The sequence below is a fragment of the Sturnira hondurensis genome, unplaced genomic scaffold, assembly GCF_014824575.4.
Source record: "Sturnira hondurensis isolate 20B ecotype Veracruz unplaced genomic scaffold, ASM1482457v3 Scaffold0008897, whole genome shotgun sequence".
In the NCBI taxonomy this organism is placed as follows: Eukaryota; Metazoa; Chordata; class Mammalia; order Chiroptera; family Phyllostomidae; genus Sturnira; species Sturnira hondurensis.
The window spans coordinates 2,427,785-2,499,873 of NW_028081528.1; the positions used below are offsets into that span (position 1 = coordinate 2,427,785).

A 72,089-nucleotide genomic window follows, 5' to 3' on the forward strand; every position below is an offset into this window, starting at 1 on the left:
TAAGGTTCTATGACAGAAGTCAGACAGTCAGGGCCCAGCTGAGGTCAGAGAGTATGACTTTGAAGGGTCCTCAGGCAGCTGGGGTTTTTGATATTTTTTTTTCAGAAAAACAAATCGCTTTTGAATGAGGCAAGTTATAACAGTAGAGTCTGTGGAGTTGCAACTCACTCTTAGTGACTATTTCCTTTTATTTTAATTTAAATTATTTTACTGTTGTTTAATTACAGTTGTCCATATTCTCTCTCCCCTACTCACTCCACCCCCTCCAAACACACTTCTCTCCCTTGCTTCCACCCTTCCCCCTGGTTTTGTCCATGTGTCCTTTACAGTAGTTCCTGAAAACCCTCCCATTTGTATTTAACCTAAGGATTTTAGTAGACTGGATCTTTTCCTTTCTTTTCTTTTTTGCAATTTCATATTCATATGAGATAAGTTGATAGAATATTTTATAGGTAATTTAGCAGATAATTGGAATCAAGGAAAAGGATATTAAAGAGAGGGAAAGAAAACTTCCTTTCATCTTAAACAACAGTGGTATTTTTTATTGTCAGTCACTGGATTCATATTCTACCTGAGCTTTTTTTGTGTTTCCTTGCTAGGATTAAATCTTCTTTGCATGAAGAAGGTATACTTAGGGACAAAAATATAAAATAAACTAAAACGCTTCTCATCTTGGCTTCACACTTGACTAACAGAGTAAGGATAATGTGGGTGATCGCACCTGATGGATGGTGAGTGCACCGGGTCCTCAGCTCCTTTGTCTCTAAAAAGAGTATGGTAGTAAGGAATTGCATTGAGTTGGTAGGAGGAAAATAAACAGTGAGATGGTAAAGGGCTGGCTAAACATTAAATGCTATACAAATACCTTTGGTACTGCTATTCAGGAAGGACTTGTGACCTTTTAGATAAGTTTTATAAGAGTCCTAAGAGAAGAAAATAAGTGAACAACAAAGCAAGCATTGCATTTGGAAATCAGTCCGCTACTACTTTACTGATAAGTAGACTGGTTTTTGGTTATGCTTTCCTTTTGAGGAAATGCAAACAGGTTAGGAACAGGTCTTATGCATAGTTCTAATCTCTTGAAGCAGAAGGCCATTTTTACAAAGAAGGAAGCTTCAGCAAAGACTGAAGTGACTTGACAAGGCTCAGCAATATGGCAGGTGCAAAGAAAAATTCACATTAACATCTGCTTGTGTAGGTAATAGGTCAGCTGCTCCATAATTCAACCAGGGTTGCACCAAGCCCGGCCACTGGTACTTAGTAGGTGCTCAATCAATAAATGTTTGGTGCTTGAGTGAATATTGTTTGAAAAGGTCCTTATCATATAACAACCAGTCTGCTAATTAGTGTAAAATATGTTCTATTTTCATTTGCAGCAAAATATTTGTTTGTGACTCTGGGTTTCCTATGTGTTTTAGGGTTAAGACTGTAATCCTGAGGTTATGTCCCACAAATAACATAAGCAGAGGTCTGAGTGGAATGACAAGCAATTTCTTTCCTGAGTGTTACTTTTTTACCATTTGCAGAACAGTTTTGTATTTGTTTTCTCTGTTGACCCTATCAGGTAAAAAGGGTCATATTTGTTCTACTTTTCCAAAGAAGAAGGTGAAACTTCAGAGGTTATGTCCCTGCCTAACGTGTTATGATTAGTACTTTGCAGAGACAGGACAAGAAATGAGGTGCATATCCCTGTATTCTGGAAAGATCCTTTGGTAAAAACAAATAATGAATACATAAATAGCATGTGAGGGTCAGGCCTTTAATAAAACTTCAGGTTAAAGTACTTACTGAGACCCTCTGTAAAATAAAAATAAACTGCCTAGAAAAGTTCTATCACTAATACTCCTTACAGAATATCATGTCATAATTAGTTGGAACAATAACAATAGCTTTCCAGACAGTCTCATAAGCACTTAAAAGATATTAAAAAATTCACTCCTCACAGCAATTCTGTGCTATAGACACCACAAATATTCTTTACTATCATTTCTTCTGAGTTATTAAGTTTGGGTTTCAAAGTTCAATAACAAAGGCTACCATACTATCCAAATCAATTTGGTTCCTGACTTCCAGGCAGCAAGTAGTGAACGTTTGGATAAAAGGTGATTTATTCCAATTTATTCAATTTAAATAGTAAGGATATCTATGTTGTTATATTTACTCAAAACTGGGAGAAAGTGAAGTTGCTTGCCCATGGCCACCCTGCTGGTGGTAAATCATGGATGCTGTGCCTAGAACTTGAATTGAGGCTGTTGGGTTGTCAGGTAAATTCTTATTTATTATGGACCCTCTATTACATACCAGAGAGTTCAGAGCCTTAAGTTTTGAATAGAGGAGAGAAGGGCATAGAACACGGGCTCTTACAATGTGGGTGAGGAGGGCTAAGGATAGAAAAACATTGCTGGTGACGCGGACGGATGAATTTGGCCCTAATGACACCTGCTTACCTGTGGTTTTACTTTAAAGCTTGGGAAGTAAAAGGTGTTGTTTCCCAAATACCTGCTGCCCAGAAGCCCCATTTACTTTCATGCTGTGGGAGCAGGGATAGCCCAGCTGCAGTCAGCACTCGCTCCTGAGCCATCTTTCTATGGGTTGTGGGTCGGTCTGGGATCCCGGCTCTGAGGCATGTGCTGAAGAGGTTCTGCTTCGTTCAGCAAGTTGTGCAAGAAAAAGTGTTTTATTAGTGCTGCTTCCTAATGATACTCACTAGGCATCAGTACTGAGAGATGTTCCCTAGGAAAACAGCTCCTTAGTCAAACGAGCCCAGAACTCACTGTGTTGTGCACTGCCCATGGAGTATTGCACATTAGCTTATTGAAAGATTTATTGAGTTCTGCAGGAGAGAATTCTGTTTCACTTTGCTTAACCAGGCATTTTTTTCAGACTATTTGATCAAAATAAATCTGAAAGAGGTTTTATTTGCATAATATCTGTGAACAGCCCATGGGATACACTTCAGGACATCTTGAATTAATGTAAAAAAAAGGTTTCATCAAGATAGATGTTTTATAGAATGAGATCACTGCTTAGTTGATATGATAATGTGCAACCTATTCCTAGAAAGATAAAGCTACTTATACTTTCCATATAAATTCTTATATATACATGACATCACCTGACTTTTAAAACTATTGATTGCGCAAGTGGAGAAGCTTTCCTGATCTCACTTGACACTGGGAAAATGTGGCTCAAGAGGGTAGTGCCACACTCCCAGACATCCAGAGCTGCCCTCCCTGGTGGGGTCACCATGTGCACAAATGCATTGAGTCACTGTTGGGGGTCGTTGGGCTTTAAGTTCTGCTTTTCATTGTGGTGACTGGTTTGTGTTGATTGATCATCTTTTGTAGTGGTCCTATTGTAAGGTATCTCATATAACATCTGTGTGCCGTGGAGAGGCAAGTTTATGACCTTGGAACCAAAAAATAGAAAAATAAATGTTCTATGAGAAAACAGTGGCATTAATGTGTGTTCTAGACAGTTAAAATAACTAACCAATGTTAAAACACGTAAGAAAATTCCAGAGGTTGGACACTGTGAAGTTGTGTAAACTTTCACAAAATTACTGCACGTAATCACCCAGAAGCCAACAGGGATTACAAATACCATGTTCTTCAAACAATCAGGACTAGAAGTTTGTCTCTAAAATACTTTGAAGAGGGTCATGGGATTTTCCATTTGAGAATGATTTTAGAGATACATTACTCCAGATCCCTTATTTTACAAATGGGGAAGGAGGCTCAGAGCAGTTAAGGGGCCCACCGAACTCTCATTGCTTTAGTGCAAGAGTGGACTAAATCCCAGATAGTCTCGCTTTTCAAGAAAGTGCTGCCCATTGCAGTGAGACAGCATGGAGGAATTTCCAGGGCCAGAGCTGGATTGCTTTTGACACGCAGCTGTGTGAAGAACCCTTGAGAAAGTGAATAGCAAGCCAGCCACTGTAAAAGAATCTATTCAGAAATGCCCCTTCACTTGTCTCCGTACATCCAGTAGCATTTACATGCCTGCTGTCCTACAATTTCTGGAATTCCCATACATTTTTGGTTTCTGCCTAACAGCGCTTGGGAAGCTCCTCCGGTGTGAGAACCTATCCAGGTGGTTTGGTGCCTCCTGTCTTCCTTCCTGGTGGCTGGAAGGATTTCCCTCATTTCTCTTCACTGGGTATCATAGATTCAGTCCCCTCTCCTGGCTACTCATCCTAACTCCTTTAGGTTGTCTTTTTGGCCTTTTGATTTTAATTTGTGTTAGTAATTATACTCTCACCCAAACTCAGAATTTTTCCCTAGTATCCTCCTAATGAGAATAATGTGAGGTCATAAAGAAAAGTTTTGTAATAAAATCATATAGTCACAGTCTGAGTGGGTTGTTGTAAGGATTAATGATAATTTGTATAAGATGTCTGGTATGTAAGAGGGGCCCAATCAGTGGAACATACCAGTATTTTTATTAATATTAGATGTAGAGCTATTTCTTTGAAAACCTTCATATACATGTAGCTGATAGCTTTATACCAAGATGTAATATAGTAAAAGCTATTCTGCATGTGTATGGGGGAGAAGAGGCAGGGCTTTAACCAAATATAGTCCAAGAGAACCTGATTCTAACAATCTTGCTTGACTCTCTGGGAGAACAGGCCTTTTGTTTTTCAATCAACTCTGAGTATTATTTTTCTCCACACTTTTTGATTAATATTGAGTCCAAGACTGTAGTGGCTAGTGACGGGACCCACTGAGCGTATAGACCCATCAATCGTCGGAGTAGAGGGAGGTTGAAGCTGGATTACAGCTTGTATTGGTAAAGGACATAACTATGCCAACAACTATTTCTACTCAAATCTCCACAGAATAAGATCTTTTTCTTCTGTTTCATTATAGTTTACTTGAATAATTTTATAGAATTTTATTTTGAGTTATGTTTAGTATTTCTGAGTGTATTTCTTTGCATATATTTTCTAATTGTTGCTCTACTATTATGATGCATATACGCACTGTAGTTTGCTGGCATTGACTTTACCAATTGAGTGAATGGTAGAAACTTTACCTTCCTTCAAGTCCCTTTATGTTTGTGCTCTTATAATAGTCTTAAATATTTTCTCTATGCATCTTGAGTACCACATGACAGAAATTTTGCCTCAGGCATCAAGTATAATTTGGAAACCTCAAAAGAGAAGGCAGATATATATATATTTATCTGTATTTTTATTCATTAGGTTTTTCTTTCTTTCTTAAAGTTTCGAGATTCCTTCTTTTAACATTTGCATTCCATTTCAAAATTTTTTTTTCCAGCCATTCATTTAGAGGAGGTGCTGGCAACAAATTCTCTGTTTCTTTTACTGAAGAATGAATGCCTTGATTTCCATTTAATTCTTGAAGAATATTTCACTGGATAAGGGATTCTGGGTTCATACATTTTTTTCATTAACACTTGAAAAATGTCTCCTTTCTCAGGCCTCCAGGGCTTCTTACAAAAACCTGCCATTTTGATTGTTTTCTCCTATAAATAGGTATTGTGTTGTTTCTCACTCTGCTTTCAAGTCTTTGTCTTTTATTTTCAGAACTTCAGTTCCCTTATGTTTTGGTGTGGATATCTATAAGTTTATCCTGTTTGGGTTCTGTAGGTTTAGATCTATTGGAAAACTTGCAAATCGTCAGCCACTATTTTTTCAGACTTTCAGTCCCAACATTTTTCTTCTTTTCTTCTAAGACGCCAATGACTTGGATGTTAAATATTGTGATGTCTTATAGGTCCTCGATTCTTTCTTTTTTCCCCAGTATATTTATTCTCTGTTGTTCAGATTGAGTGATTTTTTTCCTCTGTCTTCAAGTGGTGGTTTGTCTTGATGCTAAGACCCAAAGACACTTGCTCCAAGTTTTCCTTGCTCTGTTAGCTTTCTCTGGAAAACCCTAGGGTAGCCTCATGACTCATAAGGAGAAGACATCATTATTATATATTATTATCGTACCTTCTTTCTGGCCCCTTTTTGTTCCTTTATCCCAAATCTTAGCCATGGATGGGTCTGAATTTCTAGGTCCAACAGAGGGAAGAGAAACTCTGGGTAGGATACTCTTCATAGTGCAACTGTATAAATGGCAAGTACCACTTTTGAACAGCACCTTCCTGTTACCGTGAAGTCAGATGTCAATTATCATTAATTTGGGCTTCATGATAATGTATATCGAGCTAGTTTGACCTTAATCTTTGACATGCCTTTGCAAAAGCAAGTCTCTGCCAAAACATTGGTGTAAGTAGGATTTCAAGTGGGAACATTTACTTATTTAAGACAACAAACTAATTAAAAATGTGAGCAGTTTAACAGAAAACCTAACATCAGTAAGTAGCTTGAGATAAATGCTTTGTATGCCATTCAGGTTCTATTCAAAGCATACCGATTTATCCATTCCCTGGGGGAACATCTAATAGTAGTTGGATAAGCTAGATCCAATTGCTATCTAAATTTGAAAACAAACAATGTTTCTTTATAACCAGTCCATTTTATGTTGTTTCCTGCAGTGTGAGTGAAGCATTTATTGGGTATTTTGAGGGAGTTCCAGAACTGTTCACCAATTTTACCATTTGCATCAGCTTGTTGACTGGCAGTGTTGATGGGTGTCTGTGATACCCTCTGGGGGCTCTGAAGGTAGAAAACAAAACAACACAAAAAACTGTTTTTAGGAAAATGGATAGGAAGACTTTGGAGTATTCCTAACCCAAGGGGACTCTCCATCTTCTTTTAGAGTTTATTGTTCCTTCTAAAGCATTCTTCTAAAATTTCTTAGTCTCCTATAAAGCTGTGTACAGCAGATGAGGGTGATGTTTTGCTAAATAACTAGTTACTTTCCCCTTGGGTTCCACTTATACTTCCACATCCAAGCTTGAAAAATTTGTTCAAATTATATCCTACTCAATAATGGGTTGAGTTTAGATCCTTAGGTACAAATGGATAATGATGTTTATTTTTTAAAAAGGTGTTTTCCCCATTTTTGAGGAAAAGTTGAAGATGATGAAGTGTGGCCCTTTGAGCCATCATCATTTACAGGAGCATAAACATTTGTCAAGTATCAGAGTGTGAAATTGTTATTTCTTTTTTTAGGGAGTAAGTTGCAGCAGCCAGAGCATTCACATAAGACAGAAAGGGCTGGATGGGTCTCTGGTGACTTTGTTCAAGTCCATCCATCCTGGGTCAGGTAACAAGGGGCACAGGCAGATCTTCCAGTAATCCCCTGAGATTGATAAACATATTTTAATTGCCTTTTCCCTCATAAATGATAATTCTCACTCTATGATAAATGACAAAGAAAAAACCCCACTCTCCATGGTTACTGTAGATTTTATATGTAAAGCTTAAAAAATCAGGTCTCAGATAGAGAAGCTTTTGAATAGGAAACATTTAAAACCCTCAGTAACTCACTTTAATAATATTGAATCTGCATAAAAAACAAGAGAGACACTACTTCTGTTTCCTGGCTCAGTCCACTGTGTGTGTGTGTGTGTGTGTGTGTGTGTGTGTGTGTTGTGAGCACGGGTGCATTGAAAAATACTTTTGTGTGAAGCCTTTCAAATCTGTGCAATGAATAGCTTGGGCAAATTTAGCATTTTATTATAAAACAGTATGCATGAACTGTTACTGGGAAGGGCTACGACAAAGAGCTCCCCACTTCCCCCCTCCAAATAGTCAGAACTAGCTCATTTGTGGAGAGAATGTGATTTAATATTCTTAATTTGCTATTGCATTTCTTCCTATGGACCTGAACATAGGAAGTTGTTTTCACTTCTTAATATAAGAAGGAAAATATTTCCCTATCTTCTTCAGGAACATGTTAGGTAATAGCCAACTTTATAAGAGAGCTCTATGCACTACTTAGGTGAAGGGGTATCTGTATTAGATTATTTTTTATAAAGTTTAGTTCTGTAATTTGTTTTGCGCTATGACGCATATTTACAAAAAGTATTCACAGTTGCTTTTGGCTGAAGTAGCTAGCCAACCATAATAAAATTTCCTATTGCACTATCTTGACAGGAATATTTCTAAGTTAAAAAAATTTCACTAGCTCCATACAACACTTTATCATGTGGAAGAAATCTGGAAGGGCATGTTAATAGAGGCAGGGAGAAAAATGCAAGACCAGCAATGGCCCTAAGGAAAGTTCAGGTTACAGCCTGAGACATTAAAGAAGGATAAGAAAAGAAGTGGGCCGTGGGGAAGAGTTTGCTGTGTTAAAGCTTCTGAAACATTTGCTGTCACTGTCTCTTTCTTATTGGCGATAGTGAGCTCCAGAACCATTAGTTAAACATCTGTATTTATTTTTCCAGCTAATTAACCCAGTCAACTTCAGATTTGTATGTATATTACTCGTCTGCCCCTGGTGAGTTTTGGAACTACCTCTGAATATTTACACATTTTTGTTAAAAAAAATTGTGTGTTTTGTTTCATTAAGACATCTCCCCAAGGAAGCCTGCTTTCTCCCTGCTTGAAGTTAATTACATTTTCCTCTTGGTTTATGCTCTTTACGGAAATACTGAGAGTCAAGTTAGACCCTGTGTAACTTGCCCCTTTTGGAGCATGTGACGTCCAAGACCCGTGGGGCCTGCTGTTGACTGGGGACATTGAATGCCCTCTTCTTTAGAGGTTTTTTAGTATATTACAAATAAAAGGCTTTCTATAGTACTCGAGTTCTGTTTCCCTGCTCTAAACTCTGGCCAGAACTGTCTGTTTGGTACTTTTAACTTAAATTTCACCCTAGAAGATAATTTTATAAACAAATCAAAAGCATTGCGTGGTCATGGAAAGTGTGTAGAATATGGACCAAATTATTTAGTCTCTCTGAACCTCAGCTTTCTTTTCTGTAAAATGGGAATAATTGTACTAATCTTAAATGTCTGCAAAGATCAGATGTCAAAAAGTAAACATTCTAATAGAACATTGTTCACATAAGTGCACAATATAAGCTCACTAGTTTTTTTAAAAAGATTTTATTTACTTATTTTTAGAGAGGGGGGAGGAAGGGAGAAAGAGAGGAAGAGAAACCTCAGTGTGTGGTTGCCTCTCATGTACCCCCACCTGGAGACCTGTCCTGAAACCCAGGCATGTGTCCTGACTGGGAGTTGAACTGGCAACCCTTTGGGTCACAGCCAGTGCTCAATTCACTGAGCAATACCAGCCAGGGCTTGAAACGATGATGATTTTTTTTACAAATGATCTGATGCCATATTGAGCTGGCAACATTTTAAATTGTTTTGGGTTGTTTTTCATGCTAGATATAAAATGATCTTTTTTACAGTGGCTTGTGTGCTTTTTTCATAAAACGCACGTGTTTTACATTTTCATCCTGGCAGATGCTGGCACCTGCCGTGTTGTTGCAACAATCCATATACATAAAAGGAAACAAATGACTCCAGAGTCCATCTAAACCAGCGACTTTCACCATTTTCACTTCGTGGCACATGTAAACTAATTAATAAAATTCGGCGGCACACCAAAAATATGTTATATTTTTGCCAGTGTAATAGGAAATAGGTATAATTTGGATCCATCCACACTGCACACTATTGTTGCGTTGGCTGTTGTCATTTTTAACACTTGACGGGAAAAGATGGCAGTGCCCCTGACATGTTTTAAAACTTCTTGCGGCGGCGCCAGCAGCACACCAGTTGGGGATCGCGGTTCTCAATGACTAGTGCAATGCTAAACTCGTCAAATATTGTCAAAGGCTGGGAGGCTTTCGAATGAGGCCAGTGTTAGTATTCCATCACTGGCTTGCACATACGTGTATTTTTACTACGAGAACTGTCATCACCTATGGACACTTGGTGGTGAGTTTGCCTGGGCTTCTGCTGGAGTGAGGTGTCACTGCGACACAGCTAGGACGCAGCGGAATTTTCAGGGGCAACTGCCCGTGTTGCAGATCACTGCCCCGTTCTGCAGATAAAGGTGTCCTCTGTGTCAGGGGGTTCTGGTACCTCATTTTAGCCTCACATTTTTCTTGTAACATTTATTTCTTTCTAAATTATTATTACTATTTCCCCCCAATACTACAGCACATGTACAAGCTTTTTAAAAAAACAATGGATAGTTTCTAAATCAGGGCAGTGCCAAATATGCTGAACGTCGCTGAGTCTTTCATCCACAGTATCTAACTTTCAAAGGTTAGTCATGTTCAGAAGGTTCACTTCGATATCTTATTGAACACAACGGACCAGTCTGAGTTCTTGATATGCATGGAAAGAGTGATCGCAGAATAGTTAAGACTTGGGACTCCTTCGGACAGCGCTTCTGAAAGGAAGACATTGCCCTGACCAGCTGGTGAAGCGGCTGTTTGTCATCAGGGCTGTTCCCTCTGTGGCCATCGCAGGTACGTCCTTGACAATCTGACACACTGGCTCCAGATTCGTCAATGCACCTTCTTTCTGTGGGGTTGTCGCTGGGACCGTGGAATTTCTTGTTTGCTGAAGGAACGGGATTTCCAGATTGGTTCCTTTTATGCTCCTCTGAGAGTTTCCTTTTGTTTCAAAGGGGAAGATAGCCGAGATCTAATGGTTTTTAAATTAAATGAAACCTCTGTTTCAATCAGGGCCGAACAGAAAATTTGTGAGTCATCGGCTCATCAGATGTGAAAGAAATGGAATGAGAGGAGGTAACTTATGGGAACAGTGTAGGTTAAAAAAAAAAGGAGTGCCTAGCAAGGAGCCTTAGTGCTTTTGAGGTTTGAGGTTTGGTTAGGCAGCTCTGGAGGATGGAAGGAAAGACTGGTCAGAACAGCAGGTGGAAAGTCGGCAGTGTGGAGAGTTATTGAACCAAGGGGGGAACTACGTCTAGAGAAGCGTTGACTCTGGAGCTTTCCTCAGAGTCCGAGTAGGCAGGGAGAGATGGCTGTGCCTTTGTTTGGGCATGATGACATCTGAGCTACTAGAAGGTTCTCAATCATCAAAGAGTAATTTTTTTTCTTAAGGCAGGTATGTTCTAATATCCGTGCTTTGAACATGATATTTCATGGATTATGAATCACAATTAAGCAGAATGTTTGATCCAAGTAAGAATTCGAATTTAGATAACTCCCAGGCACTGTAAGGCTCCATCCAACAAAATAATTAAACATGATTTCAGTTTTACATGAACTTCTCAACATTAACAAAGATCTACATTATGAATCATAGCCTTGCTTTTAAAAAAAATATGTTACTGATTATGCCATTACAGTTGTCCCATATCCCCCTTCATTCCCCTCCACCCTGCACACCCCCTCCCCCAAACCCCCCTTTTAGTTCATTTCCATGTGTCACAAGTTGTCTAGATTCTGTATTTCCCATACTATTCCTGCCCTCCCCCTGTCTATTTTCTACCTACCATCTATCTATGCTACTTATTCTCTGTACCTTCTCCCCCCTTCTCCTCCTCCCACTCCCCTGTTGCTAACCCTCCATGTGTTCTTCATTTCTATGGTTCCACTCCTGATCTAGCTGTCCTCTTAGTTTGTTTTTGTTTTAGGTGTGGTTGTTAATAACTGTGAGTTTGCTGTCCTTTCACTGTTCATATTTTTAACTCCCTTTTCTTAGATAAGTCCCTTTAACACTTCATATAATAAGAACTTGGTGATGATGAACTCCTTGAATTTGATCTTATCTGAGAAGCACTTTATCTGCCCTTCCATTCTAAATGAAAGCTTTGCTGGATAGAGCAATCTTGGTTGTAGGTCTTTGGATTTCATGACTTGGAATACTTCTTTCCAGCTCCTCCTTGCCTGTAAGATAGATCTCTTTTGAGAAGTCAGCTGACAGTCTGATGGGAACTCCTTTGTAGGTGACTGTCATAGCCTTGCTTTTAAGTCTCTTTTCTATTCTTTTCTAATTGTCGCAAACTCATAGCTGGGCCAGTGGGGGTGAGGGGGGGGGGAGAGAGAGAGAGAGAGAGAGAGAGAACACTTGTGTGTTACTGTCTCTCCCCTAATATTTCAACTGAATCTTTCCCAGTTACCCATCCTTGACTTTCTCTTTTATTCCAACTTCCTGTGTGCTCACTACACAGCCTTGTCCCAGGGGTTGCTGAGATTTTTGACCCTAGTACTAGCCATCATTGTCCATTCCTGAATGACTGGAAGGCCACATTACTGCGTTTTTCCAGACTTTCTTTCTGGAGAGAAATGCAAGAAGCCTCGTGGAAATCATTTCTTGCTCTGATTGTTTTTTCCTTGTGGAGAAATTCAAATAAATCAAATCATCTTCCTTCTTAAATTTAATTTTCCAGTCACAGTGGATGAAGTTTATGGGTCAAACTCTTTGGCTTTTTGCACAAATATTCCTTTAAATAAGTTTCCCCACTATTAATTTTTGAACATCAAAATACCACACCTTAGAGGATTTAAAACATTTATTGCATTTGTGAAATTGAAAATCATCCCAAGGGTCGACTCTTGCTTTTTTAAAAAAATATGTTTTATTGATTCTGCCATTACAGTTGTCCCATTCCCCCCTTCATTCCCCTCCACCCTGCACACACCCTTCCCCCAATTCCCCCTTATATTTCATTTCCATGTGTCACAAGTTCTTTAGCTTCTACATTCCCATACTATTCTTGCCCTCCCCCTGTCTATTTTCTACCTACCGTCTATGCTACTTATTCTCTGTACCTTCTCTCCCCTTCTCCTCCTCCCACCCCCCTGTTGCTAACCCTCATGTGATCTCCATTTCTATGGTTCTGCTCCTGATCTAGCTGTCTGCTTAGTTTGCTTTTGTTTTAGGTGTGGTTGTTAATAACTGTGAGTTTGCTGTCTTTTTATTGTTCATGTTTTTTAACTCCTTTTTCTTAGATAAGTCCCTTTAACATTTCATATAATAAGGGCTTGGTGATGATGAACTCCTTGAACTTGACTTTATCTGAGAAGCACTTTATCTGCCCTTCCATTCTAAATGAAAGCTTTGCTGGATAGAGCAATCTTGGATGTAGGTCCTTGTCTTTTATGACTTGGAATACTTCCTTGCAGCCCCTTCTTGCCTGGAAGGTCTTTTTTTAGAAATCAGCTAACTCTTGCTTTTTTATTGTTGCTGTTGCTGCAATGGACAAGGTTGTGTGTTTATCCACAATACCCTTGAGCTGAATCTGTCTCATCCCCCCCGCAGTGGGGCAGCTCTTTCAAGTTCAGCAAGGAAGCCAAATCAAGTACTAACCCCTACCATTTCAATCAGCATCTGAAAAACAACAGCAAAAACCAGCCCCACGTGGAAGAGATGACTATGCATACTTGTGCTGTAAAGATATGAGACACTAATATTCTGTTCAACCCATTGAACACTTCTTCAAATTACTTCATCAGCATCTTCACATGTAGGATGAAACATGAGCAAATCCTACTGTGGAAAGAAACTATATATTACTATAGAAAGAAAATGCGATAGGCTACAGTTTCTGGCTCAACTCGAGAATTAGATGATCATCCTTTCATGAGAGCTAAAGGACGCTTATACTGCACACTTCAAAGAGCTCTCCGAGGGAGAAAAATCCAGTAACTTCCAAGTACACTTTGCCTTCCAGCCTTTTCCGTTTATTGGTCAGGCAGGTTTTAAGCAGAAGAAAATGAAAGATAGGACTCATGCTTCATTCACTCACTTCCTACAATAATTTAAATGCTGAGGTGTCCTAAAACTGGGGATAGTCTTTGGAAACGAAGGCAAGGATTTTTTTTCTTGTTTACTCTGGTCCAGTGCAAATATTTGTCTATTGAGAAATATGTAATACTTTAGAATCATAGACTCACCATCTGCTTAAAGTGATCCAACACCCACCCACAAGGAGACGGATACAGGCTGGCATCCTGTTCCTGACGCCTTGCAGCCCTGGTTTGTTTGAACTGCCCCACACTGATTTCCTGATAAACTAACAAAAGGGCATGCACACTTTTGCAGCCTGAGATTACTTTCAGGTTCTCTTCTGTAATCTTGTCACAGTATTGGGGTCAAAAGGAGGCTAAAAAATACCATCAGCTTGGGGTACGTGGGTACATCTGTGAATTCTTCATGCTAATGATCTAGCTCAAGGAATGACAAATTAATTAAGTCACTCCTGTTTTGCAGTTATGACAGCAGGTCTGAGTGTCCACATTAGCAGAGAGAAAGAGATCTTTATTGGTGAAGGGGGTGATGGCAAAACGGGCACTCAGCTCTCAGGGGCCTGTCTTTTTAAATGACTAGACATCCTCATTTAACTCACAAAAACATTTGGCTGACACTTGACCTTAGAGTTCTGCCTGAAATACCTGATCCCTACTTAACAATAAGCTTATAAAACCTGGGAAATGAATCTGTAGTGGAGTGTTGTTCCTTGAAGCAGCTGCCGTTTCTTTTTTCTTTCCCTTTCTTTTCTTTCTTTTTCTTTTGTCCATTTCTTTTTAAAGAAGCCCTCCAGAGGACAAAAATTTCAGGATGAACATCATGACACCTGAATTGTGCCCCTGCAGTGCGCACCTATGTGATTGTCCTTTGCGGAGACTAGAATACAAAATGAAGACAGAAAGATGACTGGCTATTATATTTCAGAGTCTCAAAGTTTTGAAACCAATTACCAAGAAACTTTTAAAAAATATATATTTTATTGATTATACCATTACAGTTGTTCTATTCCCCCCTACATTCCCCTCCACCCTGCACACTCCCTCCCCTACTATTCCCCCTCCCCCTTTAGTTTACGTCCATGTATCTCAAGTTCTTTAGATTCTATATTTCCCATACTATTCTTGCCCTCCCCCTGTCTATTTTCTACCTACTGTCTATGCTATTTTCTGTACCTTCTCCTCCCTTCTCCTCCTCCCACTCCTCTGTTGCTAACCCTCCATGTGTTCTTCATTTCTGTGGTTCCACTCCTGATCTAGCTGTCCTCTTAGTTTGCTTTTGTTTTTGGTGTGGTTGTTAATAACTGTGAGTTTGCTGTCCTTTCACTGTTCATAATTTTCATCTTCTTTTTTTTATATAAGTCCCTTTAGCATTTCATATAATAAGGGCTTGGTGATGATGAACTCCTTGAATTTGATCCTATCTGAGAAGCACTTTATCTGTCCTTCCATTCTAAGTGAAAGTTTTGCTGGAGAAAGCAATCTTGGCTGTAGGTCTTTGGATTTCATGACTTGGAATACTTCTTTCCAGCCCCATCTTGCCTGTAAGGTCTCTTTTGAGAAATCAGCTGACAGTCTGATGGGAACTCCTTTGTAGGTGACTGTCCCCTTAATCTCTTGCTGCTTCTAGGATTCTCTCCTTCATTTTAATCTTGGCTAGTGTAATTATGATGTGCCTTGGTGTCTTCCTTCTTGGGTCCACCTTCTTGGGAACTCTCTGAGCTTCCTGGATTTCCTGGAAGTCTATTTCCTTTGCCAGTTTGGTGAAGTTCTCCTTCATTATTTGTTCAAATAAGTTTTCCACTTGTGGCTGTTCCTCTTCCCCTTCTGATACCCCTATAATTTGAATGTTGGAACATTTAAAGATGTCCTGGAGGTTCCTAAGCCTCTCCTCATTTTTCTGAATTCTTGTTTCTTCCTTCTTTTCTGTTTGGTCATTTTTTTTCTTCCTTCTGGTCCACTCCTTGGTTTGAGTCCCAGTTTCCTTTCCATCACTATTGGTTTCCTGTGCATTTCCCTTCATTTCAACTAGTTTAGCTTTCATTTTTTTCCTCTAATTTGTGACTAAAATCAACCAGTTCTGTGAGCATCCTGATCACCAGTGTTTTGAACTGTGCATCTGAGAGGTTGGCTATTTCTTGGTCGCTTAGAGTTATTGGCTCTGGGTCTTTGAGTTCTTCTTGAGCCATAATGTTTTGGTCTGTTCGCGCCTGTTACGTATGAGGGGCAGAGCCCTAGGTATTCACCAGTGCGGGACAACTCAGTCGCTGGGTTGCAACACTGTGTGTGGGGGCAGGGTCAGAGAGGGGCAATGGTGGTCCCCTCTGCTGCTTCGCACCTCTGGGCCTGTTTGGTCTGTCTCACTGCTCACTCCTTCACCTGGTTTATCTGCGTGCGAATGTGTGACCGCGGTCAGCCTGCCACCCTGGACCCTCACTGGGTCCACCCATCGCAACCCCATGCCTGGGATCTGCCAACCGCTGCCTGCGTGCCTGGATCCCTGGGTCCGTCTGGCCAAGTTTTCCTGTGCAACTCCGCTCCACCAGCCACTGGCTCTGCCCCTCTTACTGGTCTGGCTGAATGGTTCATTCTTGTTGGACTTCTGTATAGTTCTATTTTCTGTGTTTTGGTTGCATTTTTTGTTACTGAAACTTTGTTGTCTTTAAACTTGGTTGTGTGAGGAGGCACAGTGTTTCCACCGACACCTCCATCTTGGCTGGAAGATCAAGGAACTTTTATGAAGCTTTTAAAGTGGTATTAACATGCTAGAACCAAGAAACCTGTTTGTCTAAGACCCCTGGGGGGATTTATACAGGTTATTTGTCAAATCTCGTCATGAAAGCAGTTACGCTATACCTGCTCTTTTGGGGCACATTGCTTCTGTCTGCATTTTTTGCTGGCATACCAAAGAGTTATTTATATGTTTAGTGTAAATAAAATTCTTAAGTGTACCTTAAGATCAATCCAGTGAGAAGAGAGTGACTTCAATGTGGTACCAGATGCAGGTTTTTTTTGTAAACAGGTGGTTTTAAGGGGTTGTTGAAGGACCCCTTACTGTTATACCTGGAACCTTTGAAACTTTAATCTTTCAAGCTTCCAGTCATTAAACGTGGAAATGCAGGTGAAGGTGTTAATCATGACTATCTTACGGAGGACAGTGAAAGTTGCTGAAGTAAGGGTGTACCTAGAGGCAGTCCAGCTGAGAGAGGCTTTGGTTGTGGGTAATGTCACAGTGACAATGTATATCTCAGGAAGAGATTTAAAGGAAGTGCAGACTTCTACAAAAGGTAGCGTCATCTCTAACATTTTTCTCTGGGTACTGTGCATAGCAAGGCAGTGTAAGAAACATAGGTCATTTTGATCAGAGGTTGTAAGTGAGGGGGGTGTGAGGACATGCCTTCTCTTGTGGCCCCCAAGATTCTCAGGTTGAGCATCAGAGTCATGCTGAGTCACCAGAAGCTGATGGAAGCGTGTTCTTTGGCTCGTTAGGGGTAGAGGCTCAAAGCTGGTCATGGCAACAGCGCCTACAGTTCTTTTATAAAACATTATTTGGAATCAATGTGAACTGTCCTTCTTCTATGAAGGGCATACTCTGAATATTTTCAGTTGCTGCACAATGTGAGTTTTGGCTAAATCTTGTGGCTTGACAACATAAAACTCTAAAGCAGAATAGGATGGTGGTGAAGTGTGCTGACCCCAGGGCCAGACTTGCTGGGTTTGAGCACTGGCACTGCAAATTAGAGGTGACCTTTTTAAAAAACAAACAAACATGTTATTGGACATCTTCAGGCCCCAGCTAATGGAGCGGTGAAATGAAGGTAATAGTATTTCACATTCATGGTGGGATATTCATGAGACAATTCATGCAAAAACCTCAGCACAGGGACTGGAACATAGGGACATTCGTCATATACTTGCTTTAATAATGACTAAAAGCACCACGTACTATAGTTAGCTCTTTCTCTGGGAATGGCTCTTGGTTTTGGACTGTTACCACAGCATTAACTTTAGGTAGTTCCTAAACCTGCCTAAATGAATTCATTTTATAAAATTCGTCGGGTCTTGAATTAATATTTATTTGGGCAGAAGTTTATTTGGAGGGTGAAACGAGAGCCAGACAAACTTACTGTGAGACTGATTCATCGGTTCCAGCCGGGCCTCTTTGAGAGTGTGTGATGGGAAGTCCTGGCATTTCCTTACCAGTGGAAATCCTACGAATCGGGGAAGGGAGGGAAAGGCATCTGCATTGCTTTGCTAGAGCTGCCGTAATGATATCGCACACACGGGGTGAAGTAACAAGAGAAGTGTACTGCCTCAGAGTTCCGGAGGCTAGATCTGAGGTCAGGGTGTCGCCAAGACTGGTTCCTTCTTGGGGGCTGTGAGGGAGAATCTGCCCATTACCTGTCCCCTCACTTCTGGTGGTTTGGTGGCAACCTTGGGCGTCATTCCTTGGCTTCTGCTATCAGGCCCAGATCTGGGCCTTCATCTTCTCATGATGTTCTCTCTGTGTGTGTCTTATGTCAGATTAGATCAGGAGCTCACTCTGTTCTAATAGGACCTTATCTTAACTTAATGAATTATATATTCATTGACTCTTTCCAAAGAAGCTCTTATTCTGTGGTACTGAAGGTTTAGGACTTCAGCCTATGAATTGGGGGTGAGGTGGATACAATTTAAATTGTAACAGCATCCTTCCTCTTATGAAAGTAACTCTAAAATAATTCCAGAATTTGCAGTAATCAATACTCAACAAAAATCCAATTGCATGATTATAAAGTTGTGGACAATGGGTTTGTTTCATGTCTTATGAGATTATGTTTATAAACTGGTATTTGTAAAGTTAATCACTAAAAGCACCAGGGGGCTTATGAAAGGAAAGGCATCCTGCCGTTGCTGCTGGCCCAACACTCACGATTTGCTTTGTGAGTGTGTGTGTGTGTGTGTGTGTGTGTATGTAGAGGAAGAGAGCTCTTGCTTTCAAGGGTTTTCCATTTAGCAAAAAAAGATAGACATTGTATATAAAATGATTTTTAAAAAACAAAATAAAGCTTATCTTTCTTTACTTAGTAAGGGTGTTTATGAATATACATATTGTGTGTTATGCCTCATATTTAGTGTTATGTGCTTTAAAGAGTTCTACTCTAAACTCTGAAGCAAATCTCTGTAAATCTTCATAGGATGTAAATCCGTATGTTGAAGATGGTCAGTTTGTCTGAGCTTAGCACAGTATCTTTAAACCTGATCTAAAATTTCAAAAGTTTCTTCCAAGAAAACCCTGCATACCCTTATATGTTAGAGTTAACCCAATGAATGAGTTTCTTTAGCCTCAGTGCTATGCTTTTTCTCTATTTTGTTATATCGATTTCTCTGTGGTGGAATACATTCTTCCATCACTCAAGATTCACAGGTACCATATCTATGTGAAGCCTGGCAGCCGGACTACAAGGCTGGGCAGGGTCTCCACTGCTCCCTCATCAGCCCGTTACATTACTTAAAAAGGAGTTACTTTCATCACCTGTAGATCTTACCACCGGGCTCTGAAGGTTGAGGGGGAACAATATTGCCTTATTTTTATCTAGTTCATCTTTCAGGCCACGATACCAACACAATGTCCAGTGAAGAGTATAAACAAAATGAGTAATTGGCAACTGATCAAATCTGAACCACTAATTTCATACAGTGAAGAAATTAGATAGAAATTCAACTACCTTATAGAGTTTCATTGTTAAAGTAGGGTAGCAAAGAAACTAAATTGATTACAACATTACACCGGCTAATAGAACTTACCAAATAATTGTATACACTACATATGTATATTAAGTATTAGCAAATATAGAATTATACCCATAATTAAACTATATAATAAAATATAATCATATGCATATGAAAATACAAAGGCACATACATTTTTTATGTTAAAGAAGAATCAATTTATTATTTAGTGACACTTTTACACTAACTGCAGAAAAAGTGAACATTTTATTTTACTTATTAGTTCTTAAAACAGCACCAAGTTGTCAACGGACCTTTTCTGCACACGAGCGCTGGCATTTGCTGCCTCTGCACTGTCGATGGCACAGCAGAGTCACTATTACTATTACCATAGTAATAGTCAGAGTCAACTATTACTATAGTTTTGACACTTAGAGTTTGCACATCAGAGCATGCCAGTCCACTTTGATGTCCTTGCATTCATCAAAAAATCAACTCACAGACTTTGATCTAAAATGAAATATAAGATCTTTAATATTTTTTTGCACATAGATATCTAGCATTGATATCTAGTTACTGGTCAAGCAACCTACTTACATCCAAATAGGTTAGTTATTAAATCTGCTTAAAATGAATGGAATACCGATCAGATAAAACCTGGAAAATACTTTTATTTCTCTGACTCATGAAACAGTGGAATTAATCAAAAATCTATATCATAGACATTGCATGTCTATCTCATATTAAAGTGTACTTTTATATCTCAAAATAATTCAAAATGCAATCAAATCCTAGGGGGAGGAAAATTTCTGTCTATCTGAAATGTTCTCTTGCTTCTGAAAATTAGTCCCAGCTGATCATAAGAATTTTTGTTGCATTAAAAAATTAGGAGTTTTTAATGGGAATGGAAAACTGTACTTGAACAATAATTAAATTTAAAAAATTAGGAGTTTTTGTGGTATGTAAAGGATCAAAGAAGACACGGTACTGATCCTCCAGAGCTTCCTGTGAGGAACTGAATTGGTGGTTAGATGTTTGGTAATTTCAGATGGCATGCAATCCTCTCCTGCCAGTTAACTGGAGAAAATTTCTGGTCTTCCAGAGGCAGTTACACTTTTCTTAAAATTACTAAAAGTATTAAATACCTACCCACTAATTATATGAAGAAAAATACTTAGTTAAAATGTTGAAAGATATATTTGATTTATTGTCATTGGTTTTTAAATGTCTACTTTAATTTAAGGTAAAAAAGAAGTACATGGTTAACTCTGAAATACGCTCTCGAAAGTTCAAGTAATAAGTGCGCAGAGCTGCATCCATTTGCTCCGGCAACGTGTGCGTTATTTATGACCTGCTCTAGCAGGCTCCAGACAGTGGAGAAGCAGATACAGCAGGTTACCTGGTGGAGTGCATGAGCGGTGAAAAGAATAAAGGCAGCCAGTGCAGGCCCCTCATATTCAGGTCCTCTTGTCTCTCCCCTGACTCAGCTCTTGGCTTGTGACAAGCTTTCTTTGCTACTCTTGCAGCCAGCAGGCTGACTATTACAGTGTCATGCTCTGGTTTTGACATTTATTAAACTATAATTCTGTCTGTATAAGAATATTGCAGACAAATATAGGAGGAATAAATGGTATTGGGAAAATTACAATAAACAAAGTAGTCAAAAAATTCTAACTTGTAATGTTACAGAATCTGTATACTTGCACATTTAGTATTAGTCCATTAACCAAAAGGTGGTCTTCATGATATTTCACCACTTTAAGGTAATTCCTTATAATTCTGATTGAATAAGTTTTAGTGCTTTCTTCATGTTTTCTATCACTGAAATAAAAATTCATATATATTATTCTGTTAGTAAATGAAAGTGCCAAATACTATAATCTTTTAACCACTGAATCTAAAATTGGCCCATTTAAATTAACAGCTATGAAAATATGGGGATTTATCTACAACATTAAAGAATATTGCTTCCATGGACCTCATCTGAACCCCCAATACCCAGTAAAGTTTCTTTTCCCACACACACATGCATACACACACACAAGAATATTATACTAAAGGTATACATGTAAATACGTATATTTAGAGATTAGACCATTGAAATCTGGTTAATGAACTTTCTATATGGTAAAACAAATAATTTTATAGGAGGGTTTTTAGGGAGCATATATTTTATAACTGATCATTTTGTATCTTTATCAGTGGGTCTTATTAAATACAATTGCCCGTGAATGTTGTAAACATTAGATGAAGCCCTGGCCAGGTGGCTCAGTTGGTTGGAGCATCACACCGTGCATCAAATGGCAGCAGGTCTGATTCTTGGGCAGGGCACAGACCCACGTTGTGGGTGCTATTGACAGTCAAGGCAGGTATGGTAGGTAACTAATCAATGTTTCTTTCTCACATCGATGTTTCTCTCTTTCTCTCTCTCAAAATCAATAAACACATCCTTGAGTGAGAATTTAAAACTAAAGATTTCAAAGTACCCTAGAAATTCTGATTTCGATGGGAGCTAAGAGTTTGCATTTTAAACCCTGATATCCCTCCTACCCCAGTGATTCTGATTTGCTGATGGCCCTGTTTGTGGGGAGGCGCCAATGTAGGGCATCATGGACTGTCCTAACAGTCAAGCGTCCCCTAGTACCACTGCTCAACATCATTTGGGAGTGCTTACGTATTGGTAAATCCTGAGGCTCATATGTATACAGCCTATTAGAGTATCTTCCAGTTATATCAGCTCTGACTGTCAAAGAAGGATCTGCAAAGAAAACAGAATTCAGTCATGCATTATCTAAAATGTTCTTAAAATCATTCTTGTTTCTTAAACTAAAACAAATCAGTGTTAGACAAATTTATACTGAGTTAACCTGATTTTTTTTTTTAATTTTTGTGTGTCACAGCTTTCTGTCAATATAGTTTGAGGAACTTTACTGAAGAAAGTACAGTATGATGTTGACTCAATGGCATCAGTTAGTTAAAAAAATATTTATATTTATATATTATAAATACAGTGCATTTCAATTGTAGAACTAAAAAGAGTTGTTACTGAGTTAGAAATGGCTTCCCCTGAACTAGCATTTGAAACTAAAGAAAAGCAAGAATGCTGTCTGTTTTATGAACCAAGTGAAATGAGATCACACACATACCCACAAACATGATTCTAGGCACATATTGTCCGTCTGGTGATAAATTTTTATCTGTAGTCTCGTGCTAGTAAGAGAAGAAAAAATATTATTGGATTGGATTGTGTTTGATAATCAATTTTGGAAATATTTTAGGTGAACAAGGTTTTCATAAATTGTATGTTTTGCTGGCTTTTCACAATTTCATGTAGCATTTTATATCCATCAATACTTCATAGCTCTTTTTATCTTAAAAGTAGGAAAAAAGGGATTCAAATTTTCCAATGAATCATGATATTAAGAAAATATTGTAGACGTCACGTACCATGAGATTCAGCATGATGAAGTTATTCTGAGCCATTTCTTGTATTTCTTCATTTTGAGCAAACACTTTTTTGAGAGCTGTGGGGGAAAACGTAATGAACATCAGTCAGTTTTAAGGATAAAGATACCTTCAATATAAATAACATAACAGTAAAACTACCATTTCCATTTGCATCTGTATCTGAGATATAAACAGCTCACTGGCCTATTGGCCACTTTGTGTCTCATTGGGAGGCAATGATGGACAGAGTCTGCCCATGAAGACGTCAGAGGATAATCCCATTAATGAAGCTAAAATTTTATTGCACTTAACTCACCGGTTAAAACAGCATGTTCAGCAAGTTTTCCCACCTCCCTCTGATGTTTTGGGGGGAAGGTGGGAAGAAGAAAGAAATAAAATTCTAAAGAACATATAATATAAATATATTTGATGGATTGCTAACAATAATTGTAGTTTTTAAGCACTTAAATAAAATGACTGCTTAAAAATGGTATGGCAGTTGTCTTTTTATTTTTTAAAAAGATTTTATTTATTTTTAGAGAGGGGGGAGGGAAAGTGAGAGAAGGAGAGGGAGAGAAGCAGCAATGTGTGGTTGCCTCTCATGCGCCCCCTACTGGGGACCTGGCCTGCAACCCAGGCATGTGCCCTGACTGAGTAATGAACGGGCAACACTTTGGTTCACAGGCCTGCGCTCTATCCGCTGAAGTCCATCAGCCAGGACTCTTTTTATTTTTTAATGGGACTTGCTGAGTGCTGACTTAACAATGTTCACCAGGTCAGTTTTTCTAGTACTTTTGGGAATACAGTAAGAGCTCAGGAGCTGAAGTTACCTTGGCAGTACTGGCATTCCTCCAAGTGATGAATGACCATCAGAGGCTTGTTACTAAGCAGAGAGACGGTACAGGCAAGTGATTAACTCTAAGTCAAACGCACAGTGACATTAGATTGAAAGTCTGCACACTTTCAAGAAGACTTAAACATACTGATATTATTCACAAATCATAGCACTGTAGACTGGAGTAGCCTCACCCAAAACATGGCTCCAGGATTTTGAGCATCTCCTGGTAGCTCAAGAAAAATGGAAATGTTCAGGCCCCTCCCCAGACCTACTCAGAACCCCCAGGGTGAGGGCCAGGAATCTGGAGCTTAACCAGCTCGCCAGGTCATTCCTACGTACACGGTAGTACAGTTATAAAAATCAAAATCAACTCTGTCTTGAGAGTTGAAAGGATATTATAAATAAGATATTAATTTCCAATGAACACTGGATATAAGGATTTAGGAGAGTCAAATTTTTAATTTAGGAGTTTTTTTAGTTTTCACAAAAATTCTATTAAAATTTGCCTATTTTCACATCCTTTCATTCTTGTAACAACTCACAAAATACAAATAATCTCAGTGAGAGTTCCCTCTGTCCACATTTTTCAGTTTTATTTTTATTTTAACTTTCTGAAAAAAGTTTTTGTGGTAGCTAATTGATTTTCCTGCTTGTTAGATTAAGAAAACCATTATGATATTAACTACAACGAAGGAAAAAGGAATTATGATTTGTATATATAGGATATTTTTTAAATGTTTTTTTAATTTTGAGAGGATGCTGGGTACAAAAAGAGACAGAGTCTTATGTATGAGTATTAAGCATAAATCTTTTAAAAACAACAGGTAATTATGTGAAATACTTGTCATTAAATAAACTTATTTTTAAAATTTATTCTCAAACATGTTAAATAGCAAACTTCAAATTGTTATTAATTTTATTTAATCCTCAAACTTGAAATATAAGTAAATTTTAGGTAATAATAAATCCTAAAACTTGCCTTTAAGCTTTATGGCAGATATAAAGCTAGCCATTTGCCAACAACTTCAGACTTATTGATGAAAAGACAAGAAATCTGATGAGTGAAATATTAGTCCTGCTTTTTAAGAAAAATAACCCTAGGAATATTTATTGCATTTTTTTAGAGCCAAGTATAGAACCGATCCTCCTCAGCATCAAGTGGCAACCTTTCTACTACATAAGTCTTCCTCTGGGTGAGCTTAGGCAGGCAAAGGAGTCCTGAGATGGAACAGTTTAGCGCCATGGGTCATTCTAATTTCTTCCTGGCACCTGCCCAACAGCTGGAAATGAGGCCAGGCAGGTGTAGGGAAAGACATCAATATCACTCTTGCAAAACTAATTTCTGCATCAGATTTCTGGGCAATATGAGTTCAAGGAAAAATTTATCAAGACCACAGAAATCTCAGTCTTAACAGTTTAGATATGAACAGGTTGTTCAGGTATTCAAACCAAGAGACCATTTCGTTTCAGGAAAAGCAGAGAAGTGTTTTGGGCAGACACTGAAGTGGGAACAGTCTTTTTAAAAAAATGGCTCTTTGCAGCAAAGAGGTGAGTTGTGAACATTTGAGGTTTTGCAGGCCATGGGGTCTTATTTGCAACTATTCAATTCTACCATCATTGCACAAGACAGCCAGAGATAATATGTAACAAATGAGTGTTGCCATATTACAGTGAATCTAAATTTATGAATCCTGCAAATTGAATATCATGTAACTTTCAAATGCTCATTTTCTTTTGATTAAAATTTATTAAAAGTAAAAGTCATTGTTAGTTTACAGATCAGACAAAACCAGGTGGTTCCTGTTCTAAAATCTCGTGAATGGGCCCACCAGATTGTGATAAACTCAAGTTGAAAGAAAGAAAAAAATTTTTATAGCTGTACTTCTGAGACTCTCTAAAGCCAGAGCTGACCAAGCCCTGTTTATCAGCATCATTTGGTGAATAATCTTTTAAAATTCTACTGTTTTTTTTTTTCCTTTTAAAATGGATCACAAATACAAGTGGTTTAAAACCCAAAAGGTAAAAGGTAAAAATCCCCTGCCCTCGCTCCTGCCTTCCAGAAGTAAACAGTGTTACCATTTCCTGCGTGTCCTTCCGGAGGTGTTCGGGTCCTGTGCCTGAGTATGTGTGTGTACATGGATACACACATACATGCTCATGTATATAGTTAGCATATGTATGCGTTTATGTGTGCATAGACTTCTGCAAATGTATGAGATTATGTTTATACACACAAATATGTCGATGTATATGTCCATATGCATGCCCCTGTGTATGTGTATGTATATTCCTTTCTTTTTAAAAATAAATACAAGCACGCTATACACATGTATTTGCATTTTGCCTTTTTAAAACAAGTTTTTCAGCTTCATCCACAAAGATTTGTTAAGTCAGTAAGGATAAAAATTGGGTCACTCTTGGTCACTGAGCATGGAACAGAGCCTGGCACATAGCAGTGGCCACTCAGTAAGTACTTGACTGATTGGTCATGAATATGGATTTTAAAGAAAATTCTCTGAATTGTTCTGATCAGACAGGCATGGGAACTGCTGTTCTAAGCCAGTTTCCTGTGTAAGCTTATATAATGAGGGCCAATATTGTTCTTTCATATGACTTATGTTCAAGAACTTGCTTGGCTAATTAAGAACTTAATATAAAGGTATTTAGAGCTCTTGGTTACTAAAAAACATGCTAATGGCAACTCTGAGTTGAAAGAGCGTACAATAGCAGAGCAGATACTTGCGGTATCCTTTCAAAAAGCTGACTTGCTGGTAGATTTTGTCTCTCCTGTGAGGAGGTATCTGTATGATCTGTCAAAATGGACTGAGAGCTATGTTACCTTTTTTGAATGTGGAAGAGACCTTCTTCGTAAGTCTGCACCCAGGTGATGTCATCGCCCCATCCTGAAACGGAAGAGAAGTCAGTGTGCATTAACTCGGTACCATGGAAGACCTCTGAATGAGGCTCGTGACAAGCGGACACCTATTTACACACACTTAAGCTGCCAAGCGCTCATTTGACAGGTGGTAGAGAGGATAATTAGGTATCCTCTACTGACGTGGTGTCCTTGCAGATGAGAGTGCTGAGGTTTTGTGACTGTGTTTCAGCCCTCCGAATGGCCTTAAACCCAGTAAGTGCTCAATAAATGCTGTTACTAGTGATGATTGAAAGGATATTTCTGGACCATGCAAAACCTCTGGTTTCAGAATGAACAGCAGTACATGACAGTTACTCTTTGCATACTTTGTAAGTCTATTGGGAATATTTTGGATCATACCATACAATGCTCTTCTGTCTTGGGTGCCAAGAAATGCTGACTTCTTCTAAGCCATGTATGTCGTGACCAAAAGAATTCCAAATTTTGCTTTGAATTTTGCTTTGGAAAAAAATCCTGGTGTTTCATAGTTGAGAAACACAATAAAATACAGGTGTTCCAGAAGCACCCAGGAGAGGGAAGGACAGAAAAACATAAAGCAATGAGTAGAGAGAGACCTACTATCTTTTAAAAAAATGATATGGGTAGTTGGGAAAGTAGATTAGAGATTAAAGAATAAGATTGTTGAGAAGAATGCCCCCAAACATTCAGAAATACTGCAGAGTATTTTCAGGAAATATCTTGGTTTATAGGTGAGAAAGATTAACTTAATTTGAATATAGAAATGTTCATAAGCTAGTTTGGTCCCAGGCTTTCTTGTATGTTTCACATGTTGTTAAACTGCAGTTTCTGGTTTTGATACCATGGCTGACAGATGGCCAGAAATGATAATGCCAAATTGTAAAGTAAGATAAAACACATTTCCCTGGCTTTTGCTTGTTGGTTTGTTTTTGATTTGTTCACTTTTTGGTAATAACTGTATTGAAATATAATTTACATACAAATACAGTTCATCCATTGAAAGTGTACACCTTTTCTTATATACACGGTTGTGCAACCATCACCATAATGATCAATCCTAGAACATTTTTATCACTTCAAAAAGAAACCCTGTGCCCTTTAGCTATCACCCCCAGTTCCTTCTTCTCCCTCAGGGCTGAGAAATACCTAATCTACTTTCTGTCTCTATAAGTTTCTTATTCAGGAGATTTCAAATAAATGGAATCATACAACATATGGTCTTTTGTGACTATATGCTTTTACTTAATATGATGTTTTCACAGTTCATCTGTGTTGTGGCATGTGTCAGCACTTCATTCCTTTATATGGCCACATATTATTTTGGTGTATGGCTAGACTACATTTTATTCACCCATTCATCCATTGATGGGTATTGGGGTTGTTTCTACTTTTGGGGTTTTTGCTTTTTTTAAATTAAATTAAAATTTTAAAAATTTCCTTCTGCCCCCACATTCCCCCCACTGTGCTTTCGCATCAATATTCTGCACTCGTCTCTATTTTTTGGCTTTTATGAATAATGCTGCTATGCACGTTAGAACACAACATTTCATGTGGATGTATTTTTAATTTCTCTTGTGTTACGTACTTCAGCACAGAATTCCTGGGTCACATGTATCTACATTTAGTCATTTGAGGAACTGCCAGACTCTTACCCACGGAGTTGCACTGTTTGGCACTCTTACCAGTGGTGGTGGTTTGTTTTAGTCCAATTTAAGGATCTTAACAATGGAAGACCTGTTATGCTCGTTTTCTAATCTATCTGTAATAACTCTGAAAGATTTTCTGTACAACTTTTCTGGAACATATGTAGGAACTTCACACTGTATTCTGCATTAAATAAGAGTAGTTCTAGTGAAACAACCAGTGAGACCGGGCTCCTACTTAATTTTTCTGTTTTGTTGTAAACACCATTCAATGCCAGAATTTTAGCAATGGGAGGAGTTACTCTTCTCCTGCTCATCTTAGTCCCATCAACATTAGAGGGGTGTCTGCCTCAACCCTCTAGCACTGGGAATGTAAAGGTGAGAGAACATGGTCCCTGCTCTCAGGGGAGCCATATTGTATTATAATTATTTGTTATATACTTTATCTCATAATCACAGTAGGCCAAAGGGGATACAAGAGTCTGAACTTTCTCCAGGGTCTTTGTTCATTACCACAATTCTATTCCCAGCTATGCCTGCTTATCCTAAGAGACTGTATTTATTCATACAATATATACGTACTGGGTACCTACTAGTAATATATACCAGACACTGGGCTGGGTGTAGGGTGCTGGGCAGTTCTTTTGGCTTAAAAAACAGTTAGGATTTGGGGGGTCACTATTTTATTTTTCTCTTTGGAAACTGATTACCTTTTCCCAATAATCTTTTCTCTTCTTTCCAACATACTCTCTACTGAATGGTTTGGTGTTGCCCCCTCTTCTTAGGGGCTCTGTATATGACTGTGTATACTGTACCCAAACTCTTCCCTCTTAGCTCTGCCAATAACCCTCATTCATTGTGAGCCCCATGTTCTCTTGTTTCATACATGATAATAGGTGGTAAAAGGCTTCACCAAATGTAAACCAGTTCCTAGTGGTGGAGTTCCCCGCTGATGTCAGTCATCTTCCCTATTAAAATAGTTTTTAAATAACTGAAATAGCACACTCAACAAGTTGTTTAAAGTTTACCATGTATGTTGAGTATATTTCTCATGAAATTCACCAAACATTTTAAAACAGATGTTTGAAAATGAATACACAGAATGAAGGTGACTTACGGTACAGTTGTAGCGTTCTGTTTAACTCAGTCCTGGCGGGTCTTACCGGGCAAGGGTACATTTAGTATTCCACACTTCAACACTATGGAGCTAATTGTTTTATAAACATTGTGATTATATAGAGATATACATAATAAATTATACTTAGGAAAATAAGTATAATTTCTCCCTTTAATTTCTTTCTTTCTAAAAACTTACTGGTCATTTTGTTTTTCCGTTTCTGTGGTTTTAAACTGAAGTAGAATGAATTAACTCAGCTATGCTTTGATGGGCAATTGGCTGGTACTCAATACATCTGTTAAGAAATGAATGAACTTGGAAAGTCAATATTTTAAAATTTGAAATGATGCTATAATTGGTCTCCATTTGTTTGCTCCATTTATACACTCTTCCAAGGAGTGGTCAAGTGTGTTGTGGTTTGTACTACCAATTTTAAATTAGTTGTGTGGAGGTAAATGATTTTGTTCCCATGCCTGTTACCTGGAGATGTAGGAACTGATATGCAGAATTTTTGATATAAATTGTTTCTTTAAAGATGAAGATAAATTTGTTTCTTAGGCCAAAGGAAAGCAGTAGTACAAAATAGAAATGTTTTCTAAACATGTAGCCAATAATAGATCCAGATTATAATGTCAAAATCTCTGCAGCTGTTTTCTGGAGTCAATATAGCAAACGCTTGGTTAACCGAAATTCTCAGAGGGCAGGATAAAAAATAATTTTCTGGGGATTTTTGTATAAAATAATTCTGATTTTTTTTTTGCCTGATAGAGGACAGGGAATTGGAGCAGGTTTTGAAGGATCTTAATTGCTTTTGGGACATCATTCTGACATATCAATTAATATTTTTACCAGGAGTGTGGTTACCAAAGTTACAGGCAACCAAACCAATTCTCCACTATTTCTATAAAAGCTATAGCAAATTTTAGTGTTTTTCAGATGGTTTGGCTCACTCTTGAAAGTCAACAGATCCTTCCTGGGTTTTGTTTTTGCCTACTTTAAAGTGGTAAGCAACAAAATGTTCCGGTTGACTTTGCTTTCTAAGTAGTGTTTGGCTAAGAGACTAGGAATTTTAAAACAATCCAAATGGCTGAGTGTAGAAGCTGAAAGGAGATCCTAGTACCTCGTGAGAGTGTCTGAGGAGGCCTCTTGTCCTTTCTGATGGCTACGGCGAGGTTGGAAGAAACGGCGAAGAGTAAGAGGCAGAGGGCTGAGGCTGAATGCAGCATCACGTGTTCTCGAGGAGCCCTCAGAAGCTATGCAACAGAAAATAGCTGTTAAAATCCAGTAGATTATTTCAAGCTGTTATTTAAGATTCAGACAACACCTATGCGGACAGTATGCTCTGCTTGTGTGAGCTGATGTGGTATAACTTCCTGGAACTTTCATTCACATGTTAAAAAATATTTTAAAAATGCAATCAACTCGATAAATGTCCACTTGGTGAGAAGTCACATTCTGGGCATCCTAGGAACCATGGAATGGAGTTGAAAGAAACCTGGACCTGGGCACTTGCAGCTCACTTCTGACTGCACTTCAGTGCTCACAGCACGGGAGTGAAACTCACATAAGATCGGGTTTATTGAAGGTCTTTCAACCAGAAAGCACAAAGCAAAGGTGACTTTTGGCATGTATAAGTATTCTTTTGATTCTTTTTGGTCTGATGGATTAAACCAACATGTTAATTCTGTGCCAAGATAAAAAGATTAGGCGTGAACAAATACTGCTTACAATGGAATTCAGAGAAAGAAAATAGAATATGGAGGATTCTTGTTTTTCAAGTCCTGTCATTCATCATTTTCATTCTTCCACCAGTTACTCTATATTTTGCCCTTTAGTTTACAACCCAGCTCTCTAAAAACTCAAGTTTATTGTCACATTGCTATAAATTAAACATATGTGTAAAGAAGAAGAGACTTGTTGCATCCGTGGTTCTCTCTTGGCTTGCTAGAGTTCAAGTAGATTTTAAAGTCAATGTGCTGTCCCTTGTACTCTGCATATAAGATATAATCAAAAGGCTAAAGCTGGATCTGAGCTGCACTTAAACTATTCAATAAATATCTTGTATGGAGTGTTTAATGCTTGTGAGATGTTCAGTGACAGCATTTGTAACATATAAAACTCTTGTGAGCTCTGGTTGATGTGGCTCAGTGAATTGAGTGCTGGCCTTTGAACCTAAGGGTCGCTGGTTCGATTCCCAGTCACGGCACATGCCTGGGTTGCAGACCAGGTCCCCAGTAGGGGGTGTGCAAGAGACAACCACACATTGATGTTTCTCTCCTTCCCTCCCTTCCCCTAAAATAAAATAAATATAAATAAAGTGAAAATAAATATCGAGATATCTATTTATTTTATCTAAAAATAAATAAATAAAATCTTTAAAAAATAAAACCTTTTTGAAAAATAGATAACATATGCAATTTTGAAATCACCACAAAGTATGAAGTAAATGAACAAATCTTTTGTTTTTATTTAAAATTCCTTCAAAGCAGTTTTCCTTTTGACTTACATTATTCAGTAGTGAATTCCCACCTGTAAAATAGTGAATGACTGTTTTGTGATTCTGTTCAAACATTAATACTGCTATATGTAACTGTACTAGACATTGTGGAAAATTGAAATATTAATAAGACAAATACACCTTAAAATAATTTAGTCTTTGACAGTGGAAGTAGGCTCACCATGTATGATAGCAACCTTGGTCATGGAGAGAACAACCTGGTGGTGGGGAAGTGTATAGATCCTAGTTTTCTCCAGATGCTTCCCCATTCTTCCCAGTCGAGTGTCCGTTCCTCGCCAGCAGTGCACTCCTTCAGTCCTCCCCTGGAGGACTGCACTCCCCTGGAGGACTGCACCAGCAGTGCACTCCTTAGTCCCCTGGACTAAGAAGAATTGCCACTCCAGGTCAGCCCCATTTAAAATATTTCCCTTCCTAATCTGCAATGAACCCACTTTTGAATCTCTGTGTGTCTCATCATTGAAAAGCCCCGTAAACAATAACCATGGTGACTGATAAGAATGTCAAGTCAAATGCCTGTGGTTATTAATACCATAAAACATTCAGATTGCCGTATTTTACCTGAAGGACTGGCTATCTTGTACTTTAAAAACTGAAATAGAGGCCAGGTAGGTTTTAGTAGGGGATAGAGAGCACTGAATCTGGAACACAGAGTCCCGTGTGGGGAGGGCATTCTCTGCCGGGTTGAAAACGGCAGCAGAGAAATCGAAGCAACCATCTAAGGCTGGGCCTTAACCTGGAACCAGTGACTTCCGCAGAGTCAGTGACTGAGTCACAGGAGGATCGAAAAACCCTGAAATTAATGTAGACTTTTGTGTGCTTCAGTTCATTTTCCTGGCGAAGATGCCTTAAGACTCTTCCAGGGGTCTTGGTTAGGAAGCAGAGTTAGGAGAAGCTAATCTGAAGAGGGCCTCAGAAAAGGTTCTCTATGGTAGAGACAGATAAGTAGGTGAAATCTGGACCGAAGGAGAGGAAGTATAACTTCACCATTCTCTTGATTTGAAGCTGCCAAGTTTAAAGTTGAGTGGGAACCAAACTTTTAAAAAAATGTCAAGTTATTGTATATTATTGCCAAAGACTACTCTAAAAAAATCAAAACATTGAATTTCCGTTTTACATTATTTGATTGGTTGTAAAATAGATATTGAATATATTCTGTGATAAAGCTGATGAATTGATGTATTTTTATTTTGGGACGAACATGTTTTCCTTGGTAAAATAGAATGCATAGGCTGTTCTTTGACCCCAGATGCACGGTTAAGCTGCTTTGGGGACACAGATGGAAATGGTGGGGTGACAGCCCCAGAGAAGCCTGCAGTGCATTCAGGAGGCTGGCAACCAAACGGCCACATTAGGTGTTACAAATCTTGGCCAGTAAGCATTGAGTACACACACATGTTACTTTTCAACGGTAATTTAATGTAAATCATTTACTTAGATGATATATAAAAATATTTCCTATCTTAAAATAAAACAAAATTTAAAAGAAAACGGAGAAGAAAAACTGCTACTTGTAGCATAATTTTTGAAGGGTCATTTTTGCTCAATGCCAGTTTATTATAATATCATGAATGTAAATAGAGACTAAAAGTATGAAGCCAGCAAAGGAAGTCCAGTTCATTAAAAGAATTATATACAATTTCATTGAATATTCCCTACCCTTTACTGAAGACCTCCCTTTTGAATAGCAATCATAGACAAATTATTTAAATATAGCAGAGCTTGACCACTGATTAAATCATCGGGAAATTTTGCTTGCTTACCTGAACTGGCCAGTGCTCTTGCTGGAAGTGTGTTCTGGGTTTCTGGTTAGAAATGGGTGTGGTTTTAGAGACACTGGCAAACACACACACACCCCTGACTTGCAGCCCCACCTGCATTGATACAAGAGCACATTCACCTGCAAACTTAGAAAAATAGGTTTGCCTGAAATACCCTGGACTTCTTTCCAGTTCTCATGCTTCTCATGCTAAAAAACCCTGCTCTCTAAATTAAGATGGAGCGTCCTTCTAAAAGGAGGCCAAATACAGTCTTTGGGGTTTTTTCTCTTCTACCTTTTACAAGGTAATTTAATGTTTGGCTGGAGTTCAACACCAGAAAAAAATTAAAAGGGAGGAAGAAAGGAACCGGTCTGAATGCAGGAACTTGTGTGTAGATCATTGTTCTCAATGAAAGTTCAGCGAGGCTTGCAGATTAGATACAAAGCAAACAGAAATTCCTAAGGGTTACTCTGTTTACAGGAACGCAATTAACAGCTAAAGAGATCAGGTCCTATTTTACACACACATACAGAGAAACAGAGATGCGCCGTTTTAAAATTTAACATTTTAATAATGTGATTACTCTTTACAGTCTTTCTACACAATTCTTTGTGCAAAAAACAGGAAGAAAGGCAATTAGATAAGTTTGTTTATATTTATCTAATAGAGTTAATACTTTTAATAATTAGTCCATGGTTATGGTAAAACATTTTTCAAGTATAGAGTTTTAAGTATAGAGTTTTGTTTTTGTCAAAACAAAAAGTAAAATTCTCTTCTCCGTCTCCAATACTGTGTTGCCTTGTGCACCCTACCCAAGGTGCTCAGACCCGCCCTTCAGATCCACTTCCTGGAGCTAATCACAGTTAAAATGATCCGAGGCAGGGTTATAAAATCTGCCTCACCTGTTTTTGTATAACCGAGGAGCTAAGAACTATTTTTGCATTTCTAAATGGTTGGGGGGGGGAAATGTCAAAGGAAGAAACGATTCTTCCTTTGATATGTGAAAATTCAAATTTATTCCTTTTGTGATATGCGAAAATTCAAATTTCAATGTCCGTCAGTAGAGATTACTGCATGGAATCCAGCCATGGTTATTTTCTTAGGTACCGTCTGTGGCTACTCTGGCCCTGTGACTGTGGCGTTGAGTGCTGTGGCAAGGACTGTGTGGCTGGCAAGTCCTGAAATATTTACAGTCTGACTTTTTACAGAAACTGTGTGGGATGCCTAATGTAGGATACAGTTCCATAACTTTTTCTTCCTCTCTCCTTCCCTTCTCTTCCTCTCTCTTCTTTCTCCCTGCCTCCTTCCTTGCCTTCTCTCTTTTTGCCTAATTACTCAATGTATTAACAAATGCACTGCTGAAGAGGGGTGGATGATTGTTTTGCTTCTAACATTAAAGTGAGTGTGCTTCTAGTATTTCAACTTTAGACAGAGTTCTGGTTTGACTGACCATGTTAAGAAGGTAACTGTTATGTATTCCTATACCACGTCTCTCAAAACCAAGAATGTTGGGTTTTGTTTTATAGAGATGGATAGAGCAAATTTACAGTTTTCCTCACCGCACCTTCTCTGTGATCCTGAGAGAAACCCCATGTAGCTGGGCTGCAGTATTCTTGAACTATACCACTGAGTTGTGTATTTGTTTGAATTCTGCTTCCTTATAAAAGATTCTCAAGGGGAACCTTCCTTGGGACATGCTATTCAAATGGAATTCTGTCTGCTGAAGGTGAAGAATCTTGGGGTACAGTTTAACATTTTAAACCCAGAATTTACAAAGCGAAGTGAGTCATGGTTCCCTGTCTCAGAGGAGGGTGGGAACACGTTCGCCTTGCTCCTCTTGCCTGAGAAGTCCACAGAGAAGGGCTCAGAGTGTCTGACGTCCTTGTCCCACTCCTCACACATCATCTATTTTAATGGACAATGAGATGATAATGGGAAAAAAGTCCAGCACCTCTGGGGGAGTGAAACTAGGTCCCGGGGTGTCTGAGCTGGTCCACATCATTGGGTCTCTCCCACTGATGTAAGCGGGATTATAGTTCCTAACCAGGACAATTTGGAGAATAAAAAGAGGTTATCAAATCATTTAGAGTTACATAGTTTTTAAATAATATTTCGAAATATGTGTATGTCAACTAAAACTGTTTTTCTTATATAATAGATTACAAATAGTTCTATTAAAGGTTATTCTCAACAGTAACATTTTTAAAAAGATTTTATCTATTTATTTTTAGAGATAGGGGCCAGAAGGGAGAAAGAGAGGGAGAGAAACATCAGTGTGAGAGAGAAATATCAGTCAGTTTCCTCTTTTTTAAAAATTTATTTAATTATTGTTAAAGTACAGTTTTCTGTCTTATACTCCCATGAGACCCGGACCGAAGACCAAGGGAACTCACCACCCAGGCATGTGCCCTGGCCGGGAATTGAACTGGCGACGCTTCGCTTCGTAGGAGAATGCTTAGCCAACGGAGTCACACCAGTCAGGGCAGCACTAACATTTAGAAAGTGCATTCATGCACATTATGGCAAAATTTTAAAAATTATTCTTTATATATGTTTATATTAATTAATTTCTTAACTGTACTTGTCTCTGATACCAGGAGGCTGGTATTTTTCTGATGATTTTTCTGGTTTATTGGTGTTAAGTTTTCTCAATGGATTTTTATATGTATCTGTTAATGAAATTGCCTACAATCATCTTCAAAGTTGTTCCTGTGGTAAATGTATCTGGGATTGGCATTGGCTTCGATTGGCACTTCTCTGTGGGTTGTACTGTCTTTAATTAAGTACATGATCTTCCTGTAGGACCTTGGTTACCTGGTAAGTTGGAGAAAATTTACTTCAGTGGAGGACAGTTTCAGTTCTAATTTTAATCTTATTGAAAAGTTATTCTGTGTTGAGCCTCTGTTAAGGCTCTCTCCTCCTCAAGAGAAAATTTGAGAAGATGAGACATGTAAAATAAGTTACTGCATTTCTCTTCATCATTATTTAAAAGGTTTCATTAAATCTCCAAACTACAGAATTGAAGGTCCTTTCCATTTCATTCTGTTTGGGCACAGAATATAAATTCATCAAATTAAATAAAGACCCTTTGAATAAATCAAGATATTCCATAGCTGGGGCTAATTCTTTCCGAAGTAACGGCCCATATTTTTATACAATTCATTGGTCACGTAGTCATGAATTGAGTTTAGGGTTAGGATTCCCTGTCCACTCTGTGTGCATGTTCATGTGCCCATGCACCCGTGTTTCAGTTTCCAGTCTCTAGAATACGTAGGAAATAAGCAGTATGGAAAGGTCAGCGGCAGAATGCGGATCTCCCTCTCGCTCTTCTTCCAGCGGTGGCGCTCCTAACTAGAGACGGTAATGACCAACTCTTCTTCCAGAAATACTTTCTCTGTATTCAAGCATGGCCCTACCCAGTCATTAACTATGTATCTGTCTATTTAGCATCTTTGTGTATATCTCCCTATGTAGTTTTTATTATGAGCACAAATGGTGCCATTCTACCAATAACTTCTGACGCTCTATAAATTGAATATTGCACCATAGCGAAACAGGTGTTTATGAAACTGTTTAGTAAATCAAAGAGAAAGAACATTCTGTAGAGAACATTTATCTGTTTTCATTTTCTAAATCTTGTAGATGCAAATACTAACTTTAAAAATCCTGGTTTCCGGGAGGGGGCAAAACGCTAGATTCTTTGAATTAAAGGAATAGGTATGCTCCAGGAGTTGTTGCTCAGCAGTGGTGCTTTATACCAAACATTTAAAATCAATGTGTTTTTATACGCCTGTCATGTTCAGTGCCTGCAATCCATCGATTCCTGCTTTCTCAGGAATGGTTACAGTTCCCATCACAAAACAACGACTCTTTTGTTAAGCATCTCAAGTCTCTTTTTCAGGGTAGCACAACTAAACACTTCTTAGACTTCAAGTGTTTTCACAGTATGAATATAAATGGAATTTATTCCTTGGTTCTTGCTACATGGGACAGATAAGATTGAATAGATTTGCGAATATAGCTTCTGGATTACTGAGTCAAGTCCTTCTGTCAGGCTCTTTACCTGTAGCCTCTGGGGGTGACACTTCACTTTTATCCATAAGAGGTCTCTGTGCCTGGACTTGGCAGAGCATTTTGCCTCCCACGGAAGGAGATCGGGGACCTAGGCTGGCCACGCATTTCCCCATCCAGTTAGGGGAAAGCCTGCTTTAGAAATTATGGGTGAAATGACAATGGAGAGTGCCCAGCTGGGAGGCAGCCATGGCCAGGCTGCAGAGGGATCCAAACATAGTTTTCAAATGGGTGAGGAGGAGTACAGACCATGGGAAGAAGGAAGCAGAGCCAGTGTGCCACAGGACGGGGTGGGGGGGGGAGGAGCCTCGGGTCTGGGGAGTAAACGGGCGGGGCTCTCGGCGCTCAGGTGATATGTGGAAGGTCCATTTAAAGAGCTGGGGAGAGTGTGGATGTGGCCTTGTCATAAGATTACAGAATAAAGAATCTTAAGATGGCACATTGAATGTTTATAATAAGTTTGAGTTTGAAAGCTTATGATTTAATCTATAAAAACTGAATTGTATTCATAAACTGCAGATGTGAACGCACCAAGCCACAGAATGAATTATGTTTCTCGGGGAATTATACACCTTTGTGTAGGGAATCATCTTAGTTGGGTAATTTCAAAAAAAATATTAATAGAGGAATGTTCCCTGAAAGAAGATACAGCTCCTCCAGCTGATCTTTCGCTTCACAAAGTCAAATTCAGTGCTTGGTCAGGGTTCTTAGGGCTGAGTATTATACGGAGAAATCTGCAATGAAAATTAATGCTTGAAAACATTCTACAAGTTCACAAAATTGTATGTTATAATTTTCTAAGTACACAATTTATTTTGTCTGCTTGATGAGTGAATCATACACTATCGGTCCTGAGTCCTGCTAAAGCTCTGTATTTACTTTCCCTCTCTTTTGGTCCAGATAATGCAAGATTTTAATTTTGCATTTTACACTTGCTGTATATCCCTTTTAAGGAATTCCTGTACTAGATACTGTAGACTATTTTTCTTTCACATAGGCCTCTTTTCTGAAAGACACTGATTTCATCCTGATATTCCTTTTTCTCCATATTGTTTTATATTTAGGGGAGGTGGGCCCCATTGCTAGCTTCAGAGGGAAATCTTCATTATATTCCAGTGGTTTTCAACCAGGAAAATCTGGCAGTGAATGGGTACATTTTTGGTTGTCACAACTGGAGAGGGTTCTACTGGCATTCAATGACAAGAGGCCGGAAGTGATTTTAAACACCCTACTATGCACAGGACAACTGCCACACCGAAGAACAATGTCCAGGCCAAATGTCAACAGTGCTGCAGTTGAGAATTCTTGGTCTATTTTAATTCAGTCACAGTGGTCCCATTGTAATCCAGTGTTGGTTGAGCATGAACATGTGATATTAGTCTGGCCAATGAAGTATTCGGAGAAATAACGGAAAGGGATTTTTTTCCTCATTAATAAGAATCAGTAAAGAAAATGGCCCCTTTTCCATTGTATATGGTAATGTGGTGGCCACCTTTTTATAATACCAATGGTTAAGAAGGACGAAGTTGACGTGCTTTCAAGAGTCTAATAGAAAGATGGAAAGAGAATCTGAGTCACTGTTTTAACTATTCTTGGAACCATGTGACTGAGGGCTTGTTCTGTAAAAAAATAAATTTGTTTTTACTGTTTAAGGAGCTAAGTCAGAGTTTTCGGTCACTCTTAATCCACATCATCCTAATAGATGAAATTATTTAGCACTTGCTTCTTTCATAATTAAACTTTCCAACTGTTTCGACATTTAGTTTCATTGGCTTCATTTCTCATTGACATTTCTTTCTCACGGGTTTTTCGTTGTGTTATAGAATTTTAGAGCAAGGGTATGGGGGTGATACACATCGATCTGTGTGGGTCTGGGGTGCCTTCCAGGTTGTCTCATGGCAGTGAGAGCTTCCTGGATGTCAACGTACTTGTGGTTCAGTAAATTCAAGATGCAGCTGTTTCATGTTCTACTTGTTTAGTATCTTCTACTGTTTAGTGTAGAAGATTTGAGGCCAAGCAGAGTGTCTTGAAATTAAAAAAAAAAAGTTAAACAAGACATAGTAAAGTATATATTTCTACTCTTTAACTTTGCCTAGAACTCAATGAATTTATTTAACATAAACACCCAAACCTGTAGAGTTCCCAGAAGTGGTGTGTGTGTGTGTGTGTGTGTGTGTGTGTGTGTGTTATTACATAACTGGTTGTTAATTTCCATTCTGTTCCACTTTTTCTTCCTGGAAACCTTGCTACGTGTATATGGGCCTTTGACGCTGTCATCTATGTGTCTTTAATAATTTTCATTTCTTTAGCCTCTTCCTCAGAGGTCAGAATTCCTCAGGTTTGTTTTCTAGCTGGTTTGCTTCTTGTAGTATTCAATTTGTTGTTGCTTTCATTGATAGTATAACAGTTAGCAGTCACACTTTTCAATGATAAACCTATTTTCTTTTTTTAAAAATTGATCTCTGTTTATTACCACAGATATTGCTTTTATACATGTAAGATAAGGTGCTTCTGTAGAGGTGTACCCAGCCAGATAGGACACCTTGGGGGTGGTCTCAGTTTCCTGAGCCAATGCCCCCCTGCCAGATTTACACTGTGGGTGCCTTTGTGGCTTCCCCATTGTATGAAGACTCCAAGTTTTACTGCACTTCCTGAAAACTCCAGGAAAATTGACATTTGCTCCCACCCACCCTCCCCTGACTTAACTTTGGTTTCAGGTGTCCCTGCAAACTTGTTTGAAGGATCCTTTCATTTATGCCTCTGAAGGTTTTCCTTTATCTCTTGGATTATAGGCATATTTTTCCTTCTTTCACTCTGGTCTTGGCTGTGCTCTTTTACAGAGAGGTGCCTTGGATGTTCAGCTTGGCTAAGAATACCTTTCTGTAGTTTACAAGGAGGAAAAAATCCCCTCCCCCGACTCCCCGTACAATATTCAAAGGAGAGTTTAGAAGCATGTGGTTCAGGTTACCATCTTGAATGAAAAGTTACCATCTATTTTGCTCAAAGTTGAGGCTAGAATGGGTTCAGTGATTTAGTCAAGTTCACAGTGCAGAGACTGATCTTTTACACTTAGATCTTTTGAACCCAAATTTGGTGGTTTTTCTATTAACCCTGCAGAAGATGTGGTAACAAAAATTACAGCCTAAGTCAAGTGTATCTGAGAGATACATTCATTACTAGTAGGTGCTGAAATGAAAAAAAAAAGGAAAAATACTGCATATTAGCATTTATTATATTTATATAATAAAATGTGATTTTTATTTGTTTTAGTTATAATCTAGAAATTATTAAGCAGAGAAATATAAGAATATAAAAATATTTTTCTCCAAATAATGGAAACATGGATATTGCTAAAAAAACCCCTGTACAACTAAAAAACATCATTAAAGGAGGCATCATCCATAGTGCCTGAGAGTGTAAGCCCCGGGGAAGAGGAGGAGGCAGGTTCTAGCATCTGGAATTGGGGTCCCAGGGCAGGCCAGGAGAGCTCACTCTTCAAGGCTGATTGGAGAGGAAGCAGGGACCCCAAAAGGTAATTGTTTTCTTACACACTTCACAGTGGGAATGCTGATTTTGATCCCGGATTCTATAAGGCTTCCTCCAGCATTTGCATCAATGTCTTAATAATTGTCGTGACAACGTCCCGTTTGCAGGAGTCCCTGGAGGAACAGTGGCTGTGGGGCCGTTCGCCTCTGTACCCCGCCACCAGAGGTCCTGCTCTAGGGTTGCGATGTCTGGGTTCAAACACCTGATTCGTAGCCCTTGTGGCCCCGAACAAGTTATTCATGTAAATAGAAACGATAATAATGTTCACCTCACAGAGTTCTTGAGAAGATGAAATGAGAGTGAACACCAAAAGTGACAAAGTGCCTTCCCAGAAATGTCCTGTGTTGGACCAGGCTTTCTTGTCGTTACTTGAGATAAGAGAGTGCAAAGGTCAAGTTGCTTTCTTTTTTGGAAGAGATAATGAATGAATATTAAAAATAATGTTTGATTAATTTCCAACGAATATTATTTTTCTTATGTATTGTTATAACTATTATTCAAATGAGCCCACTAAGCCCAGAAACGAAATAAGAAAAGCATCCTTTAGATGGACCGATTGGATATTAGCTATAAAATTATTTAGGGAAAATGGAAATGTCTAAGAAACAGCCAGTTTTTAAAAACTATGATTCAAACAGTTCAAAACGATAATTCCATTTTCATTTTAAATAAACTTAACTCAGTTTTGATTGTGTTTTTTTTTTAAAGATTTTATTTATGTATCTTTAGAGGGGAAAGGAAGGAGAGAGGGAGAGAAATATCAATGTATGGTTGCCTATCATGCATCCCCTGCTGGGAACTGGCCTGCAACCCAGGCATGTGCCCTGACTGGGGATCGAACCATGATCCTTTGATTTGCAGGCCCACATGGTTGTGTTTTTAATGGCCCAACAAGTTCTTCTAAGGAGGTTATAAACCGGAAGGTCCCAGTCAGGTGGGGAGCGTGCCAGGGCGGGGATGTATTCTCCACTTCTGACACTAGGTGCCACTGCAGTCAAGGAAAAGCTAAGCAATCAAGGACCAGCGAAGTGTAACTTGTACTCGGAGGGACGGACTATCCTGCCACAAAGCATTGTGCCACAATGTATTTGGAGAAGAGCCTGTGATGTAAAGATTTACGTATCCACATTGCTCTAGTGAGAGAAAAGCGCGTGTTAATGTAGGTATGGCAATAACCTCCATTCACCTAAAACACTGATTAGAAACAACTGCTAACTGTTTTGCATTTCTTGCTATTTCTCCCCCAATCCATAATAAAACTGATAGAGCTCTCCAAGTATTTGCAAAGCAGAATCACCCTGACAGGGATTATAAATGAGAATTTCATGAACCGACTCACCCAGAGTCTAGTTCTAATGAACGTGAAGCTTAAACATTAAATCTTCCTTTAAATATTTATTTGACTTTTATTGGCAATATTTTTATTTTTTCTGTATTTATTTATTTTTTATTTATTGTTCACACTATTACAGATGTCCCCCATTTTAGCCCCTTTGCCTTCCTCCACTCAACCCAACCCCTCCACCCCACCCCCTGCCCCTTCACTACCTTGTGGTCTGTGCCCATGGGCTGTGCATACATACGTGCATGTATGTTCTTTGGCTAAGCTCTTCCAGTCCCTGCCCCCTGAGATCTGTCAGTCTGTTCCATATGTCCATGCCTCTGGTTTAATTTTGTTCCTCCGTTTATTTTGTTCATTAGATTCCACATATGAGTGGGATCATATGGTACTTGTTAAGTGTTTTTTAAATTGTATAACTTATCAGGTGTTTAAAAGTTCCTTTGCTTGAGAAAGATGTGAAGAACCAAAAGATTCAATGTATTTAAATTGAAAATGTATTTCATACTCGGGAGTTCTGATATTTGCGTGTTAAGCGAACAGTCACCAGGTAATCTGCATTTGTTGAAGCAAAATATCTACAGACCATTGGAGGGAATGGAGCCCCCTTAATGTTTCTTTTTATCATCAGGCGAATGGTGAACTAAAAAATCTATCCACCCATGAGGTGCTCTGTTAAGTTTATTTCCCCATGTGTGTGAGTTGGCACTCTCTTGGCACAGATTCAGAATATCTAACGATATGCCATGGGTCCCATCAAATCAATGGATACTAACTCTGCTGGTGCCTGGGAACCCGAGGGGTAAAGAAGGGGTCCACATTGCGTGGGAGGGGATATTTGGCAGCACCTTCTATCAACTCATGCAGGAAGCATTTCAACATATTGACAGCTGGAATGATGGCATTATGCCTACTGGTTGAATATCAGCCCTGTGTGTGTTGAACTTGGCTTATCAAGGGCTCACAGGAGCTCTGGTTTAGACTCTACACACAAGTATCAAAGGTATAGTTTGTTTTCCTCTGGATGATGGTTCCTACTGCCGATTTTTGCAGAGAAATGGCTTTCCTGATGGGAAGGTCGCACCTGGGGAGAAACTGAAAAATTTAGGGAGGAGCTTGGCAGGATTATACATTTCTGAAGATTCGCAAGCCAGATGTGTGCCTGACATAATGGCATGACCTTGGTGGTGCCAGGGGGTACATTGATACTGGGGACAGAAGTGGCGTTCTCAGTACTGATGACAAATCCAGTTCGTTTAAAGTGTCTTGAAAACTCTTCTTTCCTTTGTGGCACCTAATAACTAACATACCAGCTTGCATTGTCTACAAACTGTTGCATTTATACTGGATGGAGAGGAAAGACTAGGTGGTAGGGCCCTGGGGTTTCTGCATCCTTTGCAGTGCTTTGGTTATGAGCCTGCGGAAGCCATCCAACTCTTATTTGATAGTTGATTGGAGACTTTAGTTTCCTGTTGATTGTTCTTGTGTTTTGAAGATGATCTGAGTTATGCTCAGCCAACATACCAGAAATAATATCTAAAGAAGAAAACTGATGGGTTGTGCTGCCAAGGGTGGGAAGGGCAGTACGAGGAATGAATAAACTGGAAGCTGTGTTTTTGTGGGCCGGGGCCTCTTGGGGTTGCTTTTGTCCCCCAGTCTCTCCCATGAGATTTGTGTCATAGATCATGCATAGAAGGGCCGCAATGGCCTGGGAAAGCCTGAGAGAGCTTTCTCCCATCTCAGGTCTATCCTGGTTTGCTGTTGAAAGGTAAAACGTCAAGGGCCAATGCTCAGGGACACTTTCTGGTAAAGGAAGTGAGTTGGCTTTTGTGTTATGCCAGAGAAACAAGAGAAGGAATGTAGTTCAGCTCACTAGATTCTATTCTAGGCGCCTGGGGAGAAAACCCTATTCAGTGCATTAAAATAGTGTTCACAGCCCTGGAGTGCCCTTTCTTCTCCCACAAGGTGGTGGCATTCAATGACTGAATGGGGACACAGAATAAGGGGTTAGGACAAGACCCCAGTTTATCTTAACTCCAGAGATGACTAGCATGTGTTATTTTAGATTGAGGGAGAACCTCTTACTGTGTTGATTTCACTTTTATCAGATAACCTTTATAAATCAACATGTGGGATTTGTCTATCACAAAAATTGCCATGCTCACTCCTGTGCCTTACTGGGTTTTCTCCAACTGTCACATTCTGTGCTAGCATTTTACCGAGAATGGTGTCACAGCAAACTGCTGGTTTTTCCCCCTGAGCAATTCAGAAAAATATCTGATTGTGAAAAGGTCAAGTTTTAAATATGCAAACATACTTCTTTCTCCTTTCTTTGCTATGAGATGGAACATCTCCTTAATTTAGCTTTTCACACACTAAGTGTGAGTTGACATCATTTCTGTGTTTTGGCTTGGCTTTTATTTGGAATGTCGTTCAAGGTCTTTGACCTAGCTGTTTAACTCAATGGGATATCACTTTTCTTAATTGTCTGAAAACAGAAATAAGGTCAGACTTGTTTTAAACTTTGAATGGATTCTGGATACAAGCAGCATCTGGAAATTAAATCATATTATCTTTTTAAATGGTGTGAATTAGGGCCCTCAGCCTGTTTGGTAGTTTAAGATCGCCCAGCTTAGTTACTGGCGATGTCATCCCTCAGTTCAGCAACCTTAGCTCTTGAGTTTGGCAAAGAAAGAATTCAAAGCCAAGAACTCTAATGCAAAGGGAAGTTTATTTAGCAAGTAAAGCAAAAGTACACTCAGAAGGAAGAATTGAGAATTGAGTGGGCTGCTTAGAGGGCTGCCTGGGCCTTTTAGAATAAAAGTCACAGAGGCAGAAGAAGTGAGCCAGTTGGGCTGTATGGATGCAGGAAACAAGTTTCAGAGGCAAAAGAAGGGCCCTGGTAGACAGGTTCATCTCAGCCTGGGACGAGCTGTTCGCAGTTGTAAGTTTCCTGGGAATCTTTAGAGCTTAGGAGAAAAGAAACCAAAGACATGCACCTGCGGAAAGAAGGTGGGGGGAAGGGTTGAGAGAGAGAGAGAGAGAGCATACATGCACACTGGGTCCTTTGCCTTAAGGGTTTTTATCTGTTCTATAAAGGCAGAAATTTTAGGGGAGGTTTCAGGGACGGGTCTCAATAGAAAACTCACTAGCTTTCCAGATGTGTCTTTTCAGGCTCATGGTCTCTACTGATTGGTTGGTGCTATGGGAAGGAGTCGTTCATTAATCAGTGCATCTGGGCCTGATGCCAGCCATGGTGTTGCTTCATATGAGACACAACTGAGGCCTAGATATTGTCTTTAGTTTGACCAAGACTTTTTCTCTTTGGCCAACAGACCGAAGGCCTTGTTCCTAAGATCATTCGATGCTGATTGGAACCTCATTGTCCTGAGGGCTTAATGCTTAAGTGAGCGATCATGACAGGGACAGGGAGGCGGTTGACTCAGGCTGCTGGAGGAGACCAGTCTTAGTTTGTCTCAGTTTCCCCATTCCACACTTGCCCAGGAATTTTCCTGACTTCTTATCCTGTTTATCTTGATATTTATTTAGTAAGCCTGTCTTTTCCCAAATGCTGGAAATACTCTAGTACCATGACACTATGTATGACATGGGGGTAATGTGGTTAAGGACATGGATGTCATAGGGAGATGACCTCATCATGAACCCTGTCTCTTACAGAAATGTGTGTCTTAGGCAAAGAATATAACTTATTGAAGCTTTAGTTTTCCCCTTTGTAAAATGGAAATAGTACCTTTTCAGTTTGTTAGGATTAAGTAAGAAACTTATGTGAACATCTAGTACACCACAAAAAATACCCATGCTGTGTTAGTTAATAATGTTAAAAAACCCAAAATTCAACTGAGTAAATTTAAAGATTTAATTGGTTTTATTAAGCGATTCATGAATTGAGCAGCATCTCATTTAGCAACTAGAAGGGCCCTCTCCAAGTGGTTATACAAAATGGAAGGTTTTTAGAAGAAGAAGAGTAGGGTAAGGGAGCTATTAATAAAAGAAGAGATTATTTTGGGGGATAAAACAGATGTCCTTTGGGGAAAGGGAGGGGGAAGGGTTCTTTTAGTGCAGCCCCCTTCTTTCTTTCTATGGGGATGGAGAGGGCCCAGGAGACAGATCACCTTATTGGTGTTGACCACAGAATTCCAGACCGGCTGATTAGGATTACATTTCTGGGAGAGGTTAGAACTACAACTAGATCAGGTATTAGCACTAGTGTACTTATTTGGGGCTTGTGGTTTTCTCTTTAAAAATTAAAACATTAAAAGCTAATGTTTTAAAGGCCCTTTCTATGTGGTAATTGAATTAAATTTTTTAGAATTTCAGAACTTTGGAGGTGACTCGCTAATGTCAAGAGTGGTAGACTTTGTTATAAGCATAGCATTGATACAAAAACAATAAATTATTCCAAATATCCTATATAATAAGGGGATTAATAAAATGGACACTGTCACTATTTTAATTTCAGTGATATGTTGGCATGATTGAAAAAACACTTCTGAAATATTTGGCAAAGCAAGAAATGTAACATAGTCTTTTTTATTTTTTGTATCTTTTTTTCAGCAAGGATGGGCCAATCTGTCATTTTGTTCACTTAGGAAATTTAAGTTTGTTGAAGACCTTGGTGACATATACCTGTAACATATTTTTATAGTCACTGCCTTTAAGGAAATGATTCCCCAATGGTTCCATCATTAACTTTTTTGTCCACTTAGCAACTGACTCTTATTATTAAGGGGTTGCAGGGGAGCAGAAAGTGGCACCCCAAAATATCCCTCTTTGACTTAAGGATTATTTTAGGTTGGTTATTTTTAAGAAATAACAAACAAGAAGATAGTTCTGAAAACCAAGCACAAATTAGCCCTTTGTGAGTGCCATTTATCTTTGTAAAGGAAATCTTCATGTAAGGTTGTCACCCTCTTGGTACCAGGAAGAAAAGGCTGGCTCAAGATTTCCAGAAACTCTTAGCCTTGGAAGGCAAGGATTCAGATCTGCATAACAACTCTTCCTTGGTTGACTGTGCTTTTCCTGGTAACCTCCCAGAACTGGCTTCCCCAGCCCTGTCTTCTTTTGTCTTCCCCTGAAGAAGGTATTTAAGGTGGTGGTTTAGGCCATGACTCAGTTTGTCCTTGGTATAGCCCCTCCTGTATACAGGAGGTATACATTAAGCTTTTCTTTTTTTTCCCTATTAATTGTCTTTTGTTACCAGGGTCTCAGCCAAGAGCCTACATGGTTAGAGGTAAAATTATTTTTTATTCCCTACATTATCTATTTTTTAAAAATTGAAGCTATCTTTGATCTCATATTAAAATTGTAAAATGAAAGTTCTGTGCAGACCTAAATTTTGTATAGTTTTTCTCACTCACTGAGAGGCTAGTCATGAGTCAGAATAACCTGCACAAATGTATTGAATACTTCTCTACTCCTTTTTACAAAGTGAACTATATGTGGACAACAGAGTTCCACATGAAAGGAATCCTGGTTTTTATTTTGATGAATCATCGAGAAATTTATGTGTTATGTGTTCTAGACTGGACCCTTGAAAAAGAAGAAATAATCCAACCCTCAAAGCCACTTGGAACAAGAACAGGATTTGGGGTGTCTGCTAACATAATAAGTCAAAGTAAATGTCTATAAAATGTGACAAATAAATGAATGTGCTACTGGTATATGAAATACATTTCTAATAATCATTTTTATTGTACAATTCATATGACATGAAATTCACCATTTTACTCTGCACAATTACGTGGCACTCAGTCCATTCATAATGTTATATAACCATCTCCACTGTCTGGTTCCAGAATGTTGTCATCAGTCTCAAAAGAAAACCTGGATCCACTGGGCAGTAACTCCCATTTTCCACAACCTGGCAACCAGTAATCTGCTCTCTGTCTCTACGGATCTGCTTACCACGAATATTTTATACAAATGGAATCACAACATGTGGCTTTTTTCAGTTAGCATAGTGTTTTCTAGGTTCATCCCCGTTGCGGCATGTATCAGGTCTTCATTCCTTTTCTATGGATGAATAATATTCCACTGTGGGCATGTACCAAAATTTGTTTAGTCACTTACTTGCCCATTTTTATTATTGGCTGTTTTTATTATTTCTACATTTTGGCTAATGTGAACAGTGCCACTGAGCACATTTGTGTACAAGTTTTTGTTGGAGCACCTGCTTTTAGATTCTTTTGTAGATTATACCTAAGTGTGGAATTGCTGGGTCATATGGTAATGCTGTTTAATTTACTGAGGAACTACCCAAATGTTTTCTGTGAACATTTACCTACCTCCCACCAGGCATGCATGAGGGTTCTGAGTTCACCATGTCTTCAACACTTTTTTTGAGTGTAGTCATCCTAATGCGTGTGAAATAGTATCATTATAGTTTTGATTTACATTTCTCTAATGACGTTGGGTGTCTTTTCAAGTGCTTGTTGGTGATTTGTGTAGCTTCTCTGAAGAAATGTCAATTCCTTTGCCCTCAATAATCTTTTAAGAGCATGAGACTAGGGCAAAGAGAAAACCATGAGGAGGCTTTTTATGATTCTAAAGGAGAGAACCTATTCAGCTCATCTCTGGTAGAGTGTGGTCATTTACGACTCCATAGAAAATAAGGAGGCACAAGAGCCAGTCTCAGAGGCAATCCAGTTCTCAGGAAGAACTGAATGCAATTTCTCACTGTTCATCTACTCACCACTTATTTGCACAGCTCTCTGTGCAGGGCCACTGTAGGTGTTGGGAATCATGGGGAAATGTGGCTACCTGCTCCCTAGAATGTGTTACCTTCTGCTCCCCCTTCTACTCACTCTGTCTTCTTTGTCCCACAGCTTTTTTATCTACCTTTTCTCTTCTTTTACAATCCTCTTTTTTGGGGGGGAAGACACTTCTACTGCCTTCTTGGTGTCTTGCACTCAAAGCTCCCTAGGAGAGGATCTGATTCCTTTGGCTGGTCGCTGTCCACACTAGAGCATCTCACTGGGCAGACTTCTCTCACCTACCTTCCTTAAATCCTTAGGCCACTGTTAGTGTAACTCTAGTGACCCAATCAGAGGTATCCCAGCCAATGGACAGCTTACACCTGAGGAACTGTCTGAGCAGTATGCCCTCAATCAGTGGCTAAAGGTGAGGCAGGCGTGAAGATGTATTATGGGCTGTTTATTCCATTTTGAACTTTCCATACATTTACAAGTGGGTCTGGTTTAGGTTTTCTTGTTGCTGTGTAACAAATTGTCCTACTCTCAGTGGCTTAAAACAACACGAATTTCTTGTCTTACAGTTCCGTAGGTTAGAAGTCTGACATGAGTCTTACAGAGTTCAAATCAAGCCGTTGGGAGGGCTGGTTCCTTTGGAAGGCTCCATGGGAGAGTCTGTTCTTGGTTCCTCCAGCTCCTAGAGGCTGCCATGTTGTTGGCTTGAGGCTGCGTGACTCCAATCTCTGCTTCCACGACCTCTTTGCCGCCTCCTATCCCTGACCTTCCTGTGTTCCTCTTATGAGGATCCTTGTGACTACATTGGTCCTACCTGGATAATCCAGCACAATCTCCCTGACACAAAACCCTTGACTTAATTATATCTTCAACATCCCTATTGCCACTTAAGGTACCATCCACAGGTCCTGGGATTAGGTGGTCGACATCTTCAGATAGCCATTATTTAATTTACCACCCAGTCATAGTAAGGAAACACTAGACAGCTATTAAATCAAGGGGCTTTGCTCTTTAAAGCATTCAGTGGAACAATTCAGGAAAGTGAATGTAATTCAAAGTTTCTGGTGTTTCTTTTAATGTTTTATTTGCCAGGCTGTGGTTTGCAAACAATGTGGTCGCCTTAATGTGAACATTTTGGAAATGAGCCATGAAAAGTCTAACACAGACTGAGTGTTGCTTGGCAAAATTAATGAAGTGGATTACTCACAGGAATTAAGCAGTTCTAAAAGCAATCAGGCCACCCCAGGGGCTCTTGGTACTTGTGCATTCATTAATATTTAACAGGCCATCCTGCAGGAGGCACAGAGCTTACTCCAGGGCTGCGTGCATGGGCACACCTCTCTCTCCTTCTGAAAGAGCTTAGTAGTCCTGGGTCTCAGCTGTGACCTCCGCACTGAGGGTTAGTTTCTCCAGCATGACATTTCCCACAGGATTTACCTTTTTCACCAGATAGTCCAAGCCCCCAGCCAGTGAAGAGATGGGGTCAAATCATACAAATCGCGCAGCAGCCCCTAGGCTTTCACCTAGTTAAGACCTTTTGCAGAGCCAACCTGTCTCAGAGAAATGAGGCGGAGTGTTATCCACACAAGGGAGAATTTGTTTTCTTTCTGTTTGTTTAAAATATTTGCCTAGGGAGTAGGCAGGAAATATATTTTATTGAAATATAAGTTCAAAGTGTTTTTCTAGTGAAAGACTGGTTTTTGTTTCCGCTGATACGTCACTCCACCTCCTCTCCCAGACTCTATAGGACGTCTAGCCCAATTGTGTTTTTCTACGCACACAGATGCATACAACCTTTCATTTCAGTCGGTCCCTTTCGTCCTCTCCACACCGCTACATACCTAGCCCTAAACCTGTACACTCAGAACTTTCCTTTTTTCTCTGCTGTAGTAGTTGAGGGCTTGGTTTCATCTCTGAATCACTATTATGAGCAAGTGGGGACTGGTGGCCTTAGTCTGCCGATCGTCTGAGTGCGTCTTATTGTCAAATCAGCATTTCGTTGCTTTCCTCAGCGAAGATCTGTGTCCCTGAGCAACACAACTCATCCTCTGAGACACCCCGAAGCCACTTCTTTGCTTCCCCCTGAAGCTGTCTTTGCTAGTTTCACATGAATTCACCATGGTAGTACAGGTCTGTCCCACGGCTGAGTTCAAATTTCTACTTCTGGTAAACATATCTTTCAGTTCCTATTCTTCTTACTACCTCTTTTGTGGTCTCAAAGCTATTTAGTCAAAGTATATGGTCAGGTGCTGGCATTCTCCACTCTTGCAGTTTCTGCATGATAAATGCAGGTTCTAACACACCCAGCCTGGGCATGAAACCTCAGCTTAAATCTTACCGCTGTTTCTTCTCCCATTACAGTTTACAAGAGGTGGAGGCAGTATGATGGAGTTGTCTCTGGTGACTGGCTCCCTGGCCAATTAACACAAGAGCTTCGCTGGTACTATAGCTTAGGGTCCACTCTTTAGCTTTGAAGTGGCAAACATTTGATAGCACCCTTAGGGCTGGACTTGCAGGGACTAATTCTCAAACTTCATGGAGGACTCCTGTGTAAAGCCAGAATGTCCATTTATTGCTTGATCATGAAAACACAATTAGTATCCAATGGGGTGAGTTAGGAGACCAGCAGTGTCTCAGAGAAGCCCATGAACAACTCTTCTAGACTGCAGTTCAGTCAAATGGGCCTAAGTGTGGCACACTCAGCCCTCCACAGCCTCGGGTTTCGCATCCATGGATTCTACCAATGGCCAACTTCGAGGTAGACAGATATATACTTTTTTAAAAAAACAGGGCATGAAACATTAATCATGAAGTAAATTTTGATAAATTGAACTACATTAAAATTAAGACGTTCTGCTCATCAAAAGATGCTATTAAGAAAGTGAAAGAAATGAACCAGATGGGGAGAAGGTATTTGTAATGTATAAATCTGAAAAAGGACTGGTCCAGAATATAAACAACTCCTTGACGTCCACTTTTTAAAAATCAGACAACCCAACAGAAAAATGAGCACATTCTTGAACTCCCAGAAGATGACATGCAAATCAACAATAAACAATAACAGCAAAACAGCATTCTTATTTACTAGAAAAATAGTCATTAAAACTGCTGAGCATAGTAAGACCTGTAACAATACTGAATTTTGCTAAGCGTGTGAAGCAACTGGAACCCTCCTAATCTACTTCGGAAAATCCTTTGTTACTGTCTACTAAAGCTGAACATACACAACCCTATGGCCTAGTAAATGCACTCCTAAATATATGCCCAATGTAATGCACATATATGTTTGCTAAATATGTATAAGGCTGTGTAGATAGGAGCTTTTATAGCAACACCGTTCACAATATTCCCGGACTGTCAACAACCCACATGACCATCCACATTAAGAGATAAATTGTGTGTAGTCATACATCACTGACAGTGAACGCGCGCACTGCTCTGCATAGCAATGGGGATAATTTTTATAGCATAATGTTCAGTGGAAGAAGCCAAACATTAAAGAGTACATACAGGACAAAACAAGCAAAAAATCCACTGGAGCATTAGCAGTCACCGCATTGGGAGGTTGTGACGGGACGAGGCGTGAAATAATAGCCTATTTCTTGACCTGGCTAGTTTCAATTGCCTAGGGGGAGTGGATGCACAGAGAAGGGAAGGGGTTGGAGTTGATTGCTCTCACACATGGTGCAGATTAGCCCCTGCCCAGCCAAGAGAACGATTTATCTGTCAGTGTCTGAAACATTCAAACCTGTAGGGAATTTTTGCGAGTTTATTTGAGTCAAACTGATGACAATTGCCGGGAAGCAAAATCTTAATGGATTAAGAAAATGCTTTGGAAAATGGCAGTTTTGCACCTTACTTTATACATTGCAATAAAAAGAAAAAGGACATAAATAGGTTACATAAAATGCATTGGTGATAAATCATGGAAGTGGGAGAAAGCAAAGCAGGATCGGGGTACCTTTGGAATAGGATAAAAAGTAAAATGATAGACATATACTTGTTTTGCATAGGTGAGTATAAAATAGTTAACAGCCAACAATTAACACGATAATAACAACAACTAGGGACATGTGGTTTCTTCTCTGGTGAGCGGTTGTGTCCTGACAATAGGCAGGCTTAGTTGAGGTACAGATTTGAGCCTAGGACATGACTATCTGCCATAAACTGCTTTTCACTAATAAGTTTTCATTTCAGACCATCCTGTGTGGTTACTTTAGATCTCCGAGTTTGTGACGATGCCAGGTGGGTCTCCCCTGAGCTTGTCAGGCTCAGCACATGGCCCCCTTTTCTATTCGCATATCTGATTCCCTCCTGCAAACTCTTTATACTCCCTATAAAGGGTCTTCCCCGGATTCCCTGTTGGGAATAGGAAACTGTTGGCTCCTAGAAGAAGCACTTTGCTAATTTTCTAGGGCTAGGTCCCCAGGGAGGGCCACTTGCCAAAAATCGCCCCACTGTGTGTAGTGTCTTCCCCTTACACTCCAATGCACCCCTGACAATCACAGAAGTCTGTGGTTTTGCTGGACCTGACCATGGTCCCAGCCTCCCCTTTGTGAAGGAATGCCCAAATCATAGTGCTTTGAGTTGTCACCTGACTGAGAGTAGGACCTCAGCTCCTCTTTTCCCAGGCCCCTCCCCCAGGTGTCTCTGGATGTCCCCAAAGGGGTCCTCAGGTATGTCTGCAAACCTCAGTCTCTGCCTCAAGTCACCTAGTCTTCCTTTCCTGCCCCAGCAGATGCATGTGGCCATCCACTGCCCACAGAGTTACTTCCAGGAAGCTCCCATTCATTGCTGTGATAGAAGTTGTTAAAAAAAAATTCAACCCAGTAAATGTGGATGGAGATCTAATTAGCTTTTTGAAGTGATTCATGAATCAGGCAGCACTCAATCTAGCAATGAGAAGGGCACTCCCAGGAGACTGTATAAAATGGAAGGTTTTTACAGGCAGAGAGTGGGACTAAGGAGATGAGAGTGGATTACTGCAGGCAAGCACGCTGCCCTTTAGAGGAAGGCAGGGGTCTCTCACATTGATGTTTCTCTCTCCTCTCGCTCCACTGTCCTCTTTCTCTAAAATCAATGAAAGCATGTCCTCAGATGACGATTAAAAAATAATAATAAATATAAAATGCATATACTCTTTGATAGAATAAATTCACCACGAGGAATGTAGTATGGTTCTCTTACGCAAAGGACTTATATCCAGAAATACTTTAGGTCGTTTAGAAACAATCTAAATGCCCCTCACCAGGGGATTGATTAAATAAAGAAATGAATGAGTTACTTACAAACTGAAAAGGAAATGACCTCTGCCCAATAGTGGCCAAGGTTCCTGGTCAGGGCTCATACAAGAATCAACTAGTGAATGCATAACTAGGTGGGAGAGCAAATCAGTCTCTCTCTCTGTGACATCAATAAATAAAAATTTAAAAGGGTAAATGTAGAGCTTACGCCTCTGCCTCCTACATCTCCTTAAGAAGAAAAATAAATAAATACATGAGAAAGAATGACTTCCAAGGTGAAATTTTAACCCCTTGGTTAAAAGTCACATAGAGGATCTATCCCTCTGTTTGTATGTCCCGGGGAGGACATATGAGAAATGATGCTGGTGGACGACCACGAACAAACCACTGGGACCAGCCCCACCGCTCAGAAGCCACACCAGCTCGGGGGGCAGTAGATGGTACCTACTTAGCACCACCTGTGATGGGGAATAGCGCAAAGCCCTTTCACTGGCCACTGTCTCCAGAAGTTTCTACCCCACTACCAGGAAAAGAATTTAGGGCAGTGTAATTAGATTAAGCCAACTGATTGGGAAGCTGGACCAGCTGGGTTTGAATTTCAGCTCTACGGCTCAAAAAGCATGCAAACTTGGGCAAGTTATCGAACTTCTCTGTGACATGATGTTCTTGTCTGAAAGATAAGGATTCTAAACAGAACATATTCAGAGAGTTGTGAGAGGGGGTGCTAATGAGTTAATATATGTGAGAAATTCATTTCTGGAACATACTAAAAACTAAAAAAATGCAAACTATTATTGGTATGATTAGACCCAGAGAGGTTAAAAAAACGAACCAGTCTGTAACTCTGGTAATCTTTAAACAAGGACACTTGCTTTTCACAGCATAAACACTAGGGATCTTCTTCCTCCTCCTCCTCCTCTCCTCCCACCCAGGAGCATGATTTCCTTCAGGGGGAGGAATTATTCTGCTGAATTAAAAAACAATGCAGGTCATGGTAGATTCCAGTGAACTGTCCAGCTCCACCCCAAGGTTCACCCATGCAGATCACTCATTCACTCATGAGGATGAGGGCCAGGTTCCTCTCCACAGAGCTGCTTAAATGCACCCAAACTTTTATCTCCCAGGATATATAAATGTATACAACATCCCTTTTTTGTTAGTTCTTCCTTAGAGCACAATATAAATGATACGTTGGACCTTTCTTAGTGACAATGAAAACAGACCACTGTTTTCTAAGATTCATCCAGATGACCTGACTTGGACTTGGTCTTGGACTGCCCTGAACACTGCAGTCCCACCTGCCCGGCCTGCTGCAGACCTGAGTGCTTCTTGCCTGGGCCCTCGTCTCTAGGTCCCTCCCTCAACTCCAGCCGCAGGTGGATGAAATGGGATGAGTGAGGTCCTTCCCTGCTGGCAAGTTTCCTTGCTCATCTGCATAAAGAATTAAGTTCTATTTGAAACCAAAGTAAAACAACAAGTTGAGGGGTTTCTTTTGTTTGTTCATTTGACTCCCTGATGGGCACAAATTTTGAAAGACCAAAAGAAACAAGAATTATCAGACCCTGTTGATGAGTTAACATTTTTCTGGAGACAAACCTGTTTATACTGACATGTACATATGTATTTCCTTGATTATCGCAATCCTGTAGACTTTTAAATACTGCACCTGTGTGTGGCACACACTTCTTCAACTACAATGGCATTCTTTTTCATTGCTTCATGAAAGCTTAACCTTCGGTTTTTTTATTTTCAGAAATGATTTCCAGACACCACTCTTTGACCTCCAGAGAAATTAAGATTCCTAAAATATTGAAAAATCCTGATCAATGAATATTTATTTCAATTTTGATTGTCAAAATGCAAGCGAGGCACAAATGGAAAGGGCAGAGCTGGGGCTGGGGGCTCCAGGGGGGGCTTCCTTTGAGGGCTTTCAGGTCAATGTCCCTAAGGCCACCCAGCACGTCCCTCCCCTCTCCCATAGGACACAACCTACATTTGTAACCAGAGAAGGGAATGGCAGTACTGTATTGTCCTTTGAATCTCATCTTCTTCAGGGCAGAGGCCAATTTTGTAGTGCTTCTAAACCTAGATTTTTTTAAAAGATTTTATCTATTTATTTTTAGAGATGTTCCGTCCCGCGGAACAGTCAACTGGGGTCCCGAGTCTACCTGAAACGGATGAATAGGGATGGGAACAAGAGGTGCGAAGAAAGGCAGCAAGACAAAGGATTCTGATCAAGCTGCAAATTTTATTTTGGGCGGGGCTGTTATATAGGGGGCATGGGAAAAGGGGGGGTGGTTCTGATAGGTTGTCCTGTGCATGCTCACTGCATGCTCTTGGCGACGGTTGGTGGGTGGGTGCGTGATCAGCATCTTGATTGGTAGTTAGTACTCATGATCAAGGGATGCCCACAAGGGTGGGGGCTACCTGGCTCGGCTGCAGCATCCTGTTTGGGGCTGCCTCAGCCAAGCCCTCCTGGTGCTATCTTCTTGAAAAGATTGCATCCGCCGTCTTTAGGCCCCGACATAGAGACAAGGGAAGGGAAGGAGAAAAACAGAAGAAGACCGAGAGGGAGAGAAACATCAATGTGTGGTTGTCTCTTGTGCACCCTTTGCTGGGGACCTGACCTGCAACCCAGGCATGTGCCCTGACTGGTAATCAAACCGCGATCGTGTGGTTCACAGGCCCACGCTCAATCTATTGAGCTACGCCAGCCAGGCCTAAACCTAGATGTTTAACAGCTAAAAAAAATGAGACAACATGTTAAGAAGAAAATCTTTAATCCAGGATGGGAAGTGTTACAAGGTGAAACTGGGAATATGGCAATTCCTCTCCTTCCTGCTCCTAGGGTGAAGAAGGGTTCCATCCCAGGAACAGAGAGGCATATGTTTCCAAGACTGTGTTCTGAAAGGGGGCCAGCCCATATGAGTGGGGAGAGAGATAGTCCAAAGATTGGGGCTCGCTTTTAGCCCCCTTCTATCATTCATTATACCTGTTTATAATAATATAGTGAGGACATCGCACAGCAGGTTTTAATGCCACACTGGGGACCTCAAATGCCAGCTGTGATTTTTGTCCTTTGGTTAAATTTTGGAGAAGTTTAACAAATGGGTTCTCTGAGTCATTGACTTCCTTTATCAAAAGGTATTCTTGACAACTGATGCTCTCCATGTAAACAACCAGTCAGGTCTTCGGGTGGAAACCTGCGATCAAGTGACATCTGGGGGGACTTGCAGCACCTGCATTGGCCATGTGGAGTTGCTCAGAACAGGCCGGCTCCCTCCGAAAAAAAGGAGAGCGACACATACATCTCTGTAGCTGTGACATTTTGGTTTTGCTGAACAGAAAGTAGTTCAATCCCAAATCCGATGCTAAATCCAAAACCACGGTTTGCTTTAAAACACTGCACATTCCCGCACAAACTGACGAAGGTGGAGCTGGCCCAGTTCCAGAAGAGTCTTCTGTCAGCAGCCTCTTCTCTCAAAGACAGAATGATGCTTTAATGCGTGGCTGAGGGTGTTTTAACATGTCATGTCCGGGCAAACTATGGCTAGCATTCTAAAGACTTTCTGTAGGCAGAGTAATGGTCAAAAAGTTAAAGAATGAAGTTCACGAGCAACAAGGAACCCATTCCCTTCCTCACTCAGTGAATCCAGTAACAGCAAGGGTTCAGAAATCCTAGGGAATATGGGCAGAAGATGCCTCTTGCACGAGGTCTGTTTTAAAAAAAACAAGTTAGCACAACCTGGACAGTTCTTCTAAACACAGCTTTGATTTTTTTTATTTGTTTCTAAGTAAGTATTGTGCACAAGGATTCCCATAATATGTGTGCATCTATACACGCCCATCCATCAAGGCTATTTGCGTGTACTCTTTATGTTGCATAGTAAAGAGAATGTGAGCCTTTGCTGCCTCCCCCCAACATAATTTCTATCAACTGTCTGTGAAAACCTGATTTCTTTCTCACATAGAAGTGAAGCGATATTCTTTAAAACACAACCAGTTAAAGCCCTGATAATGGCTTCCCAGTGACTTATAATTAAATCCAAACTCCCTCTCAGACCCAGATAACACAGCGTCTGCCTTTTCTCCTGCCTCATCTCTCAGGACAGCTCCCCTCACTCTTGGGTCTCCAGATCCTCCAAGCACAGGCAGAGGTGCCCACTCTTCACTCTTCCCTCTTCCCGGAGCACTCACCCCTTCCGCCCACTCCTTCCCACACTTCCGCTTTCCGTCTCCTTGGAGCAGCCTTTCCTTTTGACCTGATCTTCAGTAAATGTTTGCTTTAGTCACAGAATTTAACCCTTTTCAATCTTTTTCTGTTGTTTGTTTACTTGTTTTTATTTTTTATTTTTTTAATATATTTTATTGATTATACCATTACAGTTGTTCTATTCCCCCCCTTCATTCCCCTCCACCCACACCCTCCCTCCCCCACCATTCTCCCCCCCTTAGTTTATAACCATGTGTCTCAAGTTCTTTAGATTTTATATTTCCCCCACTATTCTTGCCCTCCCCCCTACCTATTTTCTACCTACCATCTATGCTATTTTCTGTGCCTTCTCCCCCCTTCTCCCCCTCCCACCCCCCTGTTTCTAACCCTCCATGTGTTCCTCATTTCTATGGTTCCACTCCTGATCTAGCTGTCCTCTTGGTTTGCTTTTGTTTTAGATGTGGTTGTTAATAACTGTGTGTTTGCTGTCCTTTCACTGTTCATATTTTTCATCATCTCTTTCTTATATAAGTCCCTTTAGCATTTCATATAATAAGGGCTTGGTGATGATGAACTCCTTGAACTTGACCTTATCTGAGAAGCACTTTATCTGTCCTTCCATTCTAAATGAAAGTTTTGCTGGATAAAGCAATCTTGGCTGTAGGTCTTTGGATTTCATGACTTGGAATACTTCTTTCCAGCCCCTTCTTGCCTGTAAGGTCTCTTTTGAGAAATCCGCTGACAGTCTGATGGGTACTCCTTTGTAGGTGACTGTCCCCTTATCCCTTGATGCTTCTAGGATTCTCTCCTTCATTTTGGTCTTGGCTAATGTAATTATGATGTGCCTTGGTGTGTTCCTTCTTGGGTCCAACTTCTTTGGCACTCTCTGAGCTTCCTGGATTTCCTGGAAGTCTATTTCCTTTGCCAGACTGGGGAAGTTCTCCTTTATTATTTGTTCAAATAAGTTTTCCACTCGTGGCTGTTTCTTTCCCCCTTCTGGTACCCCTATAATTCGGATGTTGGAACGTTTAAAGATGTCCTGGAGGTTCCTAAGCCTCTCCTCATTTTTTTGAATTCTCATTTCTTCATTCCTTTCTGGTGGGATGTTTTGTTCTTCCTTCTGGTCCATTCCATTGATTTGAGTCCCCGTTTCCTTTCCATCACTATTGGTTTCCTGTGCATCTCCCTTCATTTCAATTAGTTTAGCCTTCATATGTTCCTCTAATTTGTGACTTTGTTCCTCTAATTTGTGACTATAATCTACCAGTTCTGTGAGCATCCTGATAAATAGTGTCCTGAATTGTGCTTCTGAGAGGCTGGCAATTTCTTGGTCGCTTAGAGTTATTGGCTCTGGGACTTTGAGTTCTTCTCGCGCCATCTTTCGGGTTGTTTGTGCCTGTTCCATAGCAGGATCAGAGCCCTAAAGTGTTCATGTCCCCGTTGAACGGTTAGATGTAGTCGGACTTCCGTATAATTCAATTTTCTGCCCTTTGGTTGTGTCTTTGTTTCTCCAAATCTTTGTTGTATTCAAACTTGGTTGTGGGAGAAGGCACAGTGTTTCCACCTATGCCTCCATCTTCTGTTTCCTTGTTTTTAAAAACTGATTTTATCTTCATCTCCCTGGGTTCAAACTGTGGCTGGCTGTATTTTGAACTGCAACCCGTGATGAATCAGGTGACTTCTCCATGCTTCAGTTTCCTCATCTGTAAAGTGAGCATTATGTTTAGCCCATGGGGTTCTCATGAAGCACATTAATACCTGAAAAGCATGTGGAACACTACCTGGCCTCTAACAAGGCCTCAATACCTGCCTGCCGCCTGTTATTAGCGCTTTCGTCACCAGCTCTGGGCGGTGGCACGTTCTTCCCCTGCTGACCACACCTTTCCCTCCTTTCGTTCCTTCAGGAAGCCTTCCCTGACCATTCCACGCCAACTCCTGCTGGACTCCTCTTCCTGCAGTATTCCATGACCTGTCCAATAGCCCTGCATTTTAATTTATTATTTATCTCCATTGCATTTTAAAAGTTTCCTTATATTTACCTTTTTATGGTTGGCATCTCTTTCTCACTATAATTTAAATCCACAAAAACAAAGAGTTTGTTCTGCTCACTGCATTATTTCAACGGCCCCCAGTGCAGGCTGGGAGGAGACGTTCCATGAGTATCTGTTGCAAGAGGGAATCATTGAGAAACATCAGCGTCATTGTCTGTCTCCCTCTCTGAAAGTAGGCAGGGAGTGTGTTTGCCTTGCGTGCATGTGCCTACCTTGAGGTGAGTCATAGTTCCCAGCAAAAGGTGCTCTGTAAATGTTTGTTCAAGGAATAAATATTAAAATGTGAAGAAAGCATTTCAAGACATTGCCAAATTCACAGACAAAGGAAATCTTAGCAATAAACACTTTAGGGATTATCACCCTTTGATTTATTGGTGGTAACTGGGATGTTATGTGGTCAAATCTGTTTTATAAAGAACAATGTCAGTTTTTAAAATCCTATCACTTAAATTTTATTGTCTCACAAATGCATGTGCAGGATTTTGAATTTCAAAAAAGAACTATCCAGTGATGTGACAGAAACCAAAAAATCTTCTACATAAAATTAAAATGTTTTCTAAAATTTTCTAGAGTAAACATGTATATTTAACATTTAAATATACTAAATATGTGTACTTAACAATTTTAGGTATAGGTTGAAATGGCAAATACATTATTTTCTTCTTTAGTTGAGTTTATTTTGTTCTCCTCAGAGATGATAGGCATTTCTGAGTTTGTAAATCAGTTGTGATTATAAAGGCAACATGAAGACTATAGTTTCTTTTTTATTTAAGGAGGGCAACTCCGTGCAGAGTGCAGGGAACGGTGTGGGCATCCGTACTTGCTTCTGGGCAGAGCTTTGCATTTCACCCAGTATCCTTTGCTACTGCTTCCCTCTTAACTATTGGGAGGGTGTTTTCCTACGCTGTCACAGGCAGAGCCTGAAGGCGTGAGTACTGCTATAGCTGCTGGTTTGTGAGGACCATCCAGGTGGGCGGCCATTTTGACTGGTGGGAAAAGGTAGCAGCATGGGATCTGTTGTGAGTTAAGTTTTACTCAATGCAACTGTTTGTTTCTTTCTGCCAACAGTACTGTATTGCTCTGATCTGTTTTCAAAATAGGAGCTAAAAATGAAGCATCCCTTCTTTGTTACAGCTCTCAGGAGGAATGTGGCTTGTATGTCTCAAATCGAACAGGATGAATTGGTTTCTCTCTAAAGAAAAGTGAAAAAAAAAAAAAGACCAGAGATGGCTTTTAACTTAGAAGAACAAAGACAGCTATAAAGAATATTGTGTTGGCTTAGAGTACTGTAAAATCATGCTAATGAATCCTTTGTTTTTTAAATTAACTGAGACTTGGGATGGTGAGATCAAATGAGATAGGACTCTGTTACCAGGGACCCCACCTCCTCCCTTCTTGTTTCTCTCATGAGAGATGAGTTCAGGTAAGAGAGAACACGTATAGTGGAATGAGACAGCAAGTTTATTTACGAAATACACTTGAGCACAAAGCTGCAAGGGGACACCCAGATAGTCTGAGCCCCAGCTATTGGGATTTTGGGGGTTTTATGCTAGTAGCAGCTTCTAGGGTCCTCCTCCTCCTCCATTCTCCAGACCTTGGGATTAACATACAGTTTCAAAGGCTTTCTTTCCTAGATAGTGGAAGTGATATACACACAATTTCAAAGGCTCCCCTCCTCCTGCACTATCACAGTTTTTCTTGTGATTTTCAGGCTACCTGGCAATCTTACCTGACCAGGTTCGGGACAACTGAATTGATGGGTGAGATGTGTCTCCCTCCCCATCCCTGCCTTGGTTTGCTATCCATTCTGCCTAACAGCTCCTCAGGCCTAGGGGCCATGGGCCTTGCAATATCCCAGTTCCTGTCCTCATGTTGCTTTTCTCTTGCTTCTTAACATTGAGGAACATGTGATGAAATTGGAGCAAGTGCCCCAACTGTATGACCACAAAAAGCCTCCAGTGTATTGGCTTTGGTCCTGCCAATGATGAAATGAACCAACCACACAAGGCATGCCTAAATCTTTTACATGCAGGATCTTGTAAGTTTTCCCCTGCATAAGAAAACATTGTCAAAATAGCAGACATTTTTATGGTGCCATTTTATTTTTTAGGGTTTGAGTTACAAGGGCAGAGAATAGCTGGTTGAGATGTTGGGAGTAAGCCATGGAAAATGATGGCACTTTTCAGCACCTGTATCTTAAAACCTATATACCTAGGCTGTAGGGATGTCTGTCTCTCAAGTTCATGGCTGTGGGTTGAGGGTAGGCCCAGCTACTTCCTCTGCAGTACTCTCTCTTCTTGCATCTACTAGTCCTTCTGAGCTGTTCCCCTTTTTGACATCCAGCTTCTTCTTTCCTACTGGCTTCTCCTTCTAAGTGTAATTTTTCCCTTCCTCTATCCAGAATGGTGGTAACTAGATATTGAGTCATATTTTAGTTAACATTCAAAAATATTTTGTTTCATCAGAATCCACTGTTTTCATACCAATCCAAAAGAACCTATGCACCCCAATGTTCATAGCAGCACAATTTACAATAGCCAAGTGCTGGAAACAATCCAAGTGCCCATCAATAAATGAATGGATCAGAAAACTATGGTACATTTACACAATGGAATTCTACACAGCAGAGAGAAGGAAGGAGCTCCTACCCTTTGCAACAGCATGGATGGAACTGGAGAGCATTATGCTAAGTGAAGTAAGCCAGGCGGTGAAAGACAAATAGCATATGATCTCACCATTAATAGGAACCTAATCAACAAAATGAGCAAGCAAGCAAAGTAGAGCCAAAAAACACTGAAATTGAGAACAGGCTGACAGTGATCAGAGGGGAGTAGATAATGGGGAAAAGGGGAAGGGTTTACAGGAACAAGTATAAAGGGCACATGGACAATAACAAGGGGGGTGGCAACAGGGGAGGGAGGCAGAAATTCCTGGGGTGGTGGAGAGGGAAAGGCAGAAAACTGTACTTGAACAACAATTTAAAAAAATAAATAGAAAAAAGAAACCACTGCTTTCAAAAGAACACTGAAGTTATTGTGAAGCTGTTGTCAAAATACTAAATGCACACTCACTTACATGGGCTTCTACTTTAAAATAACCGACTGCTGCCCTGGCTGGTGTGGCTCAGTGGGTTGAGTGCCAGCCTGCAAATCAAAAGGTGGCCGGTTGGAAATCAGGGCACATGCCTGGGTTGTGGGCCAGGTCCCCTGGTAGGGGGTGTATGAGAAGCAACCACACGTTGATGTTTCTCTTCCTCTTTTTCGCTCCCTTCCATCTTCCTAAAAAATAAATAAATAAAATATTTAAAAAATAAAATAATCAACTGCTTTTGCTGATACATTTTTGGAACTTGGGGCTGCACCTTTGGCTGTGTGGCTGCATTGTTTCAAAAAACAAAATTGAAATGGCTGTGATTGAGATGCTAGATGATATTAATGATGTTAGTTTTCAGTTTCACGATGAAGACAGCCATGGCTCAAGTGTGAGGCAAACATAAGTGGGGCATGATATTGAGAAAGTGATGTGGAGTAACAGAATGTTCTCTTTTGAGTGGCACCGTGGTAATGACATTGGACCTAGGAAGAAGAAAATGTACTTGATACGGGCTATTGTATCAATGTACAGGCTATTGTATCAATGAGATACGCATATGTATGTATCAATTAGGTTTCATGGTAGAAAAACACTGAAAAGTGTCCTAAGGAGAATGGAATTTAGGGCAGGGAAGGAGTGTAAATCATTGAAGGGCCTGGAAGAATGAAAGCAGCCACTGCTTGTAGCGTCTTTGGTTCCGCCTGTACGAGTTGAACCTGGAGGACTGGAAGATGCAACTGCCCCAGAGGGGCGGCGAAAGCTGCAGGAAATCATCACAAGTTGCTGGGCGCTCTGCTGGCTCCACAGCAGGGGCTGGCAGGTAACACGGAGCCTCCCTGGCTGCTGCAAGCACTCGCTTCCTGCAAGTCTGGGTGCGACAGGCGCCTCTTCTGCCAGAGACAGAGGGCTTCTGCCTCCTTTCTGCCCACCAACATTGCTCCAGATGCATTGCACCAGACCCCTGCCAAAGGAGCCTAGAACCTTCTTTGTGAGGGAAGTGTGTCCCACTGCTGCAGGAGAAGGCAGAGCTTAGAACAGGTGGGGAATACGTGGGGTTTACCAATAAGTAAAATCCTTCATTAGGGATAAGTTCAGTTAATATATTTCCAATTTTTAGAATCAACCTGTAGACAAAACACGGAAGAAGTAAAAAAGAAATAGCTGTGGCACAGAACGTAAGTACTATCAATGTTTAAAGTAAACAGAATAACAAAATAAGTATACTGTTAACAGATGCAAATGTAACTAATAGAACAAAAATAAACACAACAAGTAAATAAGTTCTCAGTCTGAGAGCTGCAGTAAATAGATAAAGCCTTAAATGTTTAAATAAAAAGTGCAATATGTCTATTATTTTGGTGGGAGAGGGAACCACGACAAGAATTAAAAACAGCAACAGAACTAGGAAGTGGTGTATGTGGTTGGGTGGGTAGAGGAAGGGGCTTGAGGCTTCGGCTTTCCATTTTAAGATCCTTTTAGAGTGCCTTTAATATATATATGGAACTTTAATAAAAATTAAAATATACAGAAATTATTCTTATTATCACCATCTAATAAAGATGTGTGAAAAAATTAAGAAAATTTACCCCTCTAATAGTAATTCCACTTTGCTGGATTATTAACACTACTTTGTTTTACTTGGATCAAAGCGACCAGATTTCTGGGTGGGTTTTTTTTTCCGGTATTAAAAATGATTCCAATTGTTTACTCTGTGTGCCTTTTGGACCACTATGTTTGGCCCCTCACCTCCTGCAGGTGTGTTCCTGGCAGTGATGCACAGTTGCTGAGCTCCGCTGCCGCCCTTTGTTTTCGGGAAGGCACGTTTACTGTGTCTGAGTCACACCCCTCTTTCAAGCAGAGGGGTAGGACCTGAAGGTGCACAGGCTAGACCAGATTTCTGAAGGTATCTGTAGAAGGGAGTCTAATCGAGAATCATTAGTTAAAATGTGTGTGCCTGAATTGTTTTACAGTGAGCATGTATTGATTTATAAAAATAGTGACAAATTATGATGCAGAGAAACATAAAAAAATAATTTGTGTGCTCAAGTCTGTGCTAATGTGATGGACTTAATAATCACCTCCCTTTTAAATCGGCAGATTTGATTGATTTCTGTGTTCTCTGTCCTAAGCATGGAAGTGACTGGGATCTATGAAACTAAATAAAATAGAGAAGAGTCACCTTTCTCAAAGGGTACAACAAAAGGGTCCCGAGGTCAGATAAGCTTAGGAAATGCTGGTAAAATGCACCCATACAGTCTTCCTTACTGCAGGATTCCTGGGGACTTAATTCTAGCATGCATAGTAAGTATCTAAGACAAAGGAAGCGGCATTCCCAATCTTTTTTTAAAGTACTCATAGGATGATCTCATAGGATTAAGAGCCTACAACATATATATTTGAATTTCGGGATTTTAAGATGGGCGGTCATAAGAAAAACAAATAGAATGGTAAGGCAGGCTCTGATAACAAGTAGGCAGAAGAATTTCTATTTGGGGAAATATCTAAACAATTCTGAGATTGTTGGGAAATACTCCAGTCTGTCTGTCTGTCCGCCCGCCATCCACCTGCCAATCCATTAATCTATTCATTCATCCACCCATCCTCCCATCTACCACCTGTCTGTCTATCAATCTATCTACTGTCTATCATTTTATTTATTATTTAGTATGTACTGACTTTAGAGTAGATTCTAGATGGACTCAATACACATGATCCAGTCAAATAAATGCTATTTTGGAATCGGTTTTCCAAGTAAAAATATCTTGAATATTTTTAAAGTTACAGTTGACATATAATATTATGTTAGTTTCTGGTGTACAACACAATGATTTGACATTTATATACTTTAAGAAGTGATCACCACAGTTAGTCTAGTAACCATCTGTCACTGTACAAAGTTATTGTGACATTATCGACTGCATCCCATAGGCTGTACTATATACATCCCCGTAACTTATTTATTTTACAACTGAAAGTTTTTGCCTCTTCTTCCCCTTCACCTTTTCGACCCTTCCTCTCACACCCCTCCCCCCGGCCACCACCAGTTTTCTCTCCATATCCCTAAGTCTGTTTCTGTTTGGCTGTGTTTGTTCATTTTTTAAAGATGCCACATACAAGTGCTATCATACAGTATTTCCCCTTCTCTGACTTAGTTCACTGACCATAATACACTGAAGGTCCATCCATGGTGTTGCAAAGGGCAAGATTTCACTCTTTTCATGGCCGGGTAATATTTCACTGTACAGTATCCAGCACAAACAATGCCCCCTTTTTATTACAGAATCTTTCATTATAAAATCGTAAGCATGTAATTCTGTGATGTTAATATCACATGCAAACACACCATATGACATTTTAGGTGAAATGTTCTAACTGCTGTCCATGTCGTGTGAGACATTCGCATGCCCTACCAACCACACTCAAGCAAACCTTCCTTCTGCTGGGCCCTCTATGCATGTTCCACATCTTCTTTATTCATTTATCTTCTCAGGGACACCTAGGTTGCTTCCATATCATGGCTGTTGACTATAATGCTGTGAAGAACATATAGGGGCTCCTATACCTTTTTGACCTTGTATTCTGTATCCTTCAGATGACTACCCAGTGGTGAATTGCTAGATTGTATGGCAGTTCTATTTTTAATTTTTTTGAGGAACCTCCACACTGTTTTCCACAGTGGCTGCAGCAGTTTACAATTCCAACAAAAAATGCAGGGCGGGGGGCTTCCTTTTCCCCCCATTTTTGGCCAATACTTTTATTTGTTGGCATTTTGATGATGGCTACTCTAACAGGTGTGAGATGACAATGCACTGAAATTTTGATTTGCATTTCCATAATGATTAGTGATGTTGAGCATCTTTTCATGGGTCACGCGTTGGCCATCAATGTGTCTTCCTGGGGAAAAGTCTGTGTGGGTCCTATGCTCACTTTTTAAATCATATTATTTGTGTGTATGTGTGCGTGTGTGTTTTATGTTGAGTTATACAAGCTTTATATTTACTTGGATATTAATCCTTATGGGAGATAACATTTGCAGATATTTTATCTTCTTCAGTAGGTTGTCTTTTGTTCCTGTTGGGTCTGTGAAGGCTTTCTTTGCTGTGCAAAAGCTTTTTAGTTTGATGCAGTCACATTTGTTTATTTTTGCCTTTGTTGCCTTTGTCTGGGGAGCTACATCAAAAAAATGTTGCTAAGAAGAACATCATAGAGTTTACTGCCTATGTGTTCTTCTAGGGGTTGTGTGGTTTCAGGTCTTACATGTAAGTCTTTAATCCATTTTGGATTTATTTCTTGTATATGGCATAAGAAAGTAGTTCACTGTCAGTTTTTTTCCTGTATCTGTCCAGTTCTCCCAAAACCTTTTATTTAAAAATTTTCTTGACTCCAGCCCTGGCTGGTGTAGCTCGGTGGATTGAGCGTGGGCCTGTGAAGCATACGATCGCGGTTTGATTCCCAGTCAGGGCACATGCCTGGGTTGCAGGCCAGTTCCCAGCAGGGGATCCTCGAGAGGCAATCATACATTGATATTTCTCTCCTTCTCTTCTTCTCTTCCCCTCTAAAGATAAATAAATAAAATCTTAAAAAAAATTTTTCTTGATTCCTGAAAAGAAAAAAGTAGCCATTTGTAGCATCGCTAGTTACCCTAGAGCTGCTCTCCCTGATCACTGATTTCAAGAACCAGACTGAATGAACTATAAAATTCTAGCTGAAATAAGCAAATATTTCTATAACATTAACAAGAAATATAAGAAATGTTATCCTTTAGATAAGAAAAACCTGATGTTATCTGATCTAGACAGGACTTCCTTTTAGTTAGTTGGAGACTTTGTTTCAGGAATTCAGGGGCAAGCCCTGGGAGGGTGGGGACAAAAAGACACCCAATGAAAACATGCAAAACCTCTTTGCAGTACGGTACCTTTGTTCTATTCTCAGTAGCAGCTTTTGTTGTATAAGTAATTCTCCATAGAATGCAGAGCTTTCTTTACTATTTGAAGCACAATTTTAAAGAGAATAGCTTACTAGACTAATGTTTATTGAACTGTTTCAATAGTTGAGGCTGTGGCAGTATCTTGGTAGAGAAGCTGGAGACATATTTGTGGCAAATACTTTGTCGTGAAAGACATACGTAGCTTATTACATACAGAGCTTATTATAGACACTTTTGTCCTAGAATGTTCCAGTGTGTGCTTAAGTTTCTGTCAACACATGACTTTTCACCATTATATTTCTCCTGAGGTAATTGTAGATAAGACTATTATAGAAAAAATTTTGGATAGCTATGCCTAAACTGCATACTAGCTCTTCATTTCAAGTTTCCTTCTAAAAAAGTACATATCCTGAGAATGCTAAAATTATTGATACGAAGCTTTTTCTATTTTCTTTCTTTAATGATTTTTTAACTTCTATTATTTCTTCATTTCAAAAGAAATCCATATTTTATGGCTATCATAGAAAATGCTATCCATATTTTATGGCTATCATAGAAAAGTCAAAACAAGTGATAAAGGAACATACATATATATGATATATGTATATGACATATATCATATATATGAGTATATATGGCAGGATACTTTGTTACTGCTTTCTGTTTTATTTGCTGCCATAGGAAATAGGAATCTGGAAGAAATGTAAAGAACTACCACGTTTTGCATCTTTGAGGGTAGCCTTATGTTGTGCTCCAAGATTCTTATTTCTGAACTTTGTGTTGGCGGACCAAAAGCAAATGTTGCCAGGTACTCAGAAAATAGTCTTCACTTACACTTGTTTTTCACAAAACCTAGGCTGAGAAAGGCAAATAGGCAGGCCACTCTTCAGAGGAAAAAAGTTCTGTGTGTTGCTGACACGTGGATTTTTTCCCCGGGGATCATGGGTCACAGGGCAGGTCACTGGAGAGCCCGTGTGATCCGGAGATTGCCAAGAGCTGTGACCGTCGGGGGTCAGTGAGAAATCCCAGGGGACAGACAGACTAGCAAGGGTGCCCCGTGGAATTCTGAGCTTCTTCGAGCGACCAGGAGAACGCTGGCAGGGAGGGTGTCAGTGGTGTCTAGGGTTGGCTGATGAAACAGCCCCCCCGCCCCCCCACGCCAAATGCTCTTAAGTTTTGCTAGGCATCAGAAATTCTTCCTTAACACTGAAGAGCGGAAGGGCCTCTCTTCAACCACTTATGGTTTAAAAGATCGTGACAGCTAGATAGATGAGGTCTGGGGTAGATTCATCCGCTTCACAGAAACAAAGATGACTGATAAGGCTTTCAAATTATTTTTTATTGTCAAATGCAGTTGACAGTCGATGTTATTTTTGCATTACTTTCAGACATACCTAGTGGTCAGACAAAGACACCTCGCGAAGCCAACACTGCCTTCATGTTTGTCTCACCTTGCCCAAACTTCGGAAGGGTTTGTGCAGGTTGGAGGCCCCTGACGCACAACTGTACATTCTTCCTTTGCCTCTTCTGTAAGTAAACTTTCTACAGTCCAGGAATGGCTTTCTCAAAGACCAGGGAATTTAATCATGAAGAAACTAGGCCCCGGTCTCTCAGTCTCTGTGTGATGGAGGAAACCAACTGTGATAAGCACCCGTTGTCAAACACAGACGCAGCCTATTTGCAGGGCGTTGCCCCCGTTGCGCTCCAGTGCGGCTGGGTTCCGTCTCTCCTTCCCGTTGCCGCTGTTGTAATAGTCTCATTTTTGTTTTTCTTCATCTTAAATATATATTTGCTAAATATATTGGGGTGACATTGCTCAATAATATTACACAGATTTCAGGGGTGCAGTTCTATAATACATCATCTGTATATTTTACATGTTCACCACCCCAAGTCAAATCTTCCATCACCATTTATCCCCCCTGTACCCTCTTTTACCACCCCTCACAGGCCCTCTTTCCTTCTGGTCATCATCATACTGTTGTCTGTGTCGATAATTTTTTTCCCACTTAATCCATTCACCTTTTTTATCCAGCTCCACTCCCCTCTAACAGCTATCAGTCTATTCTCTATATATGAGCCTGTTTCTATTTTGTTTGTTTATTTTGTTCCTAGATTCCACATGTAAGTGAAGTCATATGGGGCTTGTCTTTCTCTGACTGGCTTATTTCACTTAGCATAAGTTCTCCAGGTCCATCCATGCTGTCACAAAAGGTAAGAGTCCCTTCGTTTTTTACAGCCAAGTAGTATTCCATTGTGTAAATGAACACAGCTTTAAAAAAAAAACTTTTTTGTATTTTTTCTGTTATCATTTAGTTCCCTTATACACCCCTCCCCTGAGCAATCGCCACACTGTAGTCCATGTCCATGAGCCCTTTCCCATGCACCACAGCTTTTTTTATCCACTTATCTACTGAGGGGAACTTGGGCTGCTTCCAAATCTTGGCTATCATAAATAACACAGCAATGAACATAGGGGTGCACATACTTATTCAAATCAATGCTTCAGATTTCTTTGAATGTACTCCCAGAAGTGAAATTACTGGGTCACAAGGCAGTTCCATTTTTAATTTTTTGAGTAAACCCCTTACTGTTTTCCACAGTGGCTGCACCAGGCTGCATTCCCACCAACAGTGGACGAGGGTTCCCTGTTCTCCACAACCTCACCAGCACTTGTTTGTTGATTTATAGCCATTCTGACAGGTGTGAGATGATATAATCTTGAATAAAGTCTTTCGTGCCACTTTAAACAAGCATCATGTGCAATTTTCCCCTTTAACAAAGAAATGAACCATTATTAGGAGCAGAATATTATAAAATACAATCTCTCTTTCTCCCTCTTTCCCCCTTCCTTCCTTCCTTTCTTCTATTTTTTCTTTTTTCCCTCTCCTTCCTTCATTCCTTCTTCCTTTCCCTCCCTTCCTTCCCTTCCTCCCTCCCTTCCTTCCTTCCTTCATCACTCTGGACAATTTACTGAGACATAAATGCTGAGATTATATTTTCTGGAAGAGACATGACACACTAGTCCATTCCTTACATCTAGAGGAACAACTGGGCCTCTGTTCCAAGTTTCCCATGCCTGAGGTGAATTAGCTATTTTTAGTGCTTCAGTTATGGGAAAATAATTGTACGGTTAGGGTGGTTTTATTTTTCATTAAATGAGAGCCAAATAAGAAGGCATAAGAACAGTGCCTATTAGATAGATGCATCAACCAATGGTAGTAACCGAATGGTATTTTAATCTTTGTGCAAAATGAGAAGTGAGAAAACTCTGCCTCAGAAGGGAACACATTATTCTGAGTCACTTTGGCAAGTTCCAGCCTCTCTGAGACTTAGTTTTTAAAATTTGTTTACTTATAAA

The 72,089-nt window shown here is 39.9% G+C and overlaps 1 protein-coding gene across 2 annotated transcripts; it reads right to left on the bottom strand.

The window, feature by feature from the left end:
- Positions 1-19,815: 19,815 nt before the first annotated feature.
- On the bottom strand, positions 19,816-33,726 carry AGR3 (anterior gradient 3, protein disulphide isomerase family member). Of its 2 annotated transcripts, none has more exons than XM_037056272.1 (8): positions 33,524-33,726; positions 30,366-30,498; positions 26,429-26,492; positions 23,582-23,634; positions 22,752-22,828; positions 22,451-22,514; positions 21,979-22,062; positions 19,816-21,125 (listed from the first exon to the last, which is right to left on the bottom strand). In XM_037056272.1, the coding sequence occupies exons 1-8, from the start codon at positions 33,638-33,640 to the stop codon at positions 21,076-21,078; spliced, it is 642 nt and encodes a 213-aa protein (XP_036912167.1). In that variant the 5' UTR covers positions 33,641-33,726; the 3' UTR covers positions 19,816-21,075. The 2 variants fall into 2 exon arrangements, with proteins under 2 accessions (XP_036912167.1, XP_036912168.1); XM_037056273.1 differs by having other exon boundaries at positions 30,366-30,516; positions 33,524-33,561.
- Between the last annotated feature and the right edge of the window lie 38,363 nt (positions 33,727-72,089).

Coding starts and splice junctions, on each gene's coding strand:
- AGR3 (XM_037056272.1), bottom strand. CDS start 33,640: ATGCAGGTGGGGCTGCAAGTCAGGGGTGTGTGTGTGTTTGCCAGTGTC. Junction 23,635..26,428: donor CTCTTCCACATTCAAAAAAG/GTAACATAGCTC, acceptor CTCTCTGCTTAG/TAACAAGCCTCTGATGGTCA. Junction 22,063..22,450: donor GCCTAGAATCATGTTTGTGG/GTATGTGTGTGA, acceptor TTTTCTTTGCAG/ATCCTTCTTTGACAGTCAGA.